At 54.0% G+C, this 68,749-nt stretch overlaps 2 protein-coding genes and 1 long non-coding RNA gene across 8 annotated transcripts in view; 1 reads left to right on the forward strand and 2 right to left on the reverse strand.

The window, feature by feature from the left end:
• Nucleotides 1-243: 243 nt before the first annotated feature.
• TMEM63B (transmembrane protein 63B) lies at nt 244-23,891 on the reverse strand. Of its 4 annotated transcripts, none has more exons than XM_067752810.1 (24): nt 23,591-23,891; nt 16,585-16,767; nt 16,226-16,305; nt 15,921-15,959; nt 14,850-14,940; nt 13,386-13,423; nt 12,266-12,408; nt 12,116-12,167; nt 11,547-11,655; nt 10,836-10,906; nt 8,658-8,738; nt 7,948-8,071; nt 7,230-7,363; nt 7,012-7,149; nt 6,727-6,880; nt 5,712-5,818; nt 5,395-5,481; nt 5,093-5,158; nt 3,723-3,885; nt 2,993-3,098; nt 1,831-1,998; nt 1,478-1,593; nt 1,231-1,311; nt 244-961 (listed from the first exon to the last, which is right to left on the reverse strand). In XM_067752810.1, the coding sequence occupies exons 2-24, from the start codon at nt 16,741-16,743 to the stop codon at nt 770-772; spliced, it is 2,499 nt and encodes an 832-aa protein (XP_067608911.1). In that variant the 5' UTR covers nt 16,744-16,767; nt 23,591-23,891; the 3' UTR covers nt 244-769. The 4 variants fall into 4 exon arrangements, with proteins under 4 accessions (XP_067608911.1, XP_067608910.1, XP_067608913.1 ...); XM_067752809.1 differs by lacking the exon at nt 23,591-23,891 and adding an exon at nt 22,992-23,113; XM_067752812.1 differs by lacking the exon at nt 23,591-23,891 and adding an exon at nt 22,803-22,948.
• Nucleotides 23,164-35,045, forward strand: MRPL14 (mitochondrial ribosomal protein L14). 3 transcript variants are annotated; one of them, XM_067752814.1, is made up of 4 exons: nt 23,241-23,321; nt 27,514-27,584; nt 32,097-32,188; nt 34,560-35,045. In XM_067752814.1, the coding sequence occupies exons 2-4, from the start codon at nt 27,546-27,548 to the stop codon at nt 34,924-34,926; spliced, it is 498 nt and encodes a 165-aa protein (XP_067608915.1). In that variant the 5' UTR covers nt 23,241-23,321; nt 27,514-27,545; the 3' UTR covers nt 34,927-35,045. The 3 variants fall into 3 exon arrangements, with proteins under 3 accessions (XP_067608917.1, XP_067608915.1, XP_067608916.1); XM_067752816.1 differs by lacking the exon at nt 27,514-27,584 and having other exon boundaries at nt 23,164-23,321; XM_067752815.1 differs by lacking the exon at nt 27,514-27,584 and having other exon boundaries at nt 23,282-23,419.
• A 32,342-nt stretch (nt 35,046-67,387) lies between these two features.
• LOC137233023 (uncharacterized) overlaps nt 67,388-68,749 on the reverse strand; it is a 3,940-nt gene continuing 2,578 nt past the window's right edge. Inside the window, exon 3 of the long non-coding RNA XR_010947266.1 lies at nt 67,388-67,590. This is a non-coding gene — a long non-coding RNA (uncharacterized lncRNA). The remainder of the gene's footprint in view (nt 67,591-68,749) is intronic.

Here is a 68,749-nt window from a genome sequence, read left to right on the forward strand (position 1 = left end):
CTACTCTCTCCTCTCCCTGATGGAGAAACTGAGGCTCCACACAAGAAGTCTCTTGCCCAGGTCACATGGGGATGCTGACCTCATAGGTCCTCCAGACCAACAGAAGGGTGGTCGGATGCCAGCCATGTGTCCAGGGCAGCAGCGCAAATCAGACACCTGCCTTGGAGTTTTTCTTTCCATTTTTATTTTAAAGGAAAAAAAAAAACAACAACAGTGCAAAACCCCATTTTCCAGTGTCAGCCACGCCCACCCCCCACCCCCAGGTCACCCCCCCTGGCTTGGGGCCTGACTCTTCCTCCCGCTCCGCACCCCCTCCCCTCTCATGCAACCCCTTAGGGGCTGGAGGCTGTACTTCCCTGGAGTGCAAGATTCCAGGGGGACTTGGTGGGGGGAGGGAGGTAAGAACTGGGGGGGCAGCCCCTGATCCACCTGCCCCCAGCAGGTCTCCAGCCAGTATCCCCCTTGGCTCTTATTAACCCTTTCCTGATCATACTACTAGCCCAGGGGGGCACTGATCTGGGGGGAACCCTGTCCACACCCCTCTTTGCCCCGGGGCCGGCTCGGGGCTCTCCTCACTGACGTTGGGGGGTTCCCTCCCTCCCTCCATGGTGGGGGAGAGCGATGAAATCCCCAGGTTTAAATACCTTAATGAAAGCAGGGGATGGGGAAGGAAGGGGCTTTAGATCTAATAAATTATTAGCGTTTTAGTGTCCGTGGGGGGGGCGGGGTGGGTGGGGGCAGGGCGTGGCCTCCAGGGCCCTCCCTCCCCTTACTGGTGAATCTCATTCTCTATGAGGCTGTCCTCACAAGACTGGAAGTCTGTGTCCGTGAGGCCGTCAGGCGGCATCAGCAGGTCCTCATCTTGGGATGAGGATGACGGGGGCTCGTCCCCTGAGCTCCCAGGACCCCCATCCCCATCCCCATCAACTTCTGGGTCCTGCAGCACCTGAGCGATGTATTTCTGAAGGGGGAGAAGGGTGGGGGTGAGGGTCGACAGCTGCCCCTCGTGGGGAAGGGGTGAGGGGGGACCTCATGGCCTGAGAGGGGAGGGGCGGTCACCCTCTTCCTAGGGCGGGGTGGGGCAGCCCCCAGCTGCTGAAGCCAGATCCCTCCCGGCCCGGGGTCTGGAACAGGCTTCCCTTTCCGGATGACTAATGGCACACCCAGCTTTGGGGCTGGATCTCCACCAGAGGCTCTTCCCCGCACTTGGCCACGGAGCAGGGCACTCACCGCAGATTTGGGGACAGCGGCAGCACTGGGGGGCCGTCCATTGCTTCTGGGGTCCACGGTATCTGTCTCCGTGTGCTCAATCTTGAGGGGCCCAGAACGAGTCAAGCAATGGGGGGAATGCCCTGGCCCTCAGCCATAATCACGACCCTACTCTCTCTTGGCATCCCTGCCCTCAGCTCCCAATCCCCCAACCCCACCCTGCTGAGACTCTGCCCTCGGCCACCTCCCTGCCCCCCTTGCCCCACACCTTGTAGTTGTGGGCACTGAGGTATTTGAAGTGTCCGAAGCAGACGTGGCAGAGACAGATGACAATGGTGATGACCAGGACCACGAATGTGAACATGGACGTGGGGGCTAGAAACCCTGGTGTCGGGGCGGGCAGAGAAAGGGCCGTTACCTCTCCTCCGGGTCCCCGTCCCACGGGCTTCTGCCCCCTCTGAACGCACTCCCACACTCGCATATGCTGGGGCCTCTCCCAGGCCCCGGGCCTGTGACCCCCGGCCCTCGTGGCCTCCCGTGGCCTGCTCTGCCTCGACGCTGGCGGGAGTCTCCTCTGCCCACCGCCCACACCGGTCCCCGAGGGTGGGCGGCGGCCCTCACCCGTACGCATGGTGGAGAAGAAGAGGAGCCAGAAGAGGCACAGGATGGGTGCAGCAACCACCTGGTTCACAGCCCCTGAGTGGATCTTCTTGTCCAGCTTGGCCGGCAGGTAGGCGTAGTAGAGGTTGTACCTGTCTACCAGGTGCTTCAGCAGCATGTACATGAGCCCTGGGGGAAGCCACATGGGCCCTGACCTCGAGCTGCCGGACCCTTGTGTGTCTGTCACGGGTTGTCCTGGGCCTTTTGAGGTCACTGAAGGGCTGGTCCCCCTTCTTCTGCCCCAGGCCCAGTAGAGAATAGAGCCCCAAGCCCCTCGCAGGACCACAGAACCTCAGCTTCCACTGCTTCAACCCCTTCACTCTGCAGCCCCTCCCTAGGAATTCTACTATTAGAAATCCATTTGTCTGGGTCAGCAAGCATCCTCTTAAAACCCATAGCGTTCTTCCTATCTCTGCCCTTAAACAGATGAGTATAAATTAGGTGGCGAGTTCCATTTTCCTGGAGGTTGAGGGGATGGGAAATTTCAAATGAGGACAAGGTAGTTAGTTTGGGAGTCTGAAGCCTTCAGTGACCAGGGAGGGTGGTGAGGGGTTAGGATGTTAGTGGGGGGAAAGGAGAGGCCACCAGTGGGGGTGATAATTGGGGTGAAGAGAAACTTTGCTAAATTTCTTCAGAAGGAAGAGGGACTTGCCCAGGCCACACGGCACAGCTACAGCAGGATATTTCCATGAGTAGTAAGGACCACGCTGAAACCCAAAGGTCTTTCCTGAGTTTACGGGGCTGTGTACAAGTGTGCCCATGGATTCTGTGTAGGACTGTGTGTGTGTGTGTGTGTGTGTACGTACACCTCAGTGGGCGTGCGATGTGTGTCCAAGTATATCCACCCGAGTGAAGGCACTGGTGTGAGCAAACATGGCTGTGTTGGGGAGACTTGGCCCAGGGGCCCAGCACACCAGCTGATTCCAGCCTGAGCTGAGATGGCTTTTCCCCTCCTCCCCCCTGGCCGAGCCCCAGACTGAGCCAGGGACCGGGCGGGAGGCCCGAGGGGCCGGTCTCCCAGCCAGGGCCCTGTCCACTCGGGTGGCCTGCCTTGCTAGAGCGGAGCGGGAGAGGTCCTGGGTCCCCCCGAGCAGGGCCCAGGTCCCGGCGCGGCGGTGCCTACCGAAGGGCACGATGATGGGGCAGGTGATACTGTAGGTCATGACCACCGTGAAGACGCACATCATCCAAGCGTAGGCTGCGCCAAACTGGAACTCGTAGGCCTGATGCTGGGGGGGAGACGGGCGGGAGGGTAGCTCGGGAGCGGCCTGCAGGGGCTCAGGGCAGGGGGCGAGATGGGAGGGAGGGTAGCTCGGGAGCGGCGGGGCGCTCTGCAGGGGCTCAGGGCAGGTGGGAAGTGGGAGGGGGCCAGGAAAGAAGCCGGGGGGGAAAAGGCACCCAATGTCCAGGGCAGGGCAGGGCAAAGCCGATGGAGAGAGGGTCTGTGGCTGAGACGGAGGTCAGGGTGGGCGCAGTGATGGGGCATTAGGAGGGGCCTTCGAGGCAGGAGGGGCTGGCAGGTTGGTGGGCTTGGGAATGGGATGCCCAGAGCCCTCGTGTGGGGTTAGGGCAGAGGGACCCTAGGTCTAGACCCAGACCTCCCCCAACCCCCATCACAGAACACTGGACTGTCAGAACTGGCGGGGGCCTACAGGGTTAGCTGTGTCAACCTGTCACTGTACACATGGGAAAACTGAGGCCCCAGACGGGAAGAGGGTAACCCAGGGCCACGGAACTCGCTGTCCAAGTCTCAGCACCCCGGGCGCCCCCACACTCTAGCACAGCGGTCACTGTCTCTGGTTGGGCCCACTAGGGGGCGCTGTGCGGACCGCGGCTGCCCCGGGTGGCCCTACCCGCTTCACGTTGCGCCTCTCGGCGGCCGAGCGCGCCAGGCAGAGCCGGATCATATACATGAGCAGGCCCGGGATGCGCAGCAGGTCCATGGCGTTGCCGATAAAGGCTGAGGCAATGACGTAGTTCACGAAGAACGCGCCGTTGTCCGGCAGGAACACGCACCTGCGGGCACCGGGTGCTCCAGCTCTGCACCCTTGGGGGACCCGGTGGCCCCCTGCCCACTGCCAGCGTGCCAGCACCCCCAACGTGCCTTCTTCCACATGGACCTTTCAGGTCAGCCCTCAAAGCACCTGTGTCCCAGTGCCCCGAGTGTGAACCCCAGAGGCAGACGCCAGAGGGTCCACAGATGCCTCCAAAGGAAGCCTCAGACCCCTTCAGCGTGAGCCCAGAGGCACCCCTAGAACTTGTGCCCCATAAAGACCCCCGGAGAGAGTGCTTGAGACCCCTAAGGCCACCAGTGTCCAGGGTGTGATGCCGGAGGCTCCCCCCACCCCCCCGTGACCCCAAAGACCCCCAGCAATACCCAGAAGGCTCCCTGCCTTAGACCTTAACCCAGAGTCACCTCCGGAGTGTGAGCCTCGGACACCTCCAGAACTGAAGCTCCAGAGAACCTACCCCAGAGATCTTCAGAGGGGGAAGCCCAGGGGCCTTTGTCAGTACCCATGACACCCCAAGTGTGAGCCCAAGGTTACCACAGATGGCCTAGAGCAAGACCCCTAGAGCTGGTGCCCACAAAAACAGCCAAGGTTCGTGTCCCCCAAGACCCCCTCCCAGGGATTCCCGGGGAAGGTGCGATTCCCAGAGAACTGCAGAGGCACAACTGGATGACAGCCCGAGACTTCAGAGGTGTTCCCAGAACTTGTGCCCCAGAAACACCCCAAAGTGTGAGCCCCAGAGCCCCCCATAGGCACTCTTAGGTGTGAGCCCGAGAGCCTTCCATAGATACTCAAAGGTGTGCCTCCAGAGACCTTCAGGGATACCTCCAGGAACCCCCATGTCACTCCCACAGTACAACCAAGATCCCACCATAGACCTCTCCGAACCACCCGGGTGAAGCCCGACTCCCATGGTTAGTCCCAGGATACAAGCCCCAAAGCCCACCATAGAAACCCCCCAAGTGCGGGCCCCAAAGCCCCAAATACACCTCGGGGGTGACCTCAGAATCCAGAGAGGTTCCCAACACTGACCCCGGGACATCCCATGTATACACCCAAGACAGCCCGTGGGGCAACCTTTGGGATGGCCCTGACTGTGATATAAGCCCCCTCCTCCTCCCCGCTGCAGGCGTGGGAGCTTTGTTGCACCATCCCATGGGGGAACAGCCACCCCCACCATCTGGTCTCCTTCCCTGGGGACCCCGGTCACTCACTCAAACCGAATAGCTGCCTCAGCTAAGAATTTCTTGTCAAAGAGCCAGCGGAAGAAGAGGTCCAGGCTGGAGAGGAGAGGAGAGGGAAGGGGAGGAGAGGAGGGGTGAAGAGAGGAGAGGCGAGGTGTGGGGCAGCTGGAATGGCCCAGAACACCAGGGGAGGGGGAGGCCCATCCACAAGCTCTGGGGATCCCCCCAGACATGGCCCCCCCCCGGCTCTGTAGAGGAGGGGGGAGCCTGAGCTCCCCCTCCCCCTCGGGCAATCCCGGACCCCAGCTCCCATCCCCTCCTCCGAAACCCACCTGCTCAGTCCCAGCGAGGGCAGCAGCAGCACCATGAAGATGAGGAAGGTGTAGCACTTGTGCATGGTGGTCCTGTTCTCCCCGGAGCTGGGGTGGGGGACATGGCGGGGCAGAGGTCAGATGAGCCAGCCCCCATGCCTGCTCCCCCAGCTCGTATGATGTCCCAGGAGGGAAGGAGGGGGGCTTCCCCAGGTGAGGATGCTGGTCACCATCCCTCCCTTGCCAGTTCTGGGACTGCCCAGAGCAGGGAGCCTGAGGGCAGAGGGTGTGCGCCCAGGAGGACCGCAGTGAGGCGTGGTGTGTAGGGGGTGTCTCACCGTGTCCAGTGGGCTTCAAAGAAGGCAGAGTAGTAGACGATGGTGGGGAGCAGGGCCGAGAAGCACCACAACAGCAGGGTGGGGAAGAACTGGGTGATGATGGGGTTCTGCAAAGGGCAGAGGGGGGCAGAATGTGTCAGGTGGGGGTAGTCTAGTGGGCCCAGCTTGCTTTGCTTACCTGCCCCCTCCCCCAGTGAGCCCTGGGCCCCCCAGCGCTCAGGACCTCATGTCAGAACATCTGGGGGCCAGGGCCATATGTACAATCCCAGCATGAATAATATTAGTAGTTAGCATCTCTGAACACCTACTGATCCTGTACTTTTCATGTATTAATTCTTACGTGAATGATATTACCCCATTTTACAGATGAGTAAACTGAAGCAAAATGAGAGTCAATAAATTAGCTAGTAAGCAGTGGGTGGGGGGGATTTGAACCCAGGCAGCCTGGGGCTTATCTATTATGCTATCATCACTCAATGATTTTCAAAGTGCCTTCTCATGAACTTTGAGGTTCCAAGGAGGTTTGCAAAAGAGGCGAGGGGAGAGCAGCAGAAATGCCCCCACACCCATCGTCATCTGAGCGACCTCGCTTTCCTACATTGGGTTTCATGTAAGATTCCTTTTGATGAAGGCCATCAGAATCCAAGTTTGGAAGCCAAGGGTCTGGTTTGGTCTGACCCTTCACTCTTTGGTTGGAGAGACCGAAGGATTTGGAGAAGGACCTTGTTCAAGGTCACATGATCAGTTTGGAATGGACCCAGGCTCTCTCTTCCCTCAGAGCCCCTCTAGGCCTCTCCTAGGGGGAAGCTGGCAGGGAGCCCAAGGGAAGTGCACAGAGGGGTTTGCAGCCCATGGTCGTGTGGGACCTTCTTAGCGGGGCTGGGCTAGAAAAGCAGAACAGGAGCTGGACTGGAGGGCATGTGGTCCACCCCCCGCCTGCCGCTGCCAAGAGGGATTTGGGGCCTGGTATCTGCGTTTGGGGACACAGTGTGGAGGGTCGGGGTGTGGGCCTTACATTGAGGTACTCCACGGGCTTGGTGACATTGAACTTGTCCATGGTGGTGATGATGATGGCCGGGGTGGTGAGGAAGAAGAGGAGGATGAAAAGGACGACATTGATGACCAGGCAGCGCAGCCACCAGATGAAGCCACGGATGGAGAGGTGCTCCCTGGGAAGGTCCGGAGGCGTCACTCCAGGGCTGGACGCCTGATCCTTCCCCAGCGATACCTAGGGCCTCCCTCTCCCCACTGGAGCCCACGCCGGCCCCAGGAAGCCACCCCGCAATCCCCCTTTGCTCACCAGTAGATGTTCTGGGGGTCAGGGGCGTAAGACACGTTCCAGTTGGAGATGTGCAGGGACTCGCTGCAGGAGGAGGAGCGGGGCTCCCCGCGGCAGGTGCAGCCCTGGCACTTACACACGTTGAAGTCCTTCAGGATGCTGGGGGAGGGGGGCACGGTTACCTGGGACCTGGAGCCCTGGCTAGTCCCTAGGGGCCGGGGCGGGTGGGTGGAGCTCACATGGCGGTGATGGTCTCATTGTGGAAGGTGACGAAAGCCATGCCGAGAGGCTTCTCGTTCACTTTCTCCTTCTCCCGCTTGTAGTCCTCCTTCAGCTTCTGCTCCAGCTTCGTGTAGTACTCAATGGCCTCCACCTGCCAGGTCGGGTGAGGCAGGGCCCTGGTCAGAGCCGCCGGTCCCTGCAGCCCCCAGCGGGCACTGCCCAGAGCTGACTGCAGCCCAGGCACTGCTTTAAGCTCTCCGTCCACTCGCGTATCCTCACAACTACACTGGGAGGTGGGGACAAGTAGCTCTGTCCTACAGACGAGGAAACTGAGGCACGGAGCAGTCCAGAAACTTGCCTAAAGCCACAGAGCTAGTAAATACAGCAAGCTGTCCTCTTGGCTGACCTCTTCTGATTTGGGGTTTGAAAACGTGGTCACTGTAGGGATGGGGGCAAGCCCAACAATGGGACTAGGGCTTCCAGGAACAGATGGGGACCTGCTTGCGGTCCACACCCCAGCTTTGCTTCCTCTGGGAGTCTCTTCACCTTGGGGTATGTATGTGCAAGGCGTGCGTGCGTGTGCGTGTGCGTGTTCCTGGGGATGTGGGACGGGCCCCACCGTGGGGTGCATCCACCTTCACTGTGACCTGTCTCCCCGGGACCTTCCAACTCCCCCCTCACCCATCAGGAGTCTCGGGGCCCTGAGGCCTGAGCTGAGGCCAGGATACCCTGTACCTGCTCGCAGCCTTGCACCACACAGCAGCAGAGGTGGCCGCAGGGCTTGGGGTTGATCATGGTGGGGACGTTGTCCTTGCTTTGGAGGTTTGTGAAGTAAAGCTTTCCCCGCTCGGCCTTCTTCCTGTGGGATCCAGGTGCCCGGTCACCTACTGCCCAACTGGGTCTGGCTGGAGGATGGGTAGTAGCCCAGCTCGGGGGTCACGCAGTCCACTCCCCAAGGACAGGGGCCACCTTACTCTTTTGGTTTGTTTAGGATGCACAGTTCAGACGTGTCCCCAGCCCAGTGTCTCCCCACCATCCCTTGAGGGGCAGAAGTGCTTCCTATAGTCTGGCCTAAGTTTCCCACACTGTAGCTGAGGAAGGGTATGTCCTCAAATAGGGTGGGGACAGTGGGCCCCTTTCCTCTAACCTCCAGGCCTTGCTCTTTCCAGAGCTGAACTGACAGGCACTCCAGGGGGTGAATTAAAATCAAACGCCCCTTGGGAATTCCCTGGCCATCCAGTGGTTAAGACTCTGCACTTCCACTGCAGGGGACACAGGTTCGATCTCTGGTTGGGGAACTAAGATCCTGCATGCCACGAGGCGTGGAAAATCAAATGTCCCGGGAAACACCTGGAAGGGGAGCCAGGTTCCTGAGTGGCAGCCAAGATGCCCTCCACAAAGGGCAGGGGGCCCTCGGGTGTTGCCCCCGCCCCCAGCCCCATTACCTCTCTGCATCAAGGAACATCAGGCGAGCCACGTTGTAACATGGGCGGGCTTCCAGAACCGTGCAGTTGGGGTAGGCCTCCCTGAAACACAGTCCACCATCATCCTCTGCAGGGACCCTGCCCACCCGCCCCCAACTTTCCCCTGTGACCCCATCACCTTCAAGACACACAGCCCCAATGCAAGCTCCCTCTTTCTGAGTCTGCAAAAATGACAGTTCCCGAGAATAAAACTTCGAAATTCCTCCTCATGCTTATCCGAGTGGGGGGAGTGTACGCACATAGGCGGGGGCATGTATACCTACGGGGTGCTGGGGACACCACGGCTGTGGCCTGATTCTGGTCTGGGGCTGTGAACTTTAAGTTGAGAGAAACTGTTTCTAGCATGCTTGTTCTCCTAACCCTGCTCCTAGAAGACCTGATTACAGTCCAATACTTAACCTTGACCATCAGCTGACCCCAACCAACCCACAACCCTGGGCTACAGAATGATCTCTGGCCCAAGACCGACCAGAGGTTGATCCTGAAACCTGACGCGAGATTGACCTCTAACCCTGGCCGGAGACTGATCCTTTACCCTGACCCAAACTGATCCATAACCCAGACCCAATACTGACCCTGAAATCCTGACCCGAGATTGACCCCACCTTGACCTAAGACTGACCAGATAGACTCTCAGTGCCTGGTACCTGGCAGGGCTCGAGTGATGCTTGCAGGCTAAGTGGAGGAGCGCTTCCTTTTTCATCCTGATCACACAGGGCTCCTTGATCCTAATCCCTAATCTAAACTGAGTCCCTGTCTTTTTCTTTCTTTTTTTTTAATTTTTAAAGAAGAAATACCAAGTGTTAAAGATTCAGGAGACATGGTTCTAAAGTAACAAGATGGACCAAACCCACGAGAATTTGGAAACTTAAATCTGGGACGGGGTCCTTGAAAAGCACTTCCCAGGAGGCTTCAGACCTTTCCCCAGACACTGCTATTGCTCAAACCATTTTAGGGTTCCTCTTCGGAAGGGCCTTTAGCCCTGTGGCAGGCTGAGCCCTCATTTTCACCCGACTAATCTCTAATCCCCTAATCCCCACCACACAGGTTCCCTGATTTTGTACACAGGATAACCCCTGATTGTGCTGGGTCAGTCCTCCAACCCAGACAGACTGCAGACCTGGACCCCAGACCCTGCCTGATGCTGACAGCTAGCCAGGGGCTCCACGAGGACAAGGGCTGCGTCCTGCTCAGCACCACAGACCCAGGCCTGGGCCAACAGCCTGCATATAGTAGGTGCTCAGTAAATATCCACTGTGCTGTGGAATGAACGGGTCAATGAAAAGGCTGTTCCGTAATGCTCACTGTACCGACCCTAAAAACTCCAGTCAGGATTGCCGTCTCCCCAACCCCTGCTCATAGGCTGACCGCTAATTTTAATCAGACTGTTTCCTAAACAAAATCACCCACTGACCCCTGAAACAGACAACTTGGACAGTGAGCTCCCCACCGATCAAGCCCGGCTCTTCTTTGTCTTCCTGGGATGAAGCACACAGTAAGTGTACCATAGACAGTGTACCGGATCAACGGATGCCCCGAGAGCTGGCTGGCCTCGTACTCATTTTCATAGTCCCCAGGCCATCACAGGGACCTCAACAGCACCTGAGAATGTTTGCTGAATGGACAGATGGATGTGTGATAGGATTCCTAATCCTGTACACTGTTCTGGCCACCTGGAGGTGTATATCCACCCCTCACTAAGACAGACTTCCAGCTAAAGAGCGTCTCGGAGAACATGCAGTCCAGGCTCTCCTGGGCTCCTTGAGGATCCACTGAAAGCCGGGGAGCTTCTCCCTGCTGGTCTGCACACAAGCTCTGGAATGCCATGCACAGTTCTGAGACGGCCACACACCCCAAGGGCCCGTGGACCTGGGGTCGACACTCCATGACCCTGTTCAAGCCAGGAGGAGAGGCCCAGGGGACTCATTTTTCAAGTATTTCTCCTGTTCTTTGAGGGCTCTGAAGTCCAGCCCAAGTGCTAGACCGTCCTGGAGTCAGAGAATTCTTCCTTAGCCTAACCTCCACCCCCCACTGCAGCCCCTGACCCTCCCGAGAGAGAGGCGTGTGAGGACGCTCTTGGAGATGGAAAGCGAAGAAGGGTCCACAGGTCCTAGGGGTGGGAGTGGAGGAGCTGCTCACTCAAAATGCTTCTTGATCTTCTCTGACTCTGCATATTTGGAGATTCCGTTGATGAAGAGAGTCCGCTTCACCTGGGGTGAGACGGGGCAGGTTGGCCTTCCTGAGGCTCCGATCCGGGAGAATGCAGGGAGGGGTGGGGAACAGGTGAGCAGAGAGGAGCAGACAGGAGTAGGAGGAGGCCTTGGGAGAAGCCAGGCCCAGGGAAAGCAGGGGGAGTGTTTCTAATAGAAATCAGGCAGTGAACAGAGTGAGAGCCCCAGGCCCCTTGCTCCCTGAGGGGTTACACAGTGGGAAGAGGAGGTTCTACTCTCAGATCCTCAGGCTGTGAGGCCCCAGCACAGTGGGTGGCATGCAGTGGGCATTCAGTACTGGTTTGGGGAGTGAATATTGAAAGAGAGGGACAATCACTCCCGTAATACCCACCGCAGGTATTTCCTGCCCTGGTGCCTTACGGCCTCACCTCACCCCCACCTACCTCGGGAGAGGGACTGTTCTCTCATTTCACAGATGAGGAAACTGAGGCTGGGAGAGGTAACTTAACTGGCAGGATGGTGGGGGCGGAGGAATCCTGAGCTGCTGAGCCAGGATTCAAAGCCAGCTGGCCTCACCCGGAGCCAGCCAGCCGATACCCCTTAGGACTCGGGCAGGAGAGGCCTGGAGGGAAGGGGAGGGGCTGGGCTTGGGCGCGGACCTGGGCTCTGCTCCACTCACCAGGTCGTCCTCCTTGTAGCGCATCTTGGAGGTGTGTCTGCGCATGCTGTAGACGGTGAGCAGCAGGTACAGGAAGGCGAAGGAGGTGTGCAGCCAGAGCAGGTTGTTCCTGGAGGGCAGAGGGGTGCATGGAGCCACGGGGGCTGGGAACACTCTCAGACACCCGCAACCTCCCGCTGTTAATTAAACCCTGGTACAGGGCCCCTAGAGCACTTCTGACGCCCTCCCAAGGCGGGCCCCACACCCCACATCCTCTAGACCCCAAGATTGTTCCATTCCAACTGAAATGTCCCCAAGAAGTCATCTCTTCATGCCCTACCTGCTGGCTATACTGCCCTCCAACCATCACCAACCAGCCCTCCTTGGCCCAGGGTTGCACACGGCTCTTCTTTATCTGGCCATCCCTGGGATCTGCTCCTTCTGTTTCCATCCTAAGCCCTCAGGGACCCACAGCCATCTCTGCAGCCTCAGCATCTCTCCCCTGAACACTCCCTTTTTCCTCTCCTCCCTGTTCCCACCCAGACTCTGGCCGCAGACTCAGGCCTCACTGACCAGCTTCCCACCCTTACCCTGATTTCAAGTTGGCAATGGTGGTTCTCCCGAAGCTGTAGGCATTGTTCTCTGGGGGGTGGGAGGAGGGCGAGGACGACGGTGAGGTCAGGGCACATCCCCTCCTGCCCCCTCCTCTCCCCGCCCTGCCCATCCTGGCCCTCGCTGACCCAGCAGGTCCCCTGAGAAGTTGACGGGCAGCACGATGCCTACGGAGAGGACGCCCACGACCACCAGCAGCCCAATGATGTGTCGCTGGAAGGACAGGTAGTGCACAGCATCGCCACCACATTTATCCCGGATCTCATCATCCCTGCAGGCGCCGGAGACAGAGGGATGCGGTGAGGACCAGGGCAACAGAGGGGCCGCTCGGCTCGCCTGCCCTTGCCCACCCCAGCCCACGTCCGCCCTAGCCCCTGCCAGTCTGGCAGCAGGACGGAGTTGAAAGGGGGGGCTCTGGGTCCCCCATGTTCTGGGAGGGGAGGGAGGAAAGAGAGAGAGGGAAAGGGAGGGAGAAAAAGGAAGGATGCAGAGAGAAGGGGAGAGAAAGGGAAAATAGAGGAGGAGAGGGATGAGGGGGGAAGAAAGCAAAAGAAGGGGAGAAAGAAAGAAGGAAAAGAAGAAGGAAGACTGCAGAGAGGAAGAACAGTGAGGAATGGGGAGAAAAGGAAGTAAGAGGATAATCTGGAAAGGGAGGACGAGGATGGTGGCAGGAAGAGGCAGAGGCGGGAGGGAGGAGGGAGGTCTGAGAAGCAGTGGTGCTTTAGGGGTGCCGGCGAAGCCCTTTAGACTTGGGGAGGGGCCCCAGGGGCCCAGGGCCGAGGGCGGTGGTGGTGCTGACCTGTCCGCGCTTCCTGCCTCTCTCAGGGCTCACTGCCTGCCTGCCACACTCTGGCTCCATCTCCTGACCTCTGCCTGCTGGGTACTGGCTCCTGCCTGCTGCGGGCTGGCTGCTCCCAGCCTGCCTGATGCCCCCACCCGCTAGCTGCCCGAGGCTCTGAGGTGGCGGCGTGAGCCCCTGCTCTCATGGGGTGGCAGGGGTGGGGAGAGCTGAGGGCAGAGCAGGACCCCAGGCAGGCGGGTGCACAGGAGACTGTCAGGGGGTAAAGCGAGGCCGGCTTGGAGGAGCAGCGGGGGCCTGGCTCCCTGGAGCAGGCAGGAGGGTGCTGGGCTGGCTAGGAGCGCTAAGGCCCTCAAAGCTGCTGGTCTCTGGACTTTGTAGGGAGATGACAGGTCTGAAGTTTCTCTCTGTTTCTTTCTTTCTTTAGAGCCTGAAGACCGTTCACTTACTTTATCCTGAAGATGGCTGTCAGCCAGGAACAGAAACCCTGTGGGGACAGAGGGTTATAGGCTAGAGTCCTCACCCCACCAGCCCGAGCCTCCCTTCCCCCTCAAGCCTGCCCTCCAGCCAACCCCGACCTCGTACCCACCTGCAGGCTGTGGCTCACCTGTCACAGCTCCCACAGTCCCCACAGAAACTAGCTCAGCCCCAGAGAAGGGGACAGGAAAGGTGCCAGCCCTCAGAGAAGAAAAAGGACCAAGGCCAAAGGGGGTCATCGGCGGACGCTCGTGCCCAGAGTGCAGATCCCCACAAACACCCAAGGGGGCGGCAGAACCGGAGAAAGTCCTGCAGTTGTGTGGGCCGGGGTGGGGATGGGTGGGGTTCAGGGCTCTAGGAAGGGACCTCAGGCCTGCAGCTAACGTGGCGAGTTTGCGACGTGGCTGCCAAGAGCAGAGCGGTGGGCTACGCTGCCCAAGGTCCTGCACCTACCTTCCAGGATGCCCCAGAGGGACCAGCCCAGGGTCACCGTGAGCTGCAACGTCCTGCTCTCAAGCCCCCAGGCTTGTCTTCAGACAGAGACCCCACTCAGGGCAGAGTGGGGATACGCGGGGCAGGGCTGGACAGGGAGACCCTCCCTCAACTTCCTACCGGGATGAGGGAGAGAGGTGCCCTCCAGCTAAAATGCAGGACTGTGCCACCTGTTGCCAACATCACCTGAGTCTGGGGATCATCTGGACACCGCTGGCTGGCAGGGGTGATAGCTTCGCTTTGCCACTTACCAGTGTGAGTCCAACTCAGGAAGCTGACGGGCTTCTGCTACGGCGGCTACAGGAGCTGCCGCCCCCAGGGCCCACAGCCTAAGCTGGACTGATCAGTGCCACCCTAGGGCCTGAGGATTAGGTTCTGACCAGGATTAGAGTTCTGACCCCGGCAGGATGACAGAGGGCCAGGCAGGAGTGTGGTGTCTGACCTGAAAGGGGTCTGGGGTCCCCTTGCATCACCAAGTACATGCCTTGTCTACAGGGGCCCCTGCCCCTCAGCTCCAACCTACAAGCAGGTCAGCTGGCCCCAGGCAGACAGGGACTGCCAGCCTGCCACCTCTGAGCAGCACAATGGACTGTGTGTTTTGCTAGGTGGGCCTGGAAGGCTCATTGTTACTTCTAGAACCACATCTAAGGAAACAGTCGTCCTTAGCATTGATCACTGGAGGCAGGCACAGAACTCTATCGGGGCAAATGACGTTTAGAAATCACAGATGTTCAACCTATGCTGGTTTGGAGGCTGCCATAGAAGACAGAGCCAGGAGTTCTGGGTTCAGGGGATACCCCGTGGCTCTCGGACAAGCATTACCCTTGCTGAGGAAAAGGCCACACTCCATAGGCCCCTGACTCCGTAACGCTGGAAGCTACAGGCTGCTGAGCCCACCTTCCCTGGAGGAAGGGGTGATAAGAAGTTGGGGGGAGGGCACTCACATTGTCTCTTTGGTCAAAGTCGACGGAGCTGGAGACAGACGTGAGACGCTCATACCGGTCATGACTGTCCCCGTGCATAGCTGAGGCCACACTGGGGGTGGGGAGATGAGAGATCAGAGAGCTGGTGAGTCCGAGTCCCTGGGGAGCCAGGTGAAGTGGGTGGGCTTCCACTCCAGAGCTCCAGGGTCCAGACAAGGCACAGAAAGCACAGAGGCAGAAGCGGGGATGAGTGACTGCCCTCTCCCTGCCTCCCTTAAACCCGCCCCTTCCCTTCAGGGGACCCGGGGGACCTGGGGGGCACTGATGCAGGGCATGGGGGTGAAGGGAGGGGGTAGTGTTCATCAGCACCCCGTGGAGGTTGAAGGAAGAATGTGAGCTGGCCCTGCAGTTCCGGAGCTGACCAGTGGGGGATGGGGGCACAGATCCCACACCGGGCACAGGGCAGTGGAGGGGGTGTGGTGAAGGACAGGCTGGACCAGGAGAGCCCTAGGAGGCCCGGGGGGGAGGGGGGCTGGGGGGGTGTCCTCCACCCTCCCTGTTCCCTGACCCCAGCAGCTGCCGCAACTCCAATGCCAGGCCTATAGACAGAGACGGTGATGGACACAGAAGGCCAGACTCAGAGCTTCTCTGGCAGCCCCCCTCCCAGGCCTCCAGAAGGGGTGAGCAGGGAACCCTGGAATAGGAAGAACTAGCTGTTAGGGGGTGAGAAGCCACCGGAGACACCCAATCTTGTCTCTGCAACCAACAGGACGACTATACTGTGGGTTCTCGGGAGGATGGCTCCCCCACCCCAGCGAACCAGGACTGCTGAGGCCTGCATGTATGGGGCACAAGGGGAGGGATTTCTCCCAGGCTGGGGGCCAGAGGGAGAGACGGGGGAGTGCGGCAGAGACAAGCTGGGGAGCCCCCTGCTCTGCAAAGCACACCACCTGCGTTAATCCGAACATGAGCCTGCAGAGGAGAAAGCTGAAAAGAGAAACCGACAACGTGGCAGGAAGAGAAGAGAAGCATGAAAGAGAAGAAAACGGAAAGCTGGTTTAGTGGGGATGAGGGGGCTGCTGCCCCACATACTATTCCTGTTCCACTCGGTCCCTCTCCTGCCGCTGGCGCCTGGGGACAGAGAACAGACAGGGTTAGCGGGGGCAGGGGTGTGTCTCCAGGGACTGGCAAGGGACAAAGGCCCAGCTGTGGGCCCTCATGCCCACTCTGGGACCAGTCCCTCTTCATCCCCCCACCAAAGAGGATGAGAACGGGCTGGCTCTCCTCCTCTCCCCGAGGAGTGTGGACGAGATGTGTGGGTGCACGTGTGCTGTGCGCGCATGTGCGTGCACACGCAAGCCTGTGTGCAGGGGTAGCGGCGGGTCCCGGAGCCTTACCTGTCTGCATCTGTCACCAAGGCCAGCCGCCCATAGTCCCAGGCCACCTTCCGGAGGATAGAGAACAAGAACAGCAGTGCCTGAGGAAGGAGAGGGTGGTTGGCAGGAGGAGAGGCTGTTCACCCCCTGGACTAGCCGGGACGGCAGGGCAGAGGGGCAGAATTTTTGTCTTAGAAAGGGATGACTCTGGCTGGGGAGAATGGTCAGAGGCTAGGCTTGGGCTGGGTGATGGGCATTCCCTCCTGCAGTCATGCCTGGGGAGCCAGGGGCAGGTGGGAGAGTGGTTAGAGCTGCAGGTGTTGGCCAGCTACGTACAGGGTGTGAGTGCCAAGGGTGGAGGGTGGCACGTGGGCACTCACAAGGAAGCACATGAAGTCCAGAGCCAGCACGGTGGGGACGCCCCCGAACGGCAGGCCCTGCAGGACGGTGCTGCGGATGCGGGCACTGTAGCAGTAGTCCTTGGGATTGCTGTTGTTGAGGGCTGTGGTGCCCAGTGTGGCCAGCAGGAAGGGCAGCATGGCTGCTACTGCCGCATGGTCCTCCTGGGAAGAGGGCAGAGCAGTCAGCTGGGCTCGGCCCCTGTCCCCCTCACGGTTCTGTTCATGGCTCCGGCAGGATGGGCGTGGGCAGGGGACAGTGAGGGCAGATCCCCGGGCTGCCTGGGTGGGTGGAAGCTGTGGCCTCTGGAGATAAGGGCCTGGGGAGGAGAGGGTTGAGTCACATGGATTTACCTTCACTGGCTCTCGGGATGCAACTCCACCCTGGATCTAGAGAACTTGGCTCAGGTCTGGACTAGGGAGACTGGTTTTTCTAAGCTGGAAGCTGTCTGTGAGTCTCTAGCATTTACCTCCCTACACACACATCGCCTCTCCCTTCCCTCTCTCTCTTTCCCAACACAAACTCTCTGCCTCTGTCTCTGTCTGTCTCAGGCAGGGGGCAGAGCTGAGCCTGAGGGAAGATGGGGAGGGTTCTTAGGTCTAAGTGGAGGGGTCTCTAGACCAGAGGAGGATGGGTCAGGAGCCAGTTACCTAATCCTGATCTTTTCTTTCTACCCCTATTAGAAAAATGGCATGGTTTCATTTGTTCAGTTTTCAACTCTGTTAATCATCTTCCCAATATAATTGGCTTCAAAATAAGATGTTCAGCTTTAGAGTTGTCCCTCTGTCCTCAGAGTAGGGGTCTGAGGATGGAGTCAGAGTGGGAAGTCCATTAAAAAGCAGGACTTCTGGGGCTTCCCGGGTGGCGCAGTGGTTGAGAATCTTCCTGCCAATGCAGGGGACACGGGTTTGAGCCCTGGTCCGGGAACATTCCACATGCTGTGAGCAACTAAGCCCGTGCACCACAACTACCGAGCCTGCGCTCTAGAGCCCGTGAGCCACAACTACTGAGCCCCCTCACCACAACTACTGAAGTCCACATGCCTAGAGCCTGTGCTCTGCAACAAGAGAAGCCGCCGCAATGAGAAGCACACACACTGCAACTAAGAGTAGCCCCCGCTCGCCACAACTAGAGGAAGCCTGCGTGCAGGCTGCAGCAACGAAAACCCAATGCAGCCAAGAATAAATAAATAAATTTATTTAAAAAAGTAATCTCTGAGAGATTAAAAAAAAAAAAGCAGGACTTCTGGGTTTGTGTGACCTGCCTCACTCGCCCCAGCTACACCTGTTTACCCTCATTCTTTTTCCTGGGCCACGGCAGCAACTACACCTTCCCCCCCCTCCAGCCTCCTCACCTCTTTCCAATTTTCTTTGCACCTGAGTTGTGAGGACTACAACTCCCAGAGTGCCCTGCTCCTGCCCCTGGAGCAGGGCAGGCTGGGAATGCCATGCCCTGCAGCGAGCTTCTCCATTGGCAAAGGAAGGGAGAGTGGGTGGGGGCCTCTCATCTGGCCCAAGCCCCCTGCAGCCAGGGTAGTGTCCTCCGGCCTGGTTCCCTGCCACTGTCTGGTTGTCCAGCCCTCTACGGTCTGGTGGATGGGTAGGGAGGAAGAGGAAAGGGGCAGCCAGCCTGATGCCTGGATTCTGGAAGTGCCTGGGGACCGAGCTGAGCCCGGTTCTGGGGAGGCTCCTGGGGCGGAGGAGAAGTGTGGCCGTGGCACCATGGCCCCACCCCCATCCTACTGGAGGGCCCCTTCTGCTGACAACACTGAAGCTCTGCCTTGTAGGTGTGTGTGCGTGGGGTCCCCAGGGAAGAAAGGAAACCAGGCAAAGAGAGAGAACAACAAACATAGAATCGGTGACTGCAACTCTGGAAAGCAAGCGTCCCCCAGCCCCCGGGGGTGGTTCGGAAGGTTTCTCCTGCCCACCAATCCCATACTTTCCCCTGCCTCTTCCTAACATTTCAATTGCAGGGCAAGAAAGAAAGGAAACCAGGCAAAGAGAGAGAACAACAAACATAGAATCGGTGACTGCAACTCTGGAAAGCAAGCGTCCCCCAGCCCCCGGGGGTGGTTCGGAAGGTTTCTCCTGCCCACCAATCCCATACTTGCCCCTGCCTCTTCCTAACATTTCAACTGCAGGGCAAGACGCACTAGCTGTCAGATGGAAGGGAAGCTGGGGTTGTCTGTGTGTCTCACTTGGTTCCAGGGAGTCTCTGAAAAGCCTGGGTTAGGAAGGCTAAGGGAATAACTGCCCTGTGTGTTATGCCTCCCTCTTCCTTTCCAGCCCAAGTTGCCTTAAAAAAAAAAAAACCATTAACTTAGTAATTGTAGCAGGTGCCATGTATGGAGCGCCCACTGTTTCAAGAATATATACATTTTTCATTTAATCATTGACACTCCAGAGTTGGATGTCATTGTCATTTTAAGGTGAGGGCATGGGGCTCAGAGAAGTTAAGTAGGTTTCCCGAAGTCATACTGCTCATAAAATAAGGGACCTGGGGATCAAACCTAGGTCAACTTCTTTCTAGAGCTTTAACACTCTTCAGGGCACCTTGATGCTTTTCTGATGTGCCTAGAACAGGACTCTGCAGACTACAGAAGCTTCGATGAACACTCATTACGTGTTCCCTGGCTAGGGAACACCACAGCACTGTGAGAATGTGTGTGTTTAGGTGTGTAAACTTGTGTTGATATGTGTATCTGTGTGTGTGTGGGGTGGGAGGTGGAGAGCTGGGTGACTACATGGCAATCCATGGAAATGAAGAGAGTCGTTGGTCTCTAAGTGGGGGTGTGTATGTGGGTGTGTCTGGGAGCCTGGGTATGTAAACATAAGGTGCACCAGGAAAGGTTAAAGGTAGGTATAGGTATCTTGCTGTGGTAACTGGGGGGCCTCTACACAAGTCCCCCCTCCCTTAAGTCCCAACTCTAATGCACTCCAGAAATCGATCCAGCCCATACCCACTCCTTGCCTGTTTCTCTCCAAAACTCCAAGGCTCCACCAGGCCAGAATGTAATGGGTACAAACCCCTGGAGCAGCATCCCCCTTCCATTCTATCCTCTCCACTCCAAGGAAGGTGGAACATTCTGGGAGCTCCTACATAAGGGGACCCAGTAGAGTAGGTGAGGGTCCAGGTACGTGCTTAGTAACTGAAGTCGCCAGGTCCATCTGCTGCCTCCCTCTTTACAGTCACAAAGCACTCTCCCCTCTGCAACTGCACTGCTCTTCCCACCTGCACCAACAGGAAGGCAGGGCACACTCCCCATTTGACAGGGCAGGAAGCAGGGACTCCAGTGGAGAAGCCACTCACAGGGAGGTCACAGGGCAGGAAAGGGTGGAGCCAGGGCTGGTGGCTCAGCTTGCTGACAGGGTACTCGAAGCTCTTAATTGTGGAGGCGGGGTTGCTGGGCTCAATTTCACCCGGAGCAGCTGCTCTCAAAGCCTTCACTGAGAGCAGATGAGAGAAGGGAAGAGACTGAGGCAAAATGTTTGGGGGAAAGAGGGGCAGTTTATCCACTCCACAGGGTTGCCTGAGCAGTGGTATCCCAGAATTTCTCTAGCCTGACACTGAGGCTTTAGCTGGAAGTGTGCAGGGAAAGTGATGGAGGATTTTATTTCTAGCTAACTGATGGTTACTTTATCATCAAGAAGTGTTTGCATGGTGGGGGTGGGGTGGGGAGGGAGCTATAAATTAAAAGTTTTTTTCTTAAAGAGTTATTAGGAAAGGTTTAATTTAGGGCTTGGGATCATAGGAAGGCAGTGTGGTCTGTTGGGAGGAGATGAAGACGGAGGCTAGTTCTGTTACTATGTAACCTGGGCCTCAGTCTTTCAATGTGTAACAAAGAAATATTAATGCTTCATCCCTACCAACTTCAGAGAGATGGTCAAAAATGCATCCACAAATGAGGATAAAAGTGGTAGGAAAAGAATGCATTTAACAAATACCTATTTAACTCGTATTTTGTGCCAGGCACTGTTCTAAGTGCTTTACAAATGTTATCTTGTTTACTCCCCATCACAACACTAGGAGGACACTGAGGTACAGAGAGTGTACATCACCTGTTCAATGGCACACAGCTAGTCTGTGATAGATCTGGGTATGGACCTAGGCAACCTGGCTCAAGCCCATGCTTTCAACCACCGCACTTTTCGGCCTCGGCCAACAGAGGAGCCACTTCCATCAGGATACTGGTGGTTGGGGGCTGGGGGTTGCCACCTACAGCTCTGGAGAAAATGCCACATCCTATTTCTACCTGTTTGCCTTCCGTCTTGCTTCTAGCTCCCAGACCTTCCACGCTGGGTTTGTGATTTCAGGTTCTGAGGCTGGTGTAGGGGACCAGCAACAGAGCCTGGTGGTTAAGAGTACAGGCTCTAGGATGAGACAGATCTGGCTTCTGACCTGGCGACACTACCTCACCACCCTGGGCCTCAGTTCCTTCGTCTGTAAATGGGGATAATAATTCAGTCATGTGGTTGTTTTGAAGATGAAACAAGATGATTTAGGTAAAGCTCTTAACACAGTTCAAGGTACAAATGGATTCTAAAAAAATTAGCTACTGTTATCAATAAAGTGTGGAATAAAAGGGGTTGGTTTAATGAAGGAGAACTGGTAAAAAGCAAAATAAAACAGAATTTAATATGCTAGAACCCCTCAGTCCGGATGGGCTTCTTGTCTAGACCTAAGGGCTTCACTGCTTTCAGGACTCTGCCACCGAGTGGCAGAGAATGTTTCCAAACTCTTCAAACAAACTGATCCATCTGTAGCAGGCTGGGAGGTGGGGGCACGGGAGGGTGGTGCGATGCCAGGATGGGTCAGAAGTTCAGGGAAGAGAGCTCTTATTGATCCACTAACAGGCAGGGTGCCAGGCTCTTTACCTGTACTATCTAGTTTGATGCCCATGAGTAATCTCGTAAGGAGATGGTAGTAAACATACTCTTTAACTGACACTAAGGTTCAGACAAGTTAAGTAACTTGTCAAGGTCGTACAGCTAAAGAATGGCAGAGCTGGAATTTGAACCCAGGTCTCCAAAACTGTTGTAATTGGAGGGAACTTGTAGGATGTCCAGAAGGGGATTGTTAGCTACTCACCACCTGCCTTCTGCCTTGACACATCCCTACCCACCCACCCACCCATAGGCCAAGACCCAACTGGGTGAGCCAACAGCAGGCCCCAGCATGTGCCACCTGGGGCATGCCAGGGCCTGGACCCTCTGGTACCCTGGAGGACAGTCATGCTGCCAGCACCCCACCCCCCCAGCCCCCCGCTGAAAGCCTGACAGACACTGTCACTCCCCTCCTCACATGTTCCTGGGAGGCAGGTCTGGGGGCCCCTCCTCAGGAGGGGCTAGGGTGGCCTTACTCTTCCTGGGCTGCTGCAGACCCAGGGAGAGGCTAGAGAGTAGTATTGGGTACAGAAGTCCTGGCCCTCCCGCCTGTGCGCCCCCCTCCCCCGCTCCAGGAAAGTGGAGTGCTGAGCGGCCAGACCTCCACCCAGGGGACCCAGGCAGGAGGCAGCACAGAGCCCCAAGGGCAGCCGGCCCCTCTGACCTCTCCTCTCCACTTCCCAAGCATCCTTCGTTTCTGGGGAAGAAGGCGCCAAAGCTTTGGGACTGTCCTCCCTAGGTGGTCCAGCAGGCCAGGAAGAACAAAGCACACCGCCCCCCCTCCCCCCAACAGGGCCTTTGCCCCACTCCGGTTCCGAGTCCGAATCCTTTCCCCACCGCACCCTCCAACGCAGGCCCGGGCGGCTCATGAATGAACTGTACTGTATGGGGCGCAAGGAGAGGACACACTCCCGGGGCCAGTCGCCTCCCCAGTCCTCCGACCAGTCCCCAGACGGACCGGGGGCAGCGGCCGGCCTCGCAAACCCTGCCCTTGCCGAAGCCCGAATCCCTGCCCCGGGCCGGCTTCTGGGGTACTCGGCCCCTGGAGCAGGAGAAAAGATAAAAGACACCGAGGACATTGGACTTGGAGACCCTGGAATTCAAAACTCGGGGGCGGGGGCGGCAGATTCCCCACAGCGGCGGCGGCTGATGGGGCGCTGCTGGAACCACGGAGGGGACGCGCACCTGGACCGGGCAGGTGGGAGAAGAGTGGCGCTAGGGGGCCGGGGGCGGGGGTCCCACCCCTCAGATCTCTCGAGGGGTGGGGACAGAGGTAGGTGTACCTCTGGACCCCCGGCAGGGGTCGGAGCACTCACATGATAGGCTCAGGACGGTGCGGGGTTGGAGGCAGCGCGCGGCACCCCTGGTCCCGCGGGCCCGGGCACCTCTGGGTCCCGCAGGAGGTTGAAGGGAGGGGACGCGCAGCTGAGACCGGGGTTTTTCTTTGGGTGGTGGTGGGATCCTCAAAGAAAAGAGAGGGGGCTGGGGAAGGGTCTCGTACTCACCCCCAGGCGCAGACTCAGCTCCGGCTTGGAGCCCCGGGTTGGGGCGGGGCGGGGCTGGGGGAGGGGGAGGGGAGTCGCTGGGCGGCTGGAGCTCCGGGCTCCTGCGGCGGCCGCGGCAGTGTCTGGGGGAGGGGGAGCGGGAGGATGAGGGGGCGGGGCCGCGCAGGTCCCTCCCCCCACGCCGGCACACGCAAGGAGCGGGCGCACTCTCAGATCGCCGTCCACGTAGCTGGGTCCGACGCGCAGGCGCAGGGCGAGAGGCCGCGTAGGGGGAAGGCGGCCCTGGGCCTGTGGGGGCCCGCGGCAGGATATTCCAGGGCGGCGAAGGCGGTATGGAGTGGAGGGGGGAGGGGACGTCACTCTCCTAACTCTCTGCTTCCTCTCTCCCTTGCTTCCCCGCAGGAGGGGTGCCGCACGCTCCGGGATGGGTGAGGAAGGGCCGGAGTGCGAGGATCGTGGGCCTTCTGGGGGTGGAGGAGCAGTGGGAGGGTCCGGACGGGGAAGGAGTCCTCTAACCCGGACCCTCCTCCCTCCCATCCCCCAAGGGCGGCGAGAGCTCCTGTGGCCACTGCGACCCCGTGCCCCCGGCCTGCGCTCACCTGTCTTCCCGGGGACTGGGCGGGCTGCCGCTAGGTCTCACGAGGTGGCCTCGGCCGGTCACTCTGGCGCGGCTGCTCGGGTTTGTCTACTCTGTTTCTCCCTTTCCTTTCCCAATCTGGGTCTTGAGATGACTTTGTGACTCGTTTGTCAGGCTCTTCTGTGGTGTGGAGAATGAGTCCACCGCTTTCACTGTCATGCCTATGAGTGGCTACCCTGGCTTCAGGGGTTTCCCTGGTTTCTCATTTCATCAGAGGCTGCACCTGCCAGGGATTAAGGCTGGAAGGAAGAGAGAGAGGAAGGAGAGAGAGGGTGTGTGCGTGTGTGTGTGTGTGTGTGTGTAACTCCCGTACAAAAGAGCATATGACAGAGTCACCTCGGGTTACTAGGGAAAAGCTGGGAAGTTGGGAGATACTTGAACTTGGGCTGCTGGACAGAGGAAGGACACTGCCTACCTGGGTGTGTCTGGTTCTTGTGGCTGACCAGTGTCTCTGCTGTCTGCTGGCTTTTTCAAGGGTTCATTAGTAGCTTGTGTAATGCAGCTGTAAGGTTTTGATGCAGTTCAAACTGAATTCCCATTCAAACTGAGTCCCATCGGTTAGTTGGAAATCACTTCAGTGGATCATGGCCATCATTTAAGAAAAAATGAAGTAGAATAGAAAATATCAGAGAGCATTGTACTTGCTAAGGGTAAGTATTGTTTCTGGACACTTGCTTCAGGTATACACACGTGTGAGTGTGTGAGTGTATTAGGAGGTGTTAGGCAATGCGTTTCTGTGTGTCACAGAAAAGTTTGAAACACATTGGTTTCCTGTGTTCTCCTGTTTATGCTCTTGCTTCATCAGCCTGTGTTTAGAGTCATTTAAAATTGTCCACGAGGATGCAGTTAGCACACCAGGGATATAGAATAAACAACAGAGTGGGTCTCTTTTTTCAGGGAGGTTATTATGCTAGAAGACAGTTTACCCGTCACTCATGGAAATACGTACAATGGAAGAGCAAGGATTTTGTTGGGGTAGGAAGTAGGTTGCCTTCCTAAGAAGGCCAGAAAGGGAGGTGGGGTTAAGCTGTGTATGGTAGACTGCCTGGTGAGAGGAGTCTTTGTAGGTTTGAATTCTGGGAGCTGTTTTGGGTAGCAGCAAGACATTTAGAGGAAAAGGAATCTGTCCTATTTGTGTTGTTGTTGTTTTTCCCTTTTATGGAATTGTCCGTTTTGCCCTTAGAGCTTCTTGGATGTGTATTTTCTATGGAACTTTTTACACGTTGTATTGATTTTCTGGTTGAAAATCTGGTGTGATCTATTGCCAAGTAGCCCTTGTAATGGACACGTGGAAAATGGAAACGGGAGTCCGGAGTTACCTGGGTTTGGGACCCCTGAGGATCTTTGTAATAATGCAGTTAGGTGTGTTAACATGTGGTGGGTTCCAGATCTATTTCTGCCTGGGCCTAATTAGGGTCACCACATACTAACAGACAGAAGAGGAAACATTTCAAAAAGACCGAAATGAGACCTGAATGAAGTACACTGTGGAATCCATGAAGGAACAATGGCCAGAATGTTTTATTAGTGCCCCTGAATATGAAGGGTAAAAACCTTCCCTGGAGTCCGTTTTTTTAGGTGCTCTGTTGAGCACTGAACATAATTATTTAGACTCTCCTCATCATCTAGAATCTTCCATGATGCAAGAGTCCTTTGAAGCCTGTCTTACCCCACTCCCGTCTTGGGGGATTATGACACCTGGACCCACGTAAGATGGCTTTTCCTGTTGTTTTCGTTACTTGGATAGTTTTTATGGCCATGTGGGAACTTGGGAGGGTCTCAAAAATCAGGTTACAATTGATCCTTTTTCAGAGGCCAGTGGGTTGTTCTGGTTCACCCTGGGGTGATTTTACATGTGTATTAACAATGACAGCCAGCTTGCAGGAGAGGGCTATGATTCAGATCCCAGAAATGTTGTTCTGGGTCAGGTAATACGCTCTCTTATTAAGAAAAGTGCCAGGTAGCTTATTATTCACCAGGGAAACACAACTCAGAGTGAGAAAGTCTCCTTGTCGAAAACTTAAAAAAAAAAAAATCATCTATGTCTTTAGAAAAGAGGGAGTGCTTTTCCTAGTCTACTTTAAGCTGAAAAACACTTTCAGGACTGAGTGATCTTAAAGAGACACCCATAGTGCTGCCCTGAGAATCAGGGAGTGAGACTGTTCTCCCTGGTCAGAATCTGGGAAACAAACTGTTTATGCTGCAGACCTGGGTCCTACTGGTTAATTCAGAGAGGGGTTCTCCCACTTGAAAAACCATCCCTTACGTGAGTGAAGCTAAAACACGTTCATTTCTTTGCCTCTTTGCTCTTACCAATGACCCTTGCTTGACAGAGTCACTGAGGCCTGGAGTAGTGGATTCCAAGGAAACAGACTTGGCAGGAGAGGAGGGGAGGGGGGGTGGAGGAGACACCCTTTCTTTGGGCCTTTCATCCCACCCCCATCCCCCTGCCTGCCCACCTGACATCTCTATAAACCTGGCTCCTTGCCACTGGCTTGGTAGAGGTACTAATAGGAAAGAAATATGTACGTGATTAAGTAGAATTTACCTTTGCCTTGTGCAGTTTTTCTGAGTTAGACCATACCAAGAATGTTATAAACTTATTTCTGGAACTATAGGTGTTTGCACACCTGTGAGGTGGGGATGGCAGGGGAGCAAAGCTAGAAATAGGTAAGATCTACACATTGAAAACCAACTGGAATAATGGACAACTGTCAGATATTTTTAAGAACCACGATTTTAAATCTGTAACAAGGTGGAGCAAACAAATATACAGGTAAATAAACACGTATAGTTAACCAACAGATAGAGACAAGAACCCTGGAAACGTTTTTTTCTTTGTGAACCAGATTGAGAACTGGGGTCCTCACGGGTCGCCATGGTAGAAACAGCCCATGGTGCTAATGAGGGATTGCTATTGCTTCTTGATAGTAACGCTGTGAAAACTCACACCTTTGCAAATGTATCAGAATCAACTTCAGCGTTGGTCCCAGGCTGTGCTGTTTGTGGTGCAGGTGTCTATTGAAAAGACAGCTTTTTAATTCCTGAGTTTTAAAAGATTATGTGGCAGCTTTAAGAGAGGAGAAAGAATACTTGCACTGTGTGGGGTGTTTTTGTTTCTGTGAAGTCTATTAGTGGTTAAAGAAGCACCTTAGCTGGGCAAGTATTGTGTAGGGTGTAGTAGAAACAGCCTTCTACCCTTCTTCCCTTCCTAGGACAAGCCGACAAGTCGCTTAGCAATTCTGACTTAATTTCTCCACCTGCGAAATGGCACTTACTCTATTGAACCTTCAGAACTGTTCAAAATCCTTAGGAATCAACCCTCCCCAAACTGTTGCTCTTTGTTATTTATCTTTCTGTTTCCACTGGGTGCTCAAGAATGAAATCAACCAAGAAAGTGATCTGTGTGAAAGTACTTTGAGAAGTGTAACATGTATACTTATGTGAGGTTAAAAAAACTCCCAAAAGATGTGTTTTTTTAAAAAAAAAAACCAAAAAACAATTCACAAAACTTCCTGAAAGAGAATCCTTCCGGGACAAATCAGTAATGAGTATTTAAGCACCAAACACGAGTACTTTTTGGTCCAGAATGATTGGGGCGAAACCTGCAGGAGATGGGAAGGGCTGTCAGCATGACAGGGCAGAGGGTCCAGGGAGTTCCCTTTTGTTTTTTGTTTCCTCGAAGCTGCCAGGCCTCTGCTTTTTCCTGCTTTAATTAGGGACATTTATATCCTTACACTAGGCAGAGTTTGTCCGTTTTGTGGCTGGGCTTTGCACTTGATTTCTCCTAGTGTTTCTTTTCACTTCTGTCACTTACTAACAGAATCTCCTTTAAACACTCTTTTGCAGTTGGGCTGAACTTTTTGTTTTGTCTCTTTTCTTTAGAGCCTGTTTCTCTTGAAAGGCCTTTAAAATTTATGAAACGTGCCAGGCACCTAAAAATGGAAACTGTTCAGGTAGAGACAATGTATAAATATATGTGGATCTGTGATACTAAGTACAACATTTTGCTGATTCCTAAAGTTCAAGTAATGGTACTTTCTAAGTTTTCACAAAGCATCAGGCTCTTTCTGTCTGCTTTTCTAGTTCAGTCTCTATGTATTACAATTAGCTAAAAATGAGCTCTCAGTGTCTAGGAAGCTCCCCCAAGTTACTGGGAGCCTGGGTGAAGGGCACAAGAAAGACCACCAACCCACCAATATGGAGCCTCTCTGGAGCTGGAGGATGAATTGCAATTGCAGATAAATTTTATACATTTAACAGATACTCACTGAGCTCCATTTGTGTGCCAGGCACTGTTCTAGGTCCTGAGCATGTAGCGCTGGACGGGACAGGCACGGTCCCTGCTCTCACGGAGCAATGTTCTTCCATCACCTATAAGGTGATGCCAAGTGAAAAACTCACCTGTGTGTCCCTAAAATCTACAGTCCTCCCTGGCCTCCAGAACTGAAGGGAGATCTTAAAGTTAAACTAAGATTTGAAGTAAGCACGGCTCTTGGATTGTATTAAGTAATTTCTCTCCCTCTCCCTCTCTCACTGTCTCTTGCCTTCCTTCTCTTGCCCTCCCCATCCCCCCACCCCCAGAGGTTATTATTCACACTCTAAACCTGGATGGCAGTACTAGTGCTGACCAGGAAGTGGCATGAACAGCCATCTCTGGCGCTGGAGTCTTCCGAATACCTGGCCTCCTCAGAGTGAGAGGCGAGGAGGAAATATCATTGGAGTTAGCTTCCTGTGCAAACACAGGACTCAGAATAACATTGCTTGTGAGACAAAGCACTCTATACAGACTGATTTGAAGTGAATCAGGGCCTATGTCTACAGGATGGATTTATCCTAGGAAATAACATCAAGGTCAGTCAGTTGCTTTGAAATAAATTGTAGCCCTCATTACTCTTACCTGATCTGAGCCAGTTGTTTAGTGGTGTGATGGTGTTTTTTCACAGTGGGCAGCGTAAGCACCAGACCGAGGAGATGATTCCAGGGGCCTGTAGACATAGCATGAGCTAATCCTCTCATGACCAGCACCATGGTTCTCCTAAAGCATGTTTGCATGTGATGTGCTGGTTCCCGATATACGGATGAGATCTCTACAGTGTCTGGATTTCCCTGTGTCGAGCCGTGGGTGGGGGAATCTGTCTTTCTGTTGGCTACCTCATTTATTTTATTCAACAAGTATTTATTGTACTCCCGCTCTGTCAGGACCTGCTGGGATCTTTTGCAGGGGTGACAGTGGAGGGGACCACAGATTCTTTTTGTATACAAATATACAAGTATATTTGCTTCTTTTATGCATTCAAGTTCATAGGAATGCTTACTGCTGTCCATTTGATGTCTTTAAGTCCTTTGGGTCTAGAGGTCACTATCAGATCCACCAAAGAGCTAGTGAAAAGTCTTTGAATTTGGTCTTTTCTTGTGAAAATGGAGGTGCTCCCTGCAGCCATGAATGTATTACGTTTGCGTTTGAGGGTAGTACAGGTAATCCGGAGTCTGTGATTCCTGAGTTCCTATAGTGAGTTCAGATGCCACGTTGTCAAGATCTCTGTGGTTTCTGTGGATATTGAGTAGCAAGAACTAGAATGTTAAGGATTATCAGCCTCATCTCCAGAAATAAGAAAATAAAATAGAAATCCAGAGTTATTCCGTGTCTGAGTTTGGATAGTGAACATTGGCACAGTGAGAGTTCCTTTGGCACAGGACGCCCAGATGTCCTTGGTGTGCAGGAGGGGTGACAGCAGATGCTGTAGCCTTACACAGAGCTGCTCGCAGGAGGTGTGTTTGGGGCCAGGGCAGTTTGGTTGGGCAGAGATGGACCCAGGTTGTGGTGGTGGCTTCTCAGCAAGGCAGAGAGAGGGGGCCTGGGTGTGGTCTGTGCACAGGCTGGCCTGTAGATTTTAGGGAGGTGCCTTGAATGGTGGGGTTTGTTATGCCCAAGTTGGGAAAGTGCTGGGAAGCCTCCAGGCACTTCTGCATTTCTTGGACTCACATAAAGGCTCTGGAGGAAGCGATGCAGCGTGGAGAGGCTGGATGTTGCAATTCTCAGGAGAAGGAATGTGGGTGGCGCTGGACTAACCTTGAGGGTTCTTTGGAGGAGCCTCTTTTCTCCCAGGGAGTGAGAGTAGGGGCCCGCCAGCATCAGATGGGAAGGCTTGGCTGCGATTGGACGTAACTGCAGCCTGGACCAGAAGGACTGCTTTTCAGAGCTACTTTTTTTATTCCGTTTTTTTAAAGCCAATTTTCCATTATTGCTCAGAGTGTGGAGCTCTTCTTGCCACCTACACTTCAAATTGTATTCAAAACCTAAATTGGATGAAAGTGAATGACTTTCACTTGGTGTTTGTCTACATTTCAGTTGATTCAGCAAGCACTGAGTTAGGTCTGAGTAAAATGTTCATGTGACATCAGTATTCTTGATGGAACAAGGATGATCTAACAGTTGGAAAAATATTAATATTTAAGTTAAAGTTACCATGTTAACTGTGCTGATTCAGAGGGTGGGTTCAGGAAGCCGACTTCTGGGGTTCAGATTTCAGCTTTGTCACTCCTAGCTGTGCGACTTGGGCAGATTATCTAACCTCTCTGGGCCTCATTTCCTCCTGTATAAAATGGGGCTAATAATAGTGTCCATTTCGTAGTTTTTGTGAGGCTTAAATGAGACGATAATGTAAAGCACTTAGACACATTATAACTAGTCGATACATTTTCATAAAGAAAGAAAGCAGAAAAAGACCAGGTGACCCTCAAAGCTGCTTCTCACCCTGAGTTCCTGTGTGAAGTGGGCTTTTTACGGCAGAGTGAGGCCGTAGGGTGTGGAGGGAAGACCCTGGGACATAAGCTGAGTCCACTTCTGGTTCTGCTTCTGCCCTGGGCTAGTTACGGGGCTTTATGCAAGTCCCTTCCTCTCTCTGTATCTCAGTTTCCTGATCTTCGAAACGGGACGTGATGTGATGACGATGATGATGGAGAGGGCTAATAGGTATTGAGGGTGTATTGAGTGCGGGCGTCATGCTTTGTGCTTTGCGTGGCTTACCTCAGGACCGTCTTGTGAATAGGTGTTACAGGTGGGGAAACCCCATGTTACAGATGGGGAAACCGAAGCTCATAGCTCCTTCTCCAGGGCTACCAGGCTGTGAGGGTAAAGCTGGCCTCATCTGATAGTCTTTGATTCTGTGTGTCAGATGTTAGTAGTTCTGTAAGTAGGCCGCCTTCTTTTGCATACGTTTCTGATCATATTTACATTTTGGCCAACGCTTCCTGGGTTGTCTTAAGGAAAACACTGGCGAATAAGTTTGAGGTTTGAGGCTAAATTGTAGTTAATAAGCATTTCTGGAGTGTTTAGGTATTTCTGTGAAAGTAAATAGTGAGTTTTCCCCCACCATTATTAAATAAACTCTTATCTAAGGTGCTTTGAACTTATGCAAGGCAAAGCTGTGTGTAAATACTACAGTGGTAGAGGCTTTCTCAGCAGAGCTCTTGAATGAGGCCCTCTGTAGCCAAACATGTGGGTGGAAAACAGGCATGTCTTGCAGCTGGAATTCCCAGCTGGCTGTAGGTTGTTCTTAAATATTCCCCTCACTGGTGCCCAGGTGTTTCAGGAACCTGGGGATGGCCATATAGGTTGGTGCTAGGGAGCACAGGGTTGAGGTTCTGCGAGCTGCAGTCACCAGTGTTGGGTTGGCGTTTGCTCTTTTGTCTCCAGCTTGCTCTCCCAAAGCCCACTTTCAGCTGCAGTGTAGGGTAGGTAGTTTTTCTTTCTTTTTTTTTTTTAATTGGGGTATAGTTGCTTTATAATATTGTGTTAGTTTCTGCTGTACAGCGAGTAGGTAGTTGTTCTGTGTTACGTTGTCAGTTGGGAGACCGACCCAAATAGAGGCCTTGGTCAGTGACTTGGCAAGGGCATCCTTTGGCACTCCTTTGCTAACCTTGAGCTGTCCAGGTGTTCTGGCTTTTACATTTGGGGGAAAGGTGATGTGGTGACAGACAACGTGGGCAGCTGCTCAGGTAATCTACTTTCCTCCAGGGAGTAAAAGTTCTGGTTTCAGGAGGCACACGAGTGTCAACAAGGGGCCAGTGTGCAGGTTTTCCTCTGTGGAGGATGTGGGAAGTGCTTCCTGCCTGGGTGTGTCCCAGAGGACTCGTGCTGTGGAGGTGATATAATTATGAAGGCATTCTCTGTGCTGTTGTGTAACCTACAGCGAGAACTGTGGTGGGCCATTCCAGCTCTCTGACCCCAGTTAGAATATGAATCAGCAAAATTGCAGCTGGAGTTCCATCTAATCATCTGCGTATCTTTTAACCACTAAGATTTATATTTAGTGACTAATGATCTTTTGCTCAAAGTGCCATCTCCCACACAAGTCCCCAAAAGTCTTAAAAAAAACAAACAAACACCAAACACCAAAAACTACTGGCTCTGAGTGTGGACATTGACTTAGAAATAAATCCTTTTCCCCCCTTTTTCCCTGCAGGATTTGCCATCTTGGGATCCCATGGCTTTCTTTACTGGGCTCTGGGGCCCCTTCGCCCACGTGAGCAGAGCACTGAGCCAACGCTGTTTCAGGTAACTTTTCCTATTAAGTTCTTAAAGCTGTGTCTTTGAGTAAGCCTCCTGTCAGGGTGGGGTATTGGTGACTAGAGTGGGAGTGGAAACTCAGGGAGGTGGGCTTGGGGTCAGGGAAATCCAAAGGCATAGGTGGAACTGGGGTTTGGTCAGGCCAGGTGAGGGGGATAGGTAAGGAGGCGATATTGCTGTTGAGGACGGGATTGGGAATGGATATAGAGAATGATGAAACCTCCATCCTTGCCAGACTCTTGTAGTGAATCTGATGTCTCTCAACCCTGTCATTCCTCCAGTGCATTAAAACCTTCTCTTTTAAGAAAATGTATATATGTACATTTTATATACACTTTGTATATACACACACACATATATACACATATATATTCTCTATATATACACATATGTGTATATATAAATATATACTCTATATACATATATATGTATATATACATATATATACTCTATATGCATATATATACATTTTATATATATCTAAAGTATATATATACTTTAGATATATATGAGTATATATACTCATTCTTAGTCACATTGCTATACACCTGAAACTAACAGAACATTGTAAATCAACTATAATATTTCATTTTTAAAAAAACATATAAATAAAAGAGGGGAAAAACCCTTCTCTCTTAAAAATGGAATATATATATATATATTTTTTTTTTAAATCACATACTTATTACCATAAACTCAAGCATGATGGAAGTTTGACAACCTCTCCCCTCCCCATTTAGATGCTAAGTCAGGGCGGAGAGCACAGGTTTCATTCCTGTTGGCAAACATGCCTTTTGGCCCTGTTCATGCACTCGTTCCGCAAGTGTTTACTGAGCCCTGTGCCCAGGGTTGGTCATAGAGAGATGAATAAGAATTGCTTCCTGCCCTGGAAGAGTTCTCACAGTTGGCCATGGGAGCAAAGTTGGAAACAAATAACTCTAAGAAAATGTGACCAGTATAATAATAGAGGCTTGTACAGTTCTTTGGAAGGCCCGAGGCAGGGGCTGCTAACGGAGGAGGAGGAGGAAAATAGGAGGATAGCAGCTGCCTTCCCAGAAGGCACATGGGGGCAGGTCCTGTCCAGGCCCCCAGGGAGGGCCAAGAGGCCAGGCACACTTGGAGAGCTCCAGGGATTCCCGGCCATCGGGGCTCAGAGTGAATTTGTGAGTGGCAGGATAGAGGACCTCAGAAGGCAGGTACATAGAGGCCAGGTTGTTGACAGTGTATACAGTGGGGGAACCACTGACCAGTCCTGAGCAGGGGAGTGACCTGCATTTTATATTTTAAAAAGAGCTCCTGGTTGGCAGAGTGAGGTGCGCAGGGAGCTGGTTAGGACACTAACGGAATAGTCTTGGTGTAAGAGAGTGAGCTGCTGGATGAAGGAGGTGTCGACGGGGGTGGAGGGAGAGGACAGAGGTGTTTAGGAGTGGTGTCAGTAGAACGGGGTAGCCAGTGGATGGTGATGGAGAGAGGTTTATGGCTCAGGAGCTGAATTTTCTGGAGAAGCCATCATCTAGGCAGGAAACACAGCAGTGGGAGGAGGTTTGCAGGGGGAGGCGATGAAGTCACTGTAGGACCTACTGAGTTGCAGCATCTGTAGGACACGTGAGGAGTTGGAGTGGAAATATAGGACCGAAGGATAGGAGAGAAGTGGGGCTGGAGATGGAATTTACTAGCTGGAAACAATGGGGATAGAGAACCTTGCCCAGGGTAGGCATGTGGAATGAGAGAAGAGGACGCCGGGTCACCCGGGAGAACACCAGCACTAGGGTCCTAGTGGCAGCAAACTAGAATTCCCACTGTCATCAGATGGCTTAATAATAGCTTATTTGCCTTTAATAGGTACGCTTTATAGTGGGGAAAAATACATTAAAACAAAAGATTGTTACCTTGACTTATTTTCCATTTCTGCTATGTTGTGTCAAAGGACTCCCTTAGCAGACACACTCACTTGTACCTTCTGGTTCTCAGCAACATGTAGATGGGACATTTGGTAATCAGCGTATTCTGGGGGAGCACGTTTTGCAGGCTAGGCAGTGGGCGAGGCCTGGCCCATAAGGTATTCCCTTAATCCTCAGAGGCCTTTTGGAAACCGAAGGCTTTAAATTAAGTCTGCCATGCAGTTTGTTGTAACAGAATATCAGGTCCTCTTTAAAACCCATCCAGATCGAGGTCCTGACCCGGCAGCGGAAGCCGTGAAGAACTGTGAGGGCACTGCCTTGGGCACAGAGAAGCCTTCCCAGGCACCACCTCTGTCAGGGCCCTGCTGATGTGCACGCTGCCAAGCCTGGTCTGGCAGAGGCCTCTGCGCCCTGACCAGCAGAGATGCAGACCTCAGACTCTTTTCCTCTTCCGCCAGCACCACTGGGAGCCTTGGTGCAATTCAGAAGATGACGCGGGTGCGTGTGGTGGACAACAGTGCCCTGGGAAACACCCCGTACCATCGCCCTCCTCGCTGCATCCACGTCTATAACAAGAACGGGGTGGGCAAAGTGGGCGACCGGATCCTGCTGGCCATCAAGGGGCAGAAGAAAAAGGCACTTATCGTGGGGCATCGTATGCCTGGTCCCAGGATGACCCCCAGGTTCGACTCTAACAACGTGGTCCTCATCGAGGACAACGGGAACCCTGTGGGGACCCGAATCAAGACACCCATCCCCAGCAGCCTACGCCAGAGGGAAGGCGAGTTTTCCAAGGTGCTGGCCATTGCCCAGAACTTTGTGTGAACAGAGCCCAGGCACCGGCTGCCTGGGGGCTCATGGATGGAGCCGTTCTGAGAGCGGTGCCTCTGCTGAGAGGGAGCCCGGGGCGCAGTGTGCTGTGAGAAAATAAATGTTTTCCTGTACGTTTCTTCCTGAGCTTTCTGGGTGTGGCCATGGGGTCAACGGTACTGAAACAGTTAAAAGGTGCCACGTGACGTGGTGGTCTTTGCCTGCAATAGCCTGTGAACTCACCCAGGATTATCAGGCTCTGGAAAACTGGGGTACACGCCAAATGCCAGTTTGTAGATATGCAATGGAATATCACTTTCTAGCCAGGCAAACTGTTTATTTGCCTTCCACAGTGTCATCTTCCTGTGTCAGAGGGCCGGAGGTGCTAAATGGGTATGAAGGTGACTGGGTTGCTGGGTTAGCGTGAATGGAGCCGGGGGACCGTTTCCTCCAGCACAGCGTGGCCTCCAGCCTCCGAGAGAACCTGCACCGTGATCCTTCCTCCACCATGGGGTGCCCTCTGCTAGGCACCGGCTGCTTCTCTGTGCCCAGAGCAGACAGCTTCCTGCCTTGACTCCTGGGGAAATGCACTAGCTCCGGTGTTTGCAGAGCACCAAATCGTGGGCCTGTGCAGGGGATTCAGTGACAGTTTACCTCCCATTTGTTTGTTGGTCTCCTTGGGGAGGTTCTGGGGCGCTCCCTTAGTTTCTTTAAATGGAATCTCATCAGCTCATTTCTAAAGTCACTCCTTTATTCATTCAAACTGTCCTGGGCACTTCTCATTAAACATTCCAGTGGCCTCTGAGAGGCAGAGTTGCATGATGATTAAGCACATGCTCTGTAGCCAGACCGCCTGGGTTCCAATCCTGACTCCACCACTTACACGTAATGCCTTTGGGCAGGTTATTTTGCTTCTTACACCTTCTGTTTCCTCACCTGTAAAATGGGTGCATGATAATGGTACATGCTTGATACGGTGGATGTAAGAAAATGAGTTCGTGCCTATGAGTACCTGGTGATAATAAGCACTTGATAGGCATCAGCTGTTCTCTGTCATCATTGCTCTGCAGCTGCCAGCGCTGGGAAAGAGAGGTGAGGATAAGTACATGTCCGTGCTCTCCTGGGCAGATTGACACAGATCACCTAATGACTCCAACACATGCAGATCCCCAAGTGTAACAAGTGCCTCCGATGGAGAGGTTAGACTTTTTCCATGGGACAGGAGGCGGCTTCCCTGAGAAAAGGTTGCATGGTCTGCCTTTTGAAGAATGAATAGGCATTGTGATAGAAGTCAGAATAGTGGCTACCTGCGGGGGTGGGGAAGAGCATAGACCACAAAGGTCACAAGGGAAACTTACGGGTGTTGGAAATGTTCTAAATCTAGATCTGGGTGGGAGTCACGTGAGTGTATACATCTAAATAATTATTGAGCTGTGTACTTCAGTGCACTGTACTTTACACCTTAGTAAAAATAAATGGACAGGCATTAGCTAGGTGATAGAGGAGGGGAAAGTGTTCCAGGCAGAGGGAAGAGCATATGCAAAAACCCTGTGGCAGAAGGGAATGGGGTGAGTCCCAGGGGCTCAAAGGAAAAGCCGATGTGGCTAGAGCAGGGCGAGCAGGAGGGATTGTGGTGTGGGATGGGGCTGGAGAGGGAGGGCCAGCCAAGCCTGGGAAGCCTTCCTTATCCTGAGGGCGTTGGGATGCTGTTGGAGGGTATTCAGCAAGGAGGGTCAGGGTGGTGGGAGGGGAGATACGGTTGGATTGACTGTGGAGTGGGGCTGAGGGAGTCCAGAGTGGACGAGTGTAGGCTTTGCATGATGATGACCTGCTGGCCTAGGGCGGTGGTGAAGGAGGGGAGCAGAAGCCTTTAGCGGGTGCAGTTGACTGGGCTTGGCAATGCGTTAGGGTGGTGGGGAAGGGCCAAGAATGTGTCTCAGGTGTCCAGCTTCCGCGCCTGGATGGTTGGTCTTGCAGAACACCGAGCTGGGTGCTCTGGGGGAGGCCCGAGGGTGGGGGAGGGTGAGTAGCTGAATGGCGTCTGAGTGGAGGCACCTCTGAGATGTCCGAGAGGTGTCAAGTAGGCAGCTGGATGTAAGTAATCTCTTAAATTGGAATAGCACTCAGTGTCTATTTTGAAAGCATTTGTGTGTACGTGCGCTCTTGGTGTTCCTCACGGTTTGGGGGCCACTGGTCCCGTGTTTTACATGAGGACACCGAGTTTCAGAGGTAACGTGATTTTTCTGCAACTAACATGATCAAGCTGGTCTCAAAGCCAGAGCCTGTGACTTCACCGCAGGGGTCTTCCCACAATGTCCGGGGGTCTTACTTTTGTGGTTGATGAGCCCTTGCCATCTTGAGCTGATTCTCACTAGCTGTGAGTCTAGAGGATAATAATCTGGTTTTCCCGAATTCAGTGGGTTCACTTGGAGCCTCACCAGCTCAGCCTTGACTGCTGGGAAGCGAAGGCTCTTCTTTTTCCGTCTTCCTGGTCGAGGTGTGCACCGCTCCCCAGGGCTGCTCTGATTAAAGGCTGATTCAAGGTCCCTCTGGGTATTTTAGGAGCTAGCAGCCCTCCTCACCGGGCCCTCTGGAAGGGCCGGCAGACTCTGGCTGACCTGCTCTGCTGCAGCAGCTGACGCTGGCCACGGAGGAGGAAGCGCCTGCACCGGGGCCTGCTTTGCCAGGGACGAGTGTCTCCCCAGCTGCAGCAGCTGCTACTCAGCAAGTTCTTAATTCCTCTGCTTTCTGGGCTGCTTCCCGAAGGCTGGGGGAGGAAGAGACCCCTGTCCTTAGGGAAAGGAAGGGCGGGATTGCCATTCTCAGCCTGGCATCACCTGCTCAGGGCATGGCCTTTGCTCTGACCAGGGCAGCTTGACCAAAGCTGCCCTCTAGCTTTGAAGGGCACTCGCTGTCTAGGGTCGGGCTCACTTCTTCCCCTGCCCTTAGTCAGCAGAACATGCGTCCATCCTTTCACGGGTCTACAGGGCACCAGCTGCCCTGCTCCAGCCCCGCTCCCGCCTCCCTCCTGTTGAGGTTTGCGGGAGTCTTTCAAATGACTGTCCTGCCATCCCCCCTCAGCTCAGGTCTGCCATGGGCTTAAACACTCTTCCCAAGGTGTTCTGTGCTGACCGCTGGAAGGCTGTGGTTTCCAGGGGCTGGGGGCCAGAGACCGCTCCCCGACCGTGACGCAGGCCCTGGCAGCACACAGCCCAGAATAGCCTCAGCTCTGCTGCTTTCCCAGCTGCCCTATCACTTTGCAAACTGGAATCTAATTTGCTGTCCACCCTCCCCGCCCCAGTCTCTCAGTCAGTACCACTTTCTTTGCTCATGAAATATTTATAATCACAGATTATGTTTCCCTATGAGTATAAACTTGCTTTTGTTTTTTTCCCTTCTATGCCCTTAAGACAAGTCAAAGAGCCTCATCTCTCTGGGTTCATAGACCTCATCCAAGTGTCTGCTGCAGCGGCCAGCTCCACCCACAGGTTGACTCCCTCTGCCGCCCCACTGCTGAAGAAACGTGGAAAGCTGTACATTGGGGGTTGTGGTTGGGAGACCTGGGTTCCAGTTGGGCCTGTGCTAACTAGCCATGTGACCCTGGGCGAATCACCGCCTGGGGAGCTGGGGAGCTCACCCCTTGGGGGCTTGGTGCCTCCACTGGTGGTCATGCCTCCAGGGTCACCAGGCATGGCTCTGACTGCACCCTTGCCCCAGCGACCTTGGAGGGTGTGCCCCTGGCTGCAGATGGGGACCTGGCCAAAGAATGCAGGGCTCACCCTGTCACCAGCAATACTCCTGGAAAAATAGCCAGAAGCCAACCACCTCCCGTCGGGGTGGCGAGGCTACAGCACTGCAGGCATAGCAGGCGGTTCCCTCCGGAAACCCTCAAGGCCAGCCCTGCTTTACTGAGGTGCCAGGTGGGGGCAGAAGGGAGGGGGTGCCCCCTGGTGGGCAGGATGCCCCAGAGGCCTGGCTCCTCCGGAATCAGAGTGAGGAGGAGGCCCCCGTGGGGCATGCTGGGCCTCACCTGGGCACAGCCTCCTTAGCTTCCCTGCTCCATCCTCCCATTGCCTTTCTTGGCTGCTTGTTCTCTCTTGTTCTTTCTCAGTTGCTGAGAATTCTTGTTTTTGACGAAAATTGCATGATATTGGAATCAAATACTTACCTGAAATTCAAATCTGTCCCAGCAGCTGCATTTCTTTCCTTCCCCTAGTCTTGTGATTCAATCTTTTAACAAAAAATTTCAGGATTTCATTTTATTCTTTCCCACCTGGAGGATGGATCACAGTTCAGTTCCCCTCAGTATTTTGGACACTTGCTGAATTGTTTTGCCAAATATTAGGTAATTTTCCAAATTAGGTGGACTTCCAAGGCTCAAAGTGAAAATGAGTTTGCTTCTCAGTTTTCAGCATCAAGCCAGTTTCATTATGATTTTTTAAAGCTAGTGGTTTCCAGCCAGATTTGGTGATAACCTGTTGTCACTTGCTTGATATCATGACAGGCTGTCTTGTAAGACATACCACAAGCTTTTTCTTTCTTTTTTTTGGCTGCGCTGGGTCTTCGTTGCTGCGCGTGGGCTTTCGCTAGTTGCGGTGAGCAGGGGCTACTCCTCGTTGCGGTGCACAGGCTTCTCATTGCGGTGGCTTCTCTTGTTGTGGAGCATGGGCTCTGGGCACGCGGGCTTCAGTAGTTGCAGCATGCGGGCCCCAGAGGGCGCGGGCTTCAGTAGTTGTGGCGCGTGGGCTCAGTAGTTGCGGTGTGTGGACTCTGGAGCGTGGGCTCAGTAGTTGTGGCACATGGGCTTAGTTGCCCCACGGCATGTGGGATCTTCCCGGACCAGGGATCGAACCGTGTCCCCTGCACTGGCAGGAGGATTTTTAACCACTGGACCACCAGGAAAGTCCGTGCTTTTTCTTTTTTTAAATGAAAATGAATTTAAACTTATTTTGAGAATTTCATAAGAACCCTTGAATAATTGGGATACCCCTGGATGTTATGAAACTGCTTGGCAGTTGATTTTAGGCCAAATATTTATATGACAAATAGATGCAGCTCTTGGGCAATTGAGACTGATGATCTGGTGTGGGATCAGAGCCATCCTGCCCTCTCCCTGCTCTGGGGTCCCTGGTGATTTGTACCACCTCCTAGGGCTGGAAGAGGAGAGAAAGAGAGACCTTCTCTCCCAGTGCTGGCCTTTTCAAGGGATGCCATGCCTGGCCTCCCATGGTTTCCCGGGCTGGGAGTGGGCAGTACTGACCCATCCCCATGGGCTAACCCAGTGCCCTTCCTGGCTGGCACAGAGCAGAGCTTTCGTTTGTTCATATACCTCACTGGCACTGTCCTTACCCAGTTACATTAGCTCATCGGTTTGCTGCTAGCTCTGGTTAAAGGTTCGCTAGCGAAGAAGAATGAAACCCTTGCTTCAAAAGAGATTTTAGAGTTGTCTGTGGATTTCGTTTCTCCAGGCTGGGTCCCTACAATAGACAGACGATTAAGAATGACTTACATGGTTCTCCATTTATTTGAACAGTGTTTGCTGCAGATCTGCTGTCCCATAGGCTTACCTTTGTAATTCATTAAATTGCTTTCTAGTAGGTAACTGCTTGCAGAGAGACAGTCCACCTATATATATTTTTTCTTTTGTAAAATAAAAAAAATTAATTTTAGTCTTACCCATTCCCTTTATTTATAAGATGTATTTATGGTTTTAAAAAGTCTGGTGCTGAAGCACTTAGGGAGTGAAGTGTCATGATATCTGCAAGAAATTACCAACTGATGCATCTAAATGAGGAGTATATGGAGATTATACTATTTTTTCAACTTTTCAAAGGTCTGACATTTTCAACATGTTAGTAATAAAAGTAATAAAAACGAATGACTGCTTTTTAAAAAATAAATTCTGGGAGGAGGAATCAAGATGGCAGAATAGAAGGATGTGGCTCTCACCTCCTCCCACAAAAAAAATTCTGATGATAAAACCAAACCTGTGTGTGAAACGTGTTTGCGTTGGCTGGGGCCCTGGCTGGCCCCCAGAGCTGTGGCTGTGCGCTGGCCGATGGGGACGGGACAGTTCAGGCAGCAGGAGCCAGGGCTGCCAAGTCCACTCACTGCTGCCCACGTACCAGCTTCTGACCTGGCCGTTCTCACCATCCTCCTCACTTCCGGGCCAGGGCTTGGGTTGTATTCTATAGGAACGTGGCTATATTATTTCTTTTAACTCTGTGTTCCCAGCACCTGGCACATAGTAGGTGTGCGGTAAATGTCAAACTAATAGATTTCCTCTGTTCAAGTCTGTGGTGCGCTTTTCAAGGTGAGGAGAACTTTGCGCTTCCTAAGTAACACTGTTAGTCGATGTGTACTTTGTTTTGGGGAAGGCATAGGGTACCTCTCTCGCCAAGGGCATGTCATAGCTAACCCACCTGTGGCTTGAGTTCATTTCAAAACAAAACTGGGGGTTTTTTCTCACCCACGTGGTTCGAACCTTTCACTATGACTGTGTAGACTTCGGGGTTGAGCCCCCGAATTCCACAGGGGAAAGTAGCAGATTCAGTCAGACCTTGGGTTTTCTGGTGCCTAGTCCTGTTCTTTTCCACAGCATCACTGAGCACTTTCTTTCACCACTGAGTTTAAAAACATGATGAAAAAAAGAATAAAAAATAAATAAAAACATGAGGAACTTTCTGAAAAATACATTTGGATGGGGCCATATGTACCCAGCTGGTAGGGGTAGGAAGCAGCATTGCTTGTGAGCAGCTGGCAGGATCGGGGCTCCCTGGTGAGCATATTTCCCAAGATGTGGTGACCAGGCTGTTGGGTGTGCAGCGGTGATGGGATTGGGAGGAAGCAGATTTGTGATGCTGTGTCTGAAACCTCCCCTCTGACCCTTTAGGTCCCCCACTGGGTCCGAGGGCTTCAGAGCACCTCACAGCCCTCTCTTACTCCTCCTGAGTAGCAAGGTGCTTCCTCACTGGGGTCCTTGTGTTCTCTGAACACCTCTACCTCCGCAGAGCCCTTTCGCTGTACAGATGCCCCCATCTTTGATCTCACCTTGTGCCTACTGCTAAGACTTCCCCCAGCTGGGTGGTAGGTAGGGCTGAGGTCCCCGTTTTATACACAGAAAACTGAGTAAGTGTACAGTGGAATTGAGCCCAGCGTTCTTATTACTCTATGCGTGCTACGCCTGGTACCCAGCCCCCCGCCAGGCATAGTGCTTTTCACACCTCTTTGTAATTGATAATCCCCATGGGCTCCGGAACAGTGTCTGTCTTGTTCATGGCTGCCTCCCCCATGCTCAGTAAATGCACAAAAAATATTGAGATCTCCAGTAAGTTAATGACCCCCCCCCCAAACGTGCTCTTTGACCCCTAGGACCTGCTCTTTGCACAATGCCCTAAAAACAATAAAACATATTGGAGAATAAGACCTACAACCTGCCCAGTGGTGTCATCAAGTTAATGGCCCCCAGCACACGCTCTGCGCACACACAAAAACAATCATTTATGGAAAGGTGACATTTCAAAGTGAAAGACCCTCATTGTACTGAGACCTGAAATGATTTTTCCAAAGTGCCATGACAGTCCTGGCCTGACCACGTAGGGACAAGAAAACTCCTGTGCCCAACCTGGAGGAGGAGCCGATGATGTCTGTTCAAGAAAGATGCAGAAGGTCTTCTCCCCCTCCCCTGTCTTCCTCTGATTATGAAAATGTAACCCACTAAAGTAGTCGGGGCAGCGCAACGCTTGCCTGCCTGCTTGAAAGCCTCACCAGCATCCTGTTCTAATAAATCACTTCTTATCTATCAAAAAACTATTGAGAGCTCAAAGGTTAAAATTTGGATTCTCAATTTAGGAGTCTGTACAGATGTCTAGTATGGGAGTCAGCAGAAATGGACATTTATGGTATATCTCCAAGGACCGGTGCTGGGTAGCGTTGCAGATCTGCATGTAGATCCTTACCCTGTGGACTTCACCCACACTGGCCAGATGCCCAGCGTTTCCTCTTCGTAAGCTGTCTTCCCATGCCAAGTCTGGATTGATAACCCTGTTAAACTGGAGTTCACGTTGTGTCCAAAGAACCAGTGTGTGCTTCCTTGGAGAAAACCCATGATGAGGTGTGGCTTTTGGCCGTACCTTGGGTATCTCTTACCAGGACTAGCCAGGCATGAACAAAGAGCCTTTAACTGCAATTTGGTTTCTAACTTTTCCGAACATAAACTACTTTATTCCTAAACTTGCTTTCAGTCACACAAAAAATTTTAATACCTTCAAATGTTCAGGCAACAATAAAAAAGATAGTTATGAAGCACCTTATAAGGCCTTAGTTTCTACGGGGTGCAGAGGGCAGCAGTCCCTTCAGGCGGGTGGATGTCTGTGGGATGGATGGGAGGGGGAAGATGAACAGCTCAATCCTTGGCTCAAGTTCATTGGGTTAAATGATGTCCTTGGAAGCAGTCAGCAGTCCTCAGGCTTAGGCAGGGGACAGAAAGAAAGGGAGTAGGAGGAGAAAAGAAAGCGGTGCACGTGATGGAAAATGACAGTGTGTCACCATAAATCGGCCTCAGTGTTCATCAGTGCCCAGGCTGCCGGCTGCTTCTTTTTGACAGAGCTTTTCCACCTTCCTCTGTCTTGTTTCCTCCACTCTCCCCACCCAGAGGGATGTAGAATAAACAAGTTTACTAATGGATTAATGTTGAATTTTTTACTCTTTTTTTTTTTTTTTTTTTTGCGGTACGCAGGCCTCTCACTGCTGTGGCCTCTCCCGTTGCGGAGCACAGGCTCCGGACGCGCAGGCTCAGCGGCCAGGGCTCACGGGCCCAGCCGCTCCGCGGCATGTGGGATCTTCCCGGACCGGGGCACGAACCCGTGTTCCCTGCATCGGCAGGCGGACTCTCAACCACTGCGCCACCAGGGAAGCCCGAATTTTTTACTCTTCACCATGTTTAGGGAAAAAGAAAGCTGTTCAAAGGATAAGGCAGTGGTTCTCCACGGGGGTCACTTGGCAGTGTCTGGAGACTTGGTTTTCACAACTGGGGGTGGCATCTAGTGCCTAGAGACCAGGGACGCGGCTAGACATGTTACAGTGTACAGGACAGCCGCCACGACAAAGAACCACCGGCCCCAAGTGGAGATGGTGCCAAGGGTGAGAAACCCTGGTGTGAGACTAGGTGGGACCTCTTGTGTGTAAGGGGACAGAGGACACCTGGGAGTCATTGTGAACCGTGTAGAATTATAGGAATGGAACCCACACTGGGACCCACGCAGCTCTGCACTTGACTGCTATTTATCTGCCCATTGTCCTGACTTGAGCCTTAGAGGTAGAGCAGGTCATGGAGAATCTAGAAGGCTGTGGCTCGCCAAAGGGTTGAAAAGTAGAGTCAAGGCCATCAGAGCGCTGGGCCACTGGCTCACAGAGTGCAGATGGCGGGACGTGGTCCACACGAGAGGCTCTGGGCTGGGGCTCGAGCTCAGCAGCTTGTGGGGTTGCCTTTGGTGAGTCACTTTTCCCAAAACTTTGGCTTCTGCCCCTGCTCATCCTCCGTGACTGTCCTGGCAGTGGCACCAGCAGCCCTCCTACCTTACAAATCTCACAACTTTGGAGTCACTTTTGGCTTTGTCCTGCTGTTCCCTGTCCATTTTTAGTTTTCACAAAGTGCTACCCATTCTCTTACGGCACGGTGGTCCTCCTCGTCCATCCCAGGGCCCCAGACGAGTCTGGGCATGCCGCTGCCTAGTCACTGTCACAATCCAGCCACCCACCAGAGGCAGCTCTCAGTGTAGGAATCTCATCTCTTCATCCATCATCTAGAGGCCTGGGGTCTGTGGCGCATGGTAGTAGGAGCAGAAAAGAAACACTAATGTATTGAGAAAGCAATGTATTGGGGGCTTACTTTGTGCCACTGTTGTACCAGGCGCTTTACACATTCTGTTCCAAGTAGTCTCTACGGTGACACTGTGGTCATTGTGCCTGGGGTATGTTGCCCTGTCTCACTGTGCAGCTCTCGGCACCCAGTCCTTAGTGGGTTCCCAGATGGAGAGCGTGCGTCCTTCCCCACCCCCAGGAAAGGCTGTCTCTGCTTCTCCAAACCCATCCCTCAGCTGGAAAACCCAGGCCAAGGCAGCCCTGCAGAGGCCAGGCTCGGCTCGCCCATCCCTTCAGTGTGAAGTGCGGTTTGTCCCTCCCAGAGACCGCACCTCACTTTGTCTCTCCAGCCCCGTCCCCTGGACCCCTGCCTTTCCATCAGCACACGCCCCGCTGAGCCCACAGCTCTGGCTGTGCACGTCTTTCGCTCAGAATGTCCTTTTCTCCTGGAGTGGAGGCCAGTCAGCCTATGGAGCCCTGCTCAGAGTCTCATCGGTGAAATTCTGATCTCACATTTGTTGCCCGGGGCTTACATCTTCACTTGCCCCTTAGGGTCCCTCTTGCTCCTGTCCACCCTGCTCCGTGCCCACGCAGCTGACCTGCATGATGGACCAGGGGCTCCCTGGCCCTCTGATTTCCAGCTGGGTTTGGCCAGTGGGGGCACCAGCAGGAACTCAAAGGACCAGAGGAAAGAGAGGGTTTGGGGTCTTTGGCACCGTCACCCCTGCTTTCTCCCTGCAGGGCTGGCCGCAGCCCTCAGGCATATGTCACAGCTTCTCATGGCAGTTCTCCTTCCGGGGGCGCTGGCCACAGCCTGTGGTACCCATTGCCCTGGTCCTCACCTTTGTAAATCATCACTTTGTCAAACCCTCCTCAAATGATCTTTTTTCTTTTTAATATATTTATTTATTTATTTTTGGCTGCATTGGGTCCTTGTTGCTGCGCACGGGCTTTCTCTAGTTGCGGTGAGCAGGGGCCACTCTTCACCTCTCACCGTGGTGGCCTCTCCTGTTGTGGAGCACGGGCCCCAGGCATGTGGGCTTCAAGTAGCGGCACGTGGGCTCAGCAGTTGTGGCTCGCGAGCTCCAGAGCACAGACTCAGCAGTTGGGGTGCACGGACCTAGTTGCTCCATGGCACGTGGGATCCTCCCGGACCAGAGATCGAACCCGAGTCCCCTGCATTGGCAGAGGGACTCCCAACCACTGCGCCACCGGGGAAGTCCCTCAAATGATCTTAATGGAATGTGCACCTCTGTCTGCTTGGACCCTGCCCCATGCAAACACTTACTGTGTGTCCCCAGAGGGGCAAAGTATGGTTCCTGCCCTGGAGAAGCTCCCGAGAGGTGGCAAGATGTGTTCATTGTACGGTAAGTGGCACGCAGCCATTAGCCTGGGAGATTCAGAGAGGCTTCCTGGGGGGCTCTCTAGATGCTGGATGGTTGGTCAGAGTTAGCCAAGCGACAGTCTTTCCTCTGAGCACCTTTCATCCCACCCGGAGCCAGAAGTGTGATACCCAGTAGGGTGTACAGGGACCTGCCAGCAGTTTGGGGGCCCTAGAGGGCAGCAGTGAGTGTGGAGGGGGGCGGGCCCGGCCAGGAGCCCAGACTTAGACCTGTCACTGCCCTACTTTACATGGCCAGGGCCTCCTCGCCCCAGATGTGCCTTATCAAGATGGCCCGGGGCTTCCCTGATGGCGCAGTGGTTGAGAGTCCGCCTGCCGATGCAGGGGACACGGGTTTGTGCCCCGATCCGGGAAGATCCCACATGCCGTGGAGTGGCTGGGCCTGTGAGCCGTGGCCGTTGAGCCTGCGCGTCCGGAGCCTGTGCTCCACAACGGGATAGGTCACAGCAGTGAGAGGCCCGCATACCACAAAAAAAAAAAAAAAAAAAAAAGATGGCCCGGTGCTGTGCAGAGGACCCCTCTAAGGGAGGGTGCAAGCGGCCACCGGGCAGCAGGAAATCCGTAAGTTCAAGAGATGATAAGAACACCAGGCCAGGGCAGGGATGGAGGATGGCAGTCAAGAACTATTTGGGGGACGGGAATAGGCGTTTAGCAGGCTGGGGGAGCATGGCATAGAGGAGTCATGTTGGGAGACAGGACAGGGGTCCAGAAATTCAAGTTAGCACAACCAAGCTATTTGGGATAGGTCTGTATTCAGAGGAACTGTGTAGTGGGGTGGGAAGCAGTGAAAGAGGGTGGGTGGGGAGGGAGGAGCCGCTTGGGGGTGAGATGCTCGGCCAGCTCAGGGGTGACTTGTGGTGGCCTGAGCTGGGTGGGCGGGGAGAGATGGCTGCGACATCCCTGGTCCAGCCGGGGCAGACCACCCTGGGGTCCACGTCGTGGCCTGGTCACACTGCCGTGTGACCCCAGCCGTGGGGCTTGCTACCCTCCACTGCCCTGTGCCCCTTCTCGGCCCTGCCCTTACATTCGGAGCCGCCCCTCCTCTGAGCCACATCCTTGAAATAAAGGCATCCAAGCGTCCTGCGCCTTGAGTCTTACGGCTGCTGGGCTACCCGACTGTCAAGCTGCCCCAAGGGGGGATGGGCAGCGTCCCATGAATGTCTGGAGGTGGGAGGAGACGAGGGAGCCTTCTAGGTCTCCCAGCTGGCGTGGGGGGCACGGCAGGGCTCCTCAGGGTGTCCAGGGTCCTGGCAGAGGAGAGGAGAGGAGCAAGGGAGATATCTTCTGGTTGTCAAGCTGCAAGTGTTGGGTGACAGTGGGCTACACTCAACACAAGGTCAGGGGAGAGAACAGGGTGGGAGATTTCAGAGGCATCAGGATGTACGTGGTACTTCAAACCATGAGGTCACAAGGAGAGAGGGAGGGAGGAGCAGTGGGCCAGGGGCAGAACTTGGGGCCACACTGATGCTTGGGCGGCGGGTGGAGGAGGAGGCGCTGGGCAGGAGATCTGGAAGAAACGGCCAGGGAGGGAGGACGCCGCCTGGGGAGTGGAGGCCAGGAGGCCAGGGAGGCGAGGTTTGAGGAGGAAGTGGTCGATCTGGTCAGCTGTCACCGGCCCCTTAGCAGTGGGGTCTGCAGAGGGACGGGGAAATGATTGCACAGCTGTCACTGGTGGAGAGCTGGGTCAGAGGCAGCCCACAGTGGGGTGAGGAGGGGATGGGGCAGGGGACTTCTTCAAGAGGAGAGGGGGGCTATAGCTAGAGGGCGACTGAAGGAGCTTTTCAGGATGGAGAGACCTGAGCAACTCTTTGTAGGCACATGGGTTCTCCCCTGGCTCTGAGGGGTCTTTGATAAGAAGATATTAGCAAGGTGAGTATCAAGAGGTTGACGTTAGCAGCATGAGAAGACCACGAGCTTGGTCTGTGTTTCACTCTGAAGGCCTCCAGGGACGCCCAGACCAGTGGAAACCGACCCACCCCTCACAGGAGAGTGGAACAAAACTGCCTGGTGGAGGGTGGGGCTCCCACCCTCCCCCTGTCACACGTGCCATGGGAATTCCCATGGCACGTGTGACAGATGAGAAGCGGTGGCTCTCCACACCCTTCACGGGGCACGTCACAGTGCACAAGGACGTTTGTACGTGGACGGGCGTTGCAGTTTCATTTTTCTTTGTTGTGGCCGCGCCACTCGGCTCGTGGGATCCTAGTTCCCCGACCAGGGATTGAACCCGTGCCCCCTGCAGTGCGAGTCCTAACCACCGGACCGCCAAGGAATTCCCTCAGCCTCATTTTTCGTCGTGAGAGCTGTGAGCAGCCTGAATGGACATCAGTAGTGGGTGGTTCCAGAAGCAAAGCCCATCCTTGCCATGGAATAGCACACGACAGTTCCCAGGAAGGATGGCATAGCTCTAAACAGGTGCAGCTCCCCAAGACATATTGTTGAGTGGGAAAAAGCATGTTCACGAGTGATACGTACACATACATCATTTGTGTAAAATCAAACGAAAGCACTCAACGATATTCCTTATTTCCTACACATGTAGAAAAATGCATGGAAAATGGGCTTGAATGATATCCGGGATGCTGCTAATAGCGGGGTTCTTTGGGGAGAGTAGAAGGTCCTGGGCCCAGGTGACACAGCCCTATGTATACTGCTTTAATGTTTTTATAAGGACAAAATACCTGTTTTATGTGTATACTTAAAACTAATTATCAAATGCAGCACACACACTGGGTATATGGGGGAAGGAGGGCAGGAGGGAGGGATTCTGAAGGAGGTGGGGTGGGGTAGGGGAAATATGTTTGTGTCAGACATCCCTGTATTCCAGTCTTGACCTTGGCAATTACCTGCCAGTGACCTTGGGCAAGTCACTTTAACTCTCCAACTTCTGTGAAATGGGGATGATAATGTCTGCCTTCCAGGGCTCTTATGAAGATGAAGTAGGATAAAGAACTCTTAGCACATAGTAGGTGCTCAATGAATCATAGCCATTATTGTTTTTTAAATTTCAGACCCCCAAATATTCGAGCTCTGACTAGGTGACCAGTTGGGTTAAGGGCTTCGGGACCATAACTGGTTCAATCAGAGGTGACTTCCTGGAGGAGGAGGAGTTACAGCTACTTGAGTGTGTGGGAAACAGGGCATCAGTGAGTCAGAGAGAGGGCTGTGTGCAGCGGCCAGGAGGGATCATATCTGTGTGCCCGTTATCAGTAATGATATTATTATATCCATATTATAGACAAGGATCCTTGGAGAGTCTAAATAAGTTGCCTATAGACACATAGCTAGGAAGTGTAGAACTGATCACACGGAAGGGATGGGCTGATGCAGAGAACTCAGGAAAATGCAGAAAACTGGGGTAGTTCTGTGGGACAGGAAAGTGGGAAAGAATGGGCCTCGGCACAAGAAAGACTCCTGAAGACAGGGATGGGGCCGTGTCATGTGCTAGCATGATCTTGGTGAGGGCTCGGTAGAGGCAGGCAGAGCAGGCCTAGGGGGACAGTGGGACCTCAGGTCTTACAATCACAAGGCACTCTTTTATTTTTGTTTTTCGTTTTTGTGTGTGTGTGTGTGGCCATGCCACGAGGCTTGTGGGATCTTAGTTCCCTGACCAGGAATTGAACCCGGGCCCTCAGCAGTGAAAGCACAGAGTCCTAACCACTGGACTGCCAGGGAATTCCACAAGGTGCTCTTGACAGAGGCCTCTCACCAGCAGCCTTCCAACTGCCCTAAGGCCCAAGCAGAAAGGATTTGGGGCAACCCACAGGGAGGATGCCAGGCTGCGTGGTCCTGGGAGGCCAAGAGACTTTTCCCAGGAACCTTCCAAGAACTGGGTGAGTTGAAAGCTGGCTGGCGGTGCTGCATTAAATTAAGTCTAACACATACCCTGTGACCCGACAATTCTGCTCCCTAGGCAGGGCCACAGGGAGTGTCATGCACAAGGACGCTCATGCAGGATTGTTGAGGGGTGTTGGAGGGGACATGGGTGCCCGTCACCCTCAGAGTGGGTAAATAGATGTGGAGGACACCCGCCATTGCAATATGGATGGGTTTGAAAACTACGGTGCTGAGTGAACAAAGAATATATACAATGTATTAAGTATGAAACTAGAAAATACAGTCTCAGGTTTTCACAAGAACACACACACACAAATGGTTGGCTGTGGGTTGGGGGTGAGGAATGGGGATAAAAGTGAGAGAAATACAGAGGGTGTGCGTAGTGAAAAATACAGCCCCTCTGCAGGTGAGAAGAGCGGCCCAGCAGCCAAACCCGCATTTCTGTGTGCATCGCGCCACCTAGTGGGCACAGGGCTGCCAGCACCCTGGACACAGGACATCCTGGGGGGTTTGGGGTGTGGGTGCTGCCTGGCTGGGCACTGGAGCAGAGGGGACAGGGAGGGCTGGCTGGGGTTGGTTGTGGGCCTGGCTCCCAGGTCCAGGGTGGGGAGGGTTCAGACAGGCTTGCCCTGCTCCCAGGGGGGTCTTCCCACATCAGGTGAGCTACAGGCAGATGGTTCCTAAGGCCCATGCCACCTCGTCACACACAGCCCTTGCTCCTGGCAGGAATGGGAGCATCTGGCAGGATCATCATGAAAGCAACGAGGAGAGAGGAGAGAGAGTGTAGCCGGGCTGAAGACCCAGCACAGGGGAGAATCGATAAGCACAGAGAATTCCTTGGGTAGGCCCCTTGTGCCTCAGTTTCCCTTCTTTGGAGCACAGTTGTATCTACCTTGTAGGGATGTTGTGTGGATGAAATGAGTAAAAATTAAACAACAGGCCCCTCTCAGAGTGAGGGCTGTTAAGTGTTGAGCTTTTATCTGTATCTGAGGGTCACCCAACCCTGTGAAGCTGGCCCCCCATCCTTCATGCTCCCCAGAGAATAGGGGCTGGGGGCTCTGAGGGAAGGTGATGGGCCTGGGGGCCATAGGGGCATGAACAGAAAGCCCTGGGGAATTCCCTGGCGGTCCAGTGGCTAGGACTTGGCATTTTCAGTGCTGGGGCCCGGGTTCGAATCTTGATCAGGGAATTGGGATCCTGCAAGCCGCATGGCCAAAAAAAAAAAAAAAAAGAACAGAAAGCCCTGGGCCGATGGGGGTCACTGACAGCAGGGCCTGGGGCTCTTGGCTAGGAATGGACCATGGACCTAGGCCAGGCCTGGAGTGAAGCAGGGTGGGCACCCAGGCTGTGCTACCCCATTCTTGAGGTCTGCAGAAATGCCTCTCTGTGTACTGCCTGAGCTCCCCTTTCTCCACATACCCCCCAGCCAGGTTGTGGAGGTTATGTGTGGTCAGCGTCAATATGCCCCCGTGGCGGGGGAGCGGGGACCAGCAGTGCTGTTGTCTCTGGGGTGAGAGGGGCCCTGCCCTGCCCCCCACCTCCCTCTGCAGTTCACACTTCCCTCCTTTTTCCGTCTCTCCTGTCTACCAGCCTCTGTCCCCTCATTAATTTCAGCTGTCCCTTCCCCCCATCCCTTTCCTGGCTCCTGTACCAGAATCATCTTCCTAAAGACAGAACAGCTTAGCCTGTTCAAGAACCTTCCTTGGCCTCTCATTGCCTGTGAGTCAATTCGGGCATCCTCGGTGGCTTTTGTGGTCCCTTATCATCCAGCTCCCAACGCCTTCTCACACCGCAACTGCTACGCTCCCCAACCCAATTGCCCTCAAACATGCCGTGTGCTCTTTTCTTTGAACACTCTTCCTCCTACTTCTCCACCTGGTACAGTCCTCTTCACTTTTTTAAAAAAATTTTATTTCGGCGGCACTGCGTGGCTTGCAGGATCTCAGTTCCCCAGCCAGGGATTGAACCTGGGGCCGCAGCAGTTAAAGCACCGAATCGCAACCGCTAGACCACCAGGGAACTCCCCAAAGTCCTCCTCACTCTCAAAGGCCTGGTTCAGTGGTCAGTTCCTCCACAAAGACATCCCCGGCGAACCGGCCACCCCTTAAATCTGTTGTCATTAATCATATACCCGTCATGGAGCAGCCAGCCTAGTGCTGCTAGTGGGTAGAGGAAAGAAAACATAGGGGCTTTGACGTCAGGTTGGGAATCTCAGCTTGGCCACTCACCAGCTGTGTGACTTTGGGCAAGGGAGTTAACCTCTCTGAGTCTTGGGTTTTGTATCTGCTAAATGGGGATAAAGCTCTTATCACACAACCCAAATTCCTCACTACAGCCTGGAAGGCCTTGCCTGTCCTGTCTCCTTCCTCTCTCCCCGTGGCTTCCCACGCTCCAACCACACCGGCCCCCCTGCTCTTCCTTGAACTCACCAAGTCCTTTCCTGCCCCCCGGCCTTTGCACCTGCTGCTCTCTACCTAGAACATTCTCCCTTCTCATCCTCCTCCACTTCATCTCCAGTGTCACCTCCTCAGAGAAGCCCTGTGCAACCACCCTTGAAATCGCCGCCCCCCCGTTCTGCTTTGTCTCACGCTGTTTATTTTCTTCTAGGGTTTACCACAATCTGTAATTTTCCGGCTTTCTGACTTGGTTGTCAGCTTTGTTAGGCTGGGGCTCTTGTCTCTGGGATTATGGGAAATGAACAGACTTGCTAAGTGTCACTCCCGGCCTTGCCTCTTCCCCCGGTTGCTCACGGGGAGCCCCTCAGGGCAGGTGTGTGTCTCACTCATGTTTGCCTTCTTAGCACCCAGCACAGTGCCCGGCCCAGAGCGGACACTTAGTCTGTGTTTGCTGCCTGCCCATCCTTGTTCTTGGCCCCTGTTTTCCCTTCACAGCTCCTCATGGCCCCTGATGGTTTCTAATGTGTGTCAGGTTGAGCCGGGCATCTCCCAGAATGAGAATGTCCCGGGCAGGCCCCAGGTCTCTGCCATTTACTTTGCTTCCAAGTCAAACATAGGATTTTATTTTTTATTTTATTTATTTATTTATTTATTTATTTATTTATTTATTTATTTTTTGTGGTACGCATGCCTCTCACTGTTGTGGCCTCTCCCTTTGCGGAGCACAGGCTCCGGACGCGCAGGCTCAGCGGCCATGGCTCATGGGCCCAGCTGCTCCGCGGCATGTGGGATCCTCCTGGACCGGGGCACGAATCCGTATCCCCTGCATCGGCAGGCGGACTCTCAACCACTGCGCCACCAGGGAAGCCCCCTATTTTTTATTTTTATAAATTTATTTATTTATTTTTTGCTGCATTGGGTCTTTGTTGTGGCTTTCTCTAATTGCGGCGAGCGGGGGCTACTCTTGGTTGCGGTGCTCGGGCTTCTCTTTGTGGTAGCTTCTCTCGTTGCAGAGCACGGGCTCTAGGCACGCGGGCTTCAGTAGATCTGGCACATGGGCTTCAGTAGTTGCGGCTCACGGGCTCTAGAGCGCAGGCTCAGTAGTTGTGGTGCACGGGTTTAGTTGCTCCGCGGCATGTGGGATCTTCCTGGACCAGGGCTCAAACCTGTGTCCCCTGCATTGACAGGCGGATTCTTAACCACTGTGCCACCAGGGAAGTCCCCAAACACAGGATTTTACAGTGTTTGTTGTTGTTTTTTTTTAAGCCGTACGCGGGCCTCTCACTGCTGTGGCCTCTCCCGTTGCGGAGCACAGGCTCCGGACGCGCAGGCTCAGTGGCCATGGCTCACGGGCCCAGCCGCTCCACAGCATGTGGGATCCTCCCGGACCGGGGCACGAACCCGTGTCCCCTGCATCGGCAGGCGGACTCTCAACCACTGCGCCACCAGGGAAGCCCCCCAAACACAGGATTTTAAATGGGGAGTTTGGGTCTCATTTCTGATTGGAGTTTTAGAGGCCTTGGGTGGTAGGACAGAGACCTAGAATGGTCTGGTCTAACCTGAGGGACTTGGAGAGGGCAGGAGGTCCCAGTGATGCCCACCAGCCTCTCACGGGTCGGGGAGCTTGGGTTGTGAGTTGCCCAGGCTGAGTGGAGTCCACGCAGTCTAATGAAGCCTCATTTGGCTCACAGGCAAATTGATCCCTGAACATGGCTTGTCCTTTCTTAAGCTGAACCAGAGGCCTGGTAAAGGGTACAGTGCCATGGCTCTGTGTCACCCACTCCACTGCTGGAGGATGGCCTCTGGCACCAGGAAGCAGGAACCAGTCTGTTGGTATCCAGAGGCTGGCCCTCGGGGCTGTGGCACCCAGCCTGAAATCAGTGTGCTGCTGTGGGGATGCGGGGGAGGGGCTGGAGAGAGCCACTCAGGCAGGGACAGACCTCAGGGCCCTGCCCTCTACCCACCCACTGAGCTAGTGAGGTGGAATTCACCCCCTGCTTGATGAGGGAGACTTGCGGGGGAGTGTGGGTGGGTAGAGGAAGCCATGCTCCTTGGATTTGAGGATTTACAATAAAATTTCAAAAAGTCATTTTGGGAACTGATGTAAGGGCTGCTGGCATCTTATTTTGTTAAGTAAAGACATAAGAATAATTTAAAAAATTATTTTCTTATTATTACAGCCTAAAAAAAATGAACATTTTAATACCAAAAAAGAGAGATAAGAATAGTCTTTCCCCAGAAAGATCGATAGGCATTCTTATGCTGACATTTTGAGCTGCGGACAGGTAAGAACCTGGTCAGGGATCAGCTCTTAAGAATTATTGGCTTAGGGGACTTCCCTGGTGGCACAGTGGTTAAGACTCCGCCTGCCAGTGCAGGGGACATGGGTTCGAGCCCTGGTCCGGGAAGATCCCACATGCCACGGAGCAACTAAGCCCATGTGCCACAACTACTGAGCCTGCACTTTAGAGCCTGCGAGCCACAGCTACTGAGCCCACGCTCCACAACTACTGAAGCCCGTGCGCCTAGAGCCTATGCTCTGCAACAAGAGAATCCACCACAGTGAAAAGCCCACGCACCGCAACGAAGAGTAGCCCCCACTCGCCGCAACTAGAGAAAGCCCGTGCCCATGCACAGCAGCGAAGACCCAACGCGGCCAAAAGTAAATAAATAAAAATAAATTAATTAATTAAAAAAAAATGAATTCTTGGCTTAGGGATTTGGGGGTATGTGTGTGTGTGTGTATGTGTGTAAGCGTGTGTGTGTGTGTGTGTAGGATAGAGGTGTGAAAGCAGGTAGCTACCTAAGTGGTGTGATTAGAGGGAAAAGGGAGTGCCTCCCGCAACCCAAATATTTGTTGGATGAATCCAGAAAGTCTCCACTTCTCTATATCACTTAGAATTTCTGTGGATTAACTAGTTTTCTCTTTGAAAGTGCAAATATCCCATGGGCAGGGTCCCTCGGGGTAGCTGGACAAGTGCTGGGTGTGTGGACGACCTCCAGGACTGTGTTTGTCCAGGTGACATCTGGTTGGGATAAATGTCATGGGCACATGTAGGGACAGGAGACGGAGGAAAGGGGCAGGTTTGCTGAGCCCTCACTGTGTGTCAGGCACTATCCCCTGGGCTTTTCCACGTGTGTCAACTCACTGAATTCTCCTAACAACATGGAGAGCGTCTTCTTCTTCTGTCCATTTTCTGGATGAGAAAACTGAAGCCCAGAAAGGACACAGGGTGTGTCCAAGGTCACACAGACTGTGCTGGAGCCAGCGTTTATGTCCACGTCTATCTGAACTCAAGCCTGGAGCTGTCATTTTTCTAGCAGGCCAAGGCCCAGAAATGTTTAAAAGCCACTTGAGGGGAATTCCCTGGTGGTCCAGTGGTTAGGACTCTGCACTTCCACTGCTGGGGGCACGCGTTTGATCTGTGGTTGGGGAACTAAGATCCCGCATGCTGCGCGGCGTGGCCAAACAAAAAACAAAAACACTTGGGTCCCATATCTGTGTCAGCACAGTGTCCAGCAGACTTTTATTTGTTCTGTCCATACCGAAACACCACGGCTGAGCGTGTTGGCCGCTCCGAGGCCTATGAAGGGAAGGGACAAGAACTGGTCTGGTCCAGGTTCTGTCTTTCAGTCACTTCTTTTTTAACTTAAAAAAAACTGTGGTAAAATGCATATAACATAAAATTTACCATTTTAACCACCTAAAAGTGTACAGCTTGATTCACTGAAGTGTACTGAATTCAGTAGCATTTAGTACGTTCCAGGGTTGTGCAACCCTCCCCACTATGTAGTTCTGCACCCACTGGGTGGTCACCCCTTATTGTTCTTCCCCCAGCCCCTGGCAACCACTGATCTTCTTTCTGTCTCTATGAATTTGCCTGTTCTGGACATTTCATATAAACAGAATCACACAGTATGTGGCCTTTTTAAAAAAATTATTTATTTAACCTATTTATTTTTGGCTGCATTGGGTCTTCATTGCAGTGCGTGGGCTTCTCATTGCTGTGGCTTCTCTTGTTGCGGAGCACGGGCTCTAGGCGCACAGGCTTCAGTAGTTGTAGCACGAGGGCTCAGTAGTTGCGGCTCACGGGCTCTAGAGCGCAGGCTCAGTAGTTGTGGTGCACGGGCTTAGTTGCTCCATGGCATGTGGGATCTTCCTGGACCAGGGCTTGAACCCATGTCCCCTGCATTGGCCGGCAGATTCTTAACCACTGAGCCACCAGGGAAGTCCCCAATACGTGGCCTTTTGTGACTGGCATAGCAGGTGACTCAGCATGATGTTTTCAAGGTTCATCCACGTTGTAGCAGGAATCAGAACGTCATTCCTTTTTATGGCTGAATAATATTCCACTGCATGGATAGACCACATTTTGTTTATCTGTTTATCAGCTGATGGACACTTAGGTTGTTCCTACCTTTTAGCTATTGTGAATAGGGCTGCTATGAATATTCGTGTCCAAGTTTTTGTCTGAACACCTGTTCTCAATATTTTTTGGTCCCTACTAGGAGTGGAATTGTTGGGTCATATGGTAATTCTATGTTTAACTTCCTGAGGAGCAGCCAAAGTGTTTTCCACAGCAGCTGCCACATTATACATTCTTACCAGCAGCGTATGAGGGTTCCAATTTCTCCACCTCCTTGCCAACACTTGTCATTTTCCTTTTTATAGCTGTCCTAGTGGGTGTGAAATGGTATCTCATTGTGGGTTTTGTTTGCATTTTCCTAATGACTAATGACATTAATCACCTTTGCTGTTAACTCCTTGGGGGTCCCTCACTCTCTCCATGCCTGTTTTCTCATGTCCAAATCAGGATACACCTAAGGAGGATGTGAGGTTGAAATGAGTGAACCAGGCAAAGAACTTAGCATCCATGTCAGGCATATACTAGGGGCTCCTAGACCACCTCAGGCAGCCCCAGGCCCGCCCTTGCTCTGTGAGGGGAGTCGCTGGCTGCTCGGGGGGCCCTCCTGGCTCTGACCAGCTGGGACTCTGGAATAAGTTAGAGCTGCTCCCCTCTGCCTCGACCACCCAGGACTCTACAGGGAACCGTGACCCTTCGAGGCTGGGTCGGGGCTCATTTCCATTCAACCCAGAAGACAGTTATGGAGTGTAGCATGGGACCCCTTTTGTAGTGTATGGGACCCCTTTTCCATTTCCGAGCACCCCCTGCCCTCCGTGAGTTTTCCCTTCTTTGCGAGCTCTCTGCAGACTGCCCTCAGCTTCTGGAGCAGCAGAAGTGCCTGGAAGCTCATCCCCCCAAGGTGACCCTTAGCCAATGACTGGGATGTGGGGGAAGGAAGACCCAGCTCCCTTGCCTGGCATGGGGACAACCTTCACTCAAAAGTCCCCCATCTGGGACAGACTGCAGGTGTCCTCTGCACGCTTATTGGCCTCTTCCTCTCCCCTCCTGCTTCCCCAGTCCCTCTCACGTCCCCTGGGAGCACTCCCTTAGGAAATTGGAATCCCTTCTCCGGATCTGCTTCTGGAAAATTCAACTTAAGACATGAAGCATCTACCGTGTGCCAAGCCCTTTGGAAAATGCCGAGATCGACAAAGACCAGCAAGAGGCAGTTCCTTCCCCGGTGGAGCCCCCAACTTGCTCGGGGCTGACGTTGACAGCAGTAGCAAGGCTGGCAGCCCGTGTTGTGTACCTGCTCTGTGCTGGGCACCGAGCTGAGCGTTTTACATACTTCATGTCATTTAAACCTTGTAGCAATTCTGTGAGGGGATGCTATTATCAACCCCACTTTACAGATGAGAAAACTGAGGCCCAGAGAGGTTAACTAATACGTACAGAGGGACCAACTTTGGGGGGAGGCAGAAGGGGATGTCCAGATGCTCCCGTTCAACGAAGGACTGGTTGTGAGGGTGTTTCACAAATAATTTGTTACTGACCTTGGTCAACCTTGTGGGAATGATTCAGATTAAGAAGGAAGAAAGAAAGAGAATTCAAGTCCATCCCTCTGATACTGTCATTCTCTGCTCATTTACTCCTACTCTGCTTTCCTGAGCGAGAGATGTGTGGAAGTCCTGCCCATGGGCCAGGTGAAGACCCCGTCCCACACATGTGGGTGCAAATGGGGTACCAGCTGCTGCCTTACCTGGTCTCTCCACCATCTGAGCTGCCAGGAGGCCGATGTGGAGCAGGTGCCCCAGGCACCCATGGGGGGAAGAGGCATGGCCTGTGCCCCTTTGTGATTGAGCCCTGCCCCAAGTATCAACAACTACCAGACCCCTGGGAAACGAGAGGCACCCGCTCAGGAGAAGCCAGGCAATTGCTCTCTGAGAGTGTATTGGGGTGATTAAGTGCATAGACCCAAGGCAGACAGCCTGGGATCAAATCCTAGCTCTTCTGTTTACAAGCTGAGTGACTTTGGGAAAGTTACTTAACCCACTCAGTACCTCAGTTTCCTCATCTATAAAGTGGGGACAATAATAAATTGGTCTCTTAGGATTGTTGTAAGAATTAAATGAGATAATACACGCAAGGTAGAAGAAGGATAGAAGACTGCCTTGTATGTAGTAGGAACTATACAAAGGTTGGCTATATTATTACTCATTACTATTGTTGTGAAAGGTGAGTCAAGGCCCGGCTAAGACTCCTGGCTTAGGAGTCATCTAGCAGCCCCTGCTAGAGGCCCTGAGTCTCGATGCACTCTCCCAGACAGATGACCTTGGATCCTCGGTGCTCCTGTGGGGCAGGATAAAGTCTTCTGCCTCCCTCTTGCCCCACTTCCCACCCCTGGCTTGCATCTTGCCCCTGCAATGTTCCTGGGGCTCCCCTGAGTGGTAGGCTCTAGGAAGGGGACTGGGGGCTGGAGGGGATGGTCCCAGGGACACCGCCCTGGACTCTGAACGAGGACATTCTGTGTGCCAGCCTGCAAGCCTTATGGTGGGGGTGGGGGGATGACAGCTGGCTCTGTGTCCTGCAGCTGTGACTAAGCCATCTCAGCCACTACCTTGCTGTGTGACCCTGGCCAGCTCCCTCCCCTGGTCCTGGGGACAGTATGAACATTTTGGAAACACTGCCTCATTTAATCCTCACCCCCATCCCCCTGCTGGTGATTCTGGTCCCCATTATCCAGACAAAGAGGCAAAGGTAGCGAGAGGTGAGTAACTGCAGTAAGACAGGACAGACTCCATCACGGAGGGGCTGGGCTGGTGGAAGCTTCTCCCCGCTGGAAATAGCTGGATTCACTGGGTGTTCCCTCCGTTCCAGGCAGGTGCTGCTAAGGTGAGAAGTCTAGAGCCGCGTGCAGGTGGAGCTGGACCTGGGACCAGATCTGCTTAGATGGGCTTCCAGTGCCTGACCCTGGACCTCAGCCACGAGGGCCAGGTCCAGGGGCTCAGCCCTTGGTCTGTGCCTCTGTCCCTGGCTGGGGTTGGGGGGTGCTGAGGAGGTGCCCACACAGAGGGCAGAGGGCTGTGTCTCCCCCATCAGACTGCGGGTCCCTGAGGTCAGGCGCTGGTCTCCTCACCTGAGAGACTTTCTTACTGGGAACTTTTTCTTTTTTAAGTTTCTATTACAGAAACTTTCAAACATGCGCGTGCGTAGAGAACAAAGCATAATGACATTGGTAATCAGCTATGCTTCAATATAAATAGTTTTTAAAAAAGCATAGTGAACCCATTCTCAGGCTCAAGGCCAACCCCCATCCCCTCTCCCTGTCCCCACCCCCAGATCATCTTGAAGCGCACCCCAGACACAGTGTCTCACGAATGTTTCTGAATGTATCTAAAGGTAAGGGCCCTCCGCAAAGACAAGAAAGAAAACCCCTTAATTAAGGAGACATTTGTGAAGGCAAGAACCCAATTCTCATTCATTTCCGCCTTGCATCGAGCTCAGGGGAGCCTCATGGCTCTGGGTTTGAGGTTCCTTCTGCTTCCGTTTTCAGGCGCGAAAGCAGCACAAGCCGGGAGGGGCTTCGAGTGTGCAGGGGACCGACTCTGGCAAAGACCCTCAGCTGCCTGGGGAGGGCGGGGACAGGGGCGACCTCTGGGGTCCTCAGGCCTTGGGGACAGTTCCCCTCGCGGACCTCGGGTCCAGAGTGCGTCTCACTCTGCTCACGGCAGGCTGGAGGGCATCGCTGGCCGTCTTGTTTTGTGTGTGTGTTTCTTCTTTTTCCTTCCCTTCCCACTCTTCCCCTCTCCTCTCATAGTATTTGATGCCCGTCTTTCTGTTCGTATGTTTCCTGCAAATGGGTGCTGCTGCTTTGTAAACTTTTTTTGTTTTACTCTGGTAAGTGTCATTGTGTGATAGACCTCCTTCACTCAGCACTGTTTTAAGAGTCTAGCCTTGTTGCTTCCAATCGCTTCATTGTACCCCAGATGTGCAGACCCACAATTTTCTGCTCGTCCTGACCATGAACAAGTTGCCATGACACCCCCCCTTACCTGCCGGGCAGGGACAGGGCTGAGATTCCTGGGAGGTAATCGTGAGTGGAGCTGCTGGGTCCCAGGCACGCTCGTGTTTCATTTGATTAAGCACAGCTGACCCGCATCCACGGCACAGAGAAGGGGGTCCCTGTGTCCCCACACCCCTGCACGGCTGGGCTTCAGCCTGCGACCTCATTTTTGCCCGTCCACCAGAGGTGATGCCTGTGATTGTCAGTGTCTCTTCTCATGCTTGCTAGCTTCGGGGGCCTATGTCCCCTTTCCCGGCTTGTTCATGGTCCTTGTTCATGCTGGGGTCGGGCCGCTGTCCTCTTGTCGCTCTGCAGGCGTTCCTCGTATCCTCTAATCTAGGTATTAATCCCTTGTCTGTTTTGACATGGCGAGTATCCGCCATCATTCTGTCATCCTCCAGAACTTTGAAACCTAACTCCTCTCCCTCCTGCCTGCGCCCGGCTCCTTTCTGAGCGGATGGCACAGGTGAGGCCCTTCTCACTGTCTCTGCCCTTTTGGTAAATGCCAGGCAACCGGAACAGGGTACAACCTGCACCAGGAACTTGCTCTTAGCACAGGGCTCAGGCACAGGGGAGGGAGGGATGGGCCAGGGCAGGATGGCAGCTGCCCCAGGGCCCTAACCCTTGGGTTCCCTGGTCAGGGCCTCTGGGCTCAACTGGTCAGGGTGCCTTCATTCCACACTCCCCAGTGCTAGGCTGATCACTGTGTTGGACCTGGGGCCTCCAGCTTGACCAAGACCCTGCCTTTGGCCTCAAAAACGCCTGCTCAGTGCGGGGAAAGAGCACGTCCACTGCCCAGGGTGGTGGCTGGGCTGAAGCTGCAGAGAGAGGGCATTGCAGGATGCAGTCTTGGACCACTGCCATCGCTGGGCAGGGAGGGCTTCCCAGAGGAGGTGTCTTTGATCCAGGCTTTGGAGGAAGCAGGAGCGTTCTCCAGGCCTCAACAAGGTCTTAGCTCAAGCCCGGGCAGGAACAGGAGCCCAGCCTTTCATCTTCATTTCCAGGGAACATGCCTTCTAGGTCTCTCCCTTTCATGGAATTGAGTGGTCATTGCTCCTGGCTTCTCCTTCTGAACAGGGGCCAGGATGCCTCACCGGGAAGGGAGGCTTGCTTGGGGGTTAGCAGACCTGCTTTCCGTCCTTGCTCTCCCAGTGACCTTGGACAAGTCCCACTTTGTCTCTGGACCCCGTTCGCCGGTGAACAGTGAGAGCGTGGGGTGGAGACAGGCTCTCCCAGAACCCTCTGGGAACGCTGCCAGCATGGCAGCAGTGGCATCTTCCCCTCTTCTTGGTCCCGCCACACCGATCAAGGGATGGGGAACTGAGGGCAGAGGTCACCCGGAGTCTGTGGCCCCAGGCGCTCTCCACTGCCTCTCTGCCCTGTAAACCACCTTGCTAATAGCCCCAGGGTTTGCTCTCAGAGCCTTTCTGTACTTTCCTCATAAACCTCCTGTGAACAGAGCAGGTTCCATGGGCCAGCCGCTGTGCAGGTGTTTTACATTCCTGACCTCATTTACTTCCCACAAATCTGCAAGGTGGGTACGATGACCACCCTCTTTTTGCAGGTGATGCAGAGGGGCTCAGAGAGACTGAGACACCTGCTCAAGGTCACCCAGCTTATAAGTGGCAGGACAAGGATCCCAGCCCGGCTCTGCCTGCTCCTAATCGCCTTCTCCCACACCCCCATGGGGCCTCCCTCCTAAATTCCACCTACCCTGTTAGCGTTCCTCGGCCAAGCCCTCTCCATCTGTCTCCTTGATTCCAAACCTCGGCCTCACACAGACACCTCCGCCTCTCCCAGGCTCACTCCTAATTTCCCCTCTGCTGTCCCCCTTCCTGGTGGAGCCCCATCTGCCCCCTCCCCATCCCAGCTTCTTCTCACTTCTCTGCACCTCCCTGGGGTGTGCCCAGGAGCTGGGTGCCTACAAAGCATGCCTGAGGCTCCTAATTAAACCCCAGCCCTGCAGCACACACTGAGGTGGGGCTTGGGGGTGCTCTGGGCCTCGCATCCAGGGGTGTCGCCCCCCTTCCTGAGGCTGAGCTGAGTCAGCCACGGAGGAGGTCACCCTCTAGGGCCCAGAGGGGCTGGCAGCTCGGCTGGCATGTGCCTGATGTGGCCTGAGGGGTACGTGCCTATCTTGCTGGAAGGCACTGGCTTATCAGAGGGGAGTGAAGGGGCTGGGACACCCCGTCTCCTGGGACGTGCAGGGACTCACGCCACCTGGGGGTGTGCATGTGTGCGTGTGTGCACGTGCCGGCTGTGCCCGACCAGGGCAGCGCCGGCCTGGCCCCAGAGGACGGGTGGTGGGAGTTCTCGGTTCACTACTTGCTTCCCCTGCATTGAACAAACAGCACAGTGTCTGGGACCCAGCAGGCCTCTGGCCCGTCTTCGTTGTTATTATTTTGTAGTTAGGAGCTTAAATCACATTTTCTTTCCCCCCAGGCAAAGCCTGTCTTTCACATGAAACCCCAGCTGGTGGAGGGCCCAGTGTGTGTGTGTGTGTGTGTGTGTGTGTGTGTGTGTGTGTGTGTGTGTGTGTGTGTGTGTGTGTGTGTGTGTGTGTGTGTGTGTGTGTGTGTGTGTGTGTGTGTAAAGTGAGAACTGGGTTGGGAGTGCAGCTGCCTAGGCTGAGTCCTGGCTGTACTTCTCTTCCGGCTGCAAAGTCATCCCCTGCTCAGACTCAGCTTCTGCTTGTCAAGGAGGTCACCAGCACCTGGGATGGTTGCTGAGTCTGAAATGAAACCGGGGCTGTGCTGTGTGTAAGCGCTGCCGTGCGACATAGATGTCTGCGTGGCCTTGCTGCGCAGCGTCTTCTGTTTCTCCTTAGCGCTGTGCCAGGCCCAGGAAGAGTGGTTGCCGGACCCCTGGCTCTACTTGCTAAGGATTTAGCTCGTGCCCTTGAAAAGGGATTGGGTTGCCTCGGCCCCTGAGATGTAGAGCTGGCTGGGTGAGGTTCATTGCGTGACTGACCGAGTGAATGAATGAAGAGACATCTGTCTCTGCAGCTGCTGAGGCAGCTGGGAGGTCATGAGGGGCTGGACCAGATGATTTTTGAGGTCACTTCCCACTGCACGTTCTTTCCAGGTTCTGTGACCTGAGCCGACTTCTGCTCTTTTTCCAAGAGCCTCTCACTCCAAAGCCTCCCTGCAGCTGGTTCTGTGCTGGGCACAGTACTTTCTGTGCCTACACGGTCCTGCCCTCAGGGTTTCCTGGGTCAAGGAAAGCCCACAGTGAGCAGAACTGAGGCCCAGGCAGGACCTACGTGATGGGCCAGGGGTGAGGCTGGGGAGGGGAGGACATCCTTCGGGAGGTCGTGGCTGGGTGTGGGGAGGGGGATTCTGGCCCTTTGTGGATCAGCCTGGAAGGCTTTTTGGAGGAATCAGTGTTGAATATCAATGAGAGCGCCAGCGGGCTGGCCCTAGGTCCCAGCCATCACAGGCTTGTGGTAACTAGCATGCGCCTGCCCTCTGCTTGCCATGCCCAGACCATGACCCTGGAGGGCAGGAGGGAGGGGTGCCCAGCTGTGGAGGCAGAGGGACTCCGGCCCAGGTGAGCATGGGAACTCCTCAGCCTGCAGGTGTCAGTCCTTGCTGGCCCATCTGGGCAGTCTCTTGGGAAGCTGGGGCTTCTACGTGTGCTTCCGGCACTGTATGACCTTAGCTGGTTCTAATCTCTCAGAACCTGTTTCCTCCCCTGCAAATGTGTGGTTAGCAAAGGTGACTACCCAGGCCCCCCAGTATGAGAGCTCTGGGTGGGGGTCTGCTAGGAGCTAGAGCCCAGCCCAAGACCTTGCACCCTGGGGTGGGCTAGGGGTGGGGGTGATCCCTCCTCTCTTTTCAGCTGCCACCTCCTGGAGGGTTTTTTTGGGGCCTGGCCCCGTCCCGCCTCCCCCAGGTCCCTCTGCCCCATTTTGTCCCCTCGGTGTTAAATTCCACAGAGGAAAGTGATCCCTCACTCAAGGCCTGAGGATTACAGGCTGGAGAGAAGTCTACGTTGCCCTGGGAACGCTCACGTAGCCCTTTCCCATCGGTGCCCTCCTTCTGCCAAAGGCCGGGGAAGGGGGACGATCCTGGCGCAAACCAGCCTGGAGGAGCAGCAGGGCCTCTGGGGTTGGGGGGCTGGTCAGTCCTTCCCTCCCTGCCATGGGGGGTCAGCAGCCCCAGTGTGGGGTGAACTATGTTGAGCTTCTAGTGGGCCCTCTCAGGAGGTGGCTAGGGGCCCTGGGATCTCTGTGTGCCGGTGCTCCCCCGCCCCCTCACTTCTGCCCTGTACCCCCTCCCAGGCTGAAGCCCCTCCATCCCTACTAAGCTGGGGATTTCCGCAGGCTGAGCCAACCGCATGATCCTAATTATGGCGCCTTCATCCTGTTGGGGTTAAGCTCCCCATGGCCTTCCCTGCCCCCACCCCAGAGGCCAGGCCTGGGGTCAGAGATTCAGGAGGCTCATGCCTGCTGGGCCCCCTCTGGGAAGGGCCCGAATTCTCCCTGGGGTCTGGGGGGTGGGGAGACAGCTTGTGCTGGGGGTCTGCACAGACAAGTTAAGATGTCCAGGGAATGCTGGGGAGGGAGGGCTGGTTTCTCTGGAGAGCCCTCAGGGCAGCGGGGAGCCCTGGGGAGCTGATCTTTAGAGAGCAGTGAAGTCTAGAGATGAGACACTCCCAGGGGCCCCGTTCTCAACCCAGGCTTCATGTAGAATCACCTAGATTTTTAAAAATACCATACTTCGGTCCCACACCTACTGACTTCGATTTCATCAGCCAGGGCTGGGGCAAGCATCTGCATTTAAAAAATTCTCCCCAGTTGATTCTCATGTCCAGCCAGTTTGAGAATCACTGCTCTATCTGATGCCCCACGGTGCTGTCAAGGAGACTGATCTGCCAGCAGAAGGCCCTTGAGGGAGGTAACTTCACTAGGTGGGCAAGACTGGGTTGAAACTTGGGGCTTCTAACCCCATGGCAGGCCACTTCCTCTCAGCCTCCTCCATCCACTGGAGGCTTGCCGGGTGTCCCATTCATTTAATCATTTGGGCACTTAGGAGCTGTGTGACCCTGAACAAGTTGCTTAACCTTGCTGTGCCTGGTGATAAGAACAGAAGGAGATGATGCTTATAAGGTCCCAGCAGCACTGGGAGGGGGGAAGGGTAGCCATTGTCCTTCTGCCTTCTGCCTGGGGCCAGTGTCTGGGCAGAGGCCTCCATCATCTCATCCATCAGGCAGGTGCAACCCTCAGAACTCCAGCTACTCTCAGGTGGAGTGGAGCAGTGGCCATCCTGGAGGTTCCCTGGGCCCTGAGAGGGAGTTGGGAGGTGCAGGGAAAGTGCTGGAAAGAATGGCTCCCTCACCCTAGGACCTCCTGTTAGGAGGTGTCACTGGTCTGGGTCCTGCAGATATAGAAATGGCCACCAGGTGTCACCCTCAGCTCATGCTTGAAGTGAAGGCAGTGCAGAAGGAGGGAAAGGGGTTGGGTGGAGAAGAGGAAGATGCCCTTCCCGGGAGTGGGTGAACTTGGAGAGGGCCCGAGGCTGCTGGGGTGGCTGTTAATTTCCTCAGGAAGGTGATCTGCAAAGGTTCAATTGTCCGCATTCAGAATTCTCCTTCCCATGTTGATGGCAAATCACAGGTCAACAGGTTCTTTATGGGGCACCTGCTGCACACGGGAGTGGGGGGGTTGGGGGACGGGTGTAGGGGGGAAGCAAGAGGGGGTAAGAATCTGACTGAACACCTACTCTGTGCCAGACCCAGTGCACATAGGAGGCCACTCAGTATTCACAACAACCTGGTATAGTAAGATCATTAGTCCCATGTTACAGATGAGGAAACTGAGGCTCATACTGATTATGTGTTGGGCTGAGGTCACCTAGCTGGACAAGATTGAGGCCTGTCTACAGCCTAAATTCTTTCTCCTATACCAGGTTACTCAGAGGACAGGAAACCTGTAATGGGCTTCCCACCAGGCTGGGAGAGGATGTGGCGGGTGGCAACCCTTCCTGGCTCTGGTAAGCAGGAGCTAGCAAGGAGCTCAGACAGGCCTGCTGCCAGTGTGCTGGGGAGGTAGCTATGCTCACTGGGGTGGGTGGAAGTGGGGTTTGGGTGCATGATGGGTGTGGGCATGGGCAGGCTGCAGACACAACAGCAACGAGAGGCTCTCACTACCTGAACATGTGCTCCTTGGAGCAAACTTCCCACCCCAGTGTTATTTCAGTTTCCTCACCTGTCAATTCTACAGGCAGACTTTGTTCATCCAATACCCTGTCCCTGCCCCCTGCTGGGCTCTGAGCTGACCACTCCTCAGGTCAGGTACTAAGACGGACAAGACAGGCCATCCCTCACCTGCAAACCCCCACCTTATGCCTAGATCCAAAGTTTTTTGATCATGCCCCCTAGCAATAAAACAATTGCTGAGCGTGCACCTGTAATATAAGCATGTTTTCATACTGTTTACCTTGTAAAACACACTCACACTGAATGAAAAAAGATGAGATTAAAAAAAATAGATGTCCTAATATTTTCCTCCTGCACCTCTGTTAACCGCCACCCCCCCCCCCCCCCCCCCCCCCCCCCCGCCAACAGCACTTTAGACCCAACTGATCCAGGAAATGGGAGGGTAGAATCAGTCCAACCCAGCTCAGGATGGAAGTATGGTCAGTGTTCTGGAACATCCTTGCCCACCCCTTCATGCCCTAGCAATGGAAGGGAGAAACTTCAGGCACAGCAGGGTGGGAGCGTGGGCAGACAGGAAGCATAAGCAGGGCCATGTCAGGGAGGGACTCCGATGACCTGGACAAGAAGCAGGTTTTTATTTTAGACCCTGATGCTGAAAGTTTTGTGATTACTTTTTACACTGCCCCAGGACATATAGAACCAGATATTGTGTCCTAGGTAGTTATCTGATTTTATGTCCTTCAGGTAGTTCTGTTCTGTTTCCAACAATTTAAAACATCGCCCCCCCCCCCACTCCCGCCCCGAGTTGGGAGCAGTCCTTCCAACACACACACTTGGGACAGGAAGGACAGAGTCTGGCGGGGGACGACTTAGGTGCCCCTTCCTCAGGGGTTTCATCCTCCACTGCCCTTCCTGGGTTGGAGGCCCCTGTGTCATCCTTGCCTGGGCAGGTCCTCCTGCAGGACCAGCACTTGGGGGCCTCCATGAATAGGAGTTGCAGGAGAGGAGGGGCAAGAGGCTGCATCTGGGGTACAGAAGTGAGCCCCCCCTTACTCAGAGAAGTCTTGAGAGAAGCCCCCTTTCCCCCAACCCTGGCTGGGTGCTGGAAAGGACCAAATGGCTTGTGAAGACATCTGGCTGCCCCCCAGGGTGGCTGCCAGGGCGGCAGCCATGGTGGCTGGCCCAGTGTGGGTGCCTTTGTGTGCTGTGACTGGGTGTCTGTTTCCGCAGTCACTGGGTGCTTGTTCTGTGGGGTGAGGGGTGTGGGGGTGGGAGTGGGGGCACGGCCTGTGGCTGGGCAAGTACGTGAGGCTGGGCACGAACAGCCTCACCTACCAGCCCTACTCCTGCCAGGTACAACCAGCTGCTGCGGCTGCCCGCCACCCGCCTCCTCCCTTCCCTGGGCCTGGCCAGGCCGGGGGGCAAATGACTTGGCGGGCACCTCCCCTCACTTGGACCCACTGGGGCAGGGCCGGCTCACCTAGGGTACAGGCCCGCCTCCAGCTAGGTTGGTGCTCTGCTAACTGCCCTCCCCCACTCCTCACCAGAGGGATGGGGGATGCGGCAAGGGAGGGGGCTTGGGGCAGAGCTACGCCCCCTCTCCTCTCCCAGACTGTGGATGGGTAGAGCAGGGCAGAGGGGGCCAAAGGAAGGGGGGCGTTCTCTGTTTAGGGCCAGGAAATGATTTCCATGCAAATAAGATGCAAACTGCTTAATGAATTTGCAATTAGGAACAGAGGCTGCCAGGCCCGGGCAGCTCCTGCAGGTTTTATGA

The sequence above is a fragment of the Pseudorca crassidens genome, chromosome 10 (assembly GCF_039906515.1).
Source record: "Pseudorca crassidens isolate mPseCra1 chromosome 10, mPseCra1.hap1, whole genome shotgun sequence".
Lineage (NCBI taxonomy): Eukaryota > Metazoa > Chordata > Mammalia > Artiodactyla > Delphinidae > Pseudorca > Pseudorca crassidens.

Coding starts and splice junctions, on each gene's coding strand:
- TMEM63B (XM_067752810.1), bottom strand. CDS start 16,743: ATGCTGCCCTTCCTGCTGGCCACACTGGGCACCACAGCCCTCAACAAC. Junction 16,306..16,584: donor TGGACTTCATGTGCTTCCTT/GTGAGTGCCCAC, acceptor CTCCTTCCTCAG/GCACTGCTGTTCTTGTTCTC. Junction 10,907..11,546: donor GCTACAAGGAGGACGACCTG/GTGAGTGGAGCA, acceptor GTCTCACCCCAG/GTGAAGCGGACTCTCTTCAT.
- MRPL14 (XM_067752814.1), top strand. CDS start 27,546: ATGAAACGTGCCAGGCACCTAAAAATGGAAACTGTTCAG. Junction 27,585..32,096: donor TAAAAATGGAAACTGTTCAG/GTAGAGACAATG, acceptor TTTTCCCTGCAG/GATTTGCCATCTTGGGATCC. Junction 32,189..34,559: donor CTGAGCCAACGCTGTTTCAG/GTAACTTTTCCT, acceptor CTCTTCCGCCAG/CACCACTGGGAGCCTTGGTG.